Source organism: Myotis daubentonii, chromosome 2, assembly GCF_963259705.1.
Source record: "Myotis daubentonii chromosome 2, mMyoDau2.1, whole genome shotgun sequence".
Lineage (NCBI taxonomy): Eukaryota > Metazoa > Chordata > Mammalia > Chiroptera > Vespertilionidae > Myotis > Myotis daubentonii.
Window position 1 is genome coordinate 55230044 of NC_081841.1, and position 72089 is coordinate 55302132.

The following is a 72089-nucleotide window of genomic DNA, read 5'->3' on the forward strand; positions in this document are numbered from 1 at the left end:
TCACATGAGTCCCAAGGGAGCCAAGAGAGTTAACTCCTTTGTTTAGGGGGTTATGTGTCCCAAATCTTCTTGCTTTTGTAGGGCCATTCTCATTCTGGCAAACTATCTCTGTCCCCAGGTATGATTAACAGCAAGCACATTCCAGGTGTCACCCCAACTTTACTAGGCATGTGTCTATCTTGCTTTTTGTCCAGTCCCCTCCCTGCAATGTTTTGCAGGGAACATGTCTATAATGTCTGGACTTTTCTTTGCTCCTTTCCTATTATTAACTAGAGGCCTGGTGCACAAAATTAATGCATGGGGGGTCCCCTCATCCCAGCCTGCACCTTCTCCAATCTGGGACCCCTCGGGGGATGTCCAAACTGGCAGTCGGTCATCCCTCTCACAATATGGGACCACTGGCTCCTAACTCCTCACCTGCCTGCCTGATCACCCCAAACCACCCCCCTCTGCTGGCTTGGTCACCCTCAACTGCCACCCTCACCAGCCTGGTCGCCCCTTACTGCCCACCCAAATGGCCTGGTTGTCTCCAACATCCCCTTTCTTCCAGCCTGGTCACCCCCAACTGCCCTCCCTTCTGGCCTGGTAGCCCCCAAATGTCCCCCCGCCAGCCTGGTTGCCCCTTACTGCCCCCCCTACTGACCTGGTTGCCCCACACACCCTGCTGTTCAGTCGTTCGGTTGTCTCTCACTGCCAGCCTGGTCACCCCATGCAGTCTGCTGTTCGGTAGTCCATCTGATAGTTTAGGTTGTGACGGCCCCTGGCTTTTTATATATTACTAGAGGCCCGGTGCACAAAAATTTGTGCACTTGGGAGGAAGGGGGGGACCCCTCAGCCTGGCCTGTGCCCTCTCGCAGTCTGGGACCCCTCGGGAGATAACGCCCTGCTGGCTTAGGCCTGCTCCCGGGTGGCAGAGGGCAGGCCCAATCCCTAGGTGCAGCCCCTGGTCGGGCTCAGAGCAGGGCCGATTGGGGAGTTGGGGGGATGCCCCCTGTCATGCACAGAGCAGGGTGGATCAGGAGGTTGCGATGCCACCCCCAGTCACACTCAGGGTAGGGCCAATTGGGGGGTTGGGGCACCGCCCCCTATCACACTCAAGGCAGGGTCGATGGGGAGGTTGCGGTGCCACCCCCTGTCACACACAGAGCAGGGCCCATCAGGGGGTTGAGGAGCTCCCCCCTGTCACTCAGAGAGTAGGGCCAATAGGGGAGTTGGGGCACCGCCCCCTGTCACCCACAGAGCAGGGCGGGTCAGGAGGTTGGGGTGCCGCCACTCTCACACTCAGGGCAGGGCTGATGGGGAGGTTATGGCTCTACCCTGTCACACACAGAGCAGGGCTGATCAGGGGGTTGAGGCGCCAAAACCTGTCACACACAGAGCCACAGGGCGATCAGAGGTTGGGAGCTCCCCCGTATCAGGCACAGAGCAGGGCTGATCAGGAGGTTGGGGCGCCTTCCCCTGTCATGAACAGAGCAGGGCGGATAGGGAGATTGTGGCCCCACCCCCTGTCACACAGAGCCGCAGGGTGATCAGGGGGTTTGGGCGCTACCCCGTGTCACGCTAATCCCGGTGCCGGGAGGCCTCTCGGCTCCGCTGATCCTGGTGCTGGGAGGCATATTACCCTTTTACTATATAGAATAGAAGCCTGGTGCATGGGTGGGGCTGGCTGGTTTGCCCTGAAGGGTGTTCTGGATCAGGGTGGGTGTCCCCACTGGGGTGCCTGGCCAGCCTGGGTGAGGGGATGATGGCTGTTTGCAGCTTGTCACATACCCTTCAGGGTTGGGGTCCCCACTGGGGTGCCTGGCCAGCCTGGCTGAGGGGCTGAGGGCTGTTTGCAACTGGCCACACACCCTTCAGGGTTGGGGTCCCCACTGGGGTGCCTGGCCAGCCTGGGTGAGGGGCTGAGGGCTACTTGCAGCTGGTCACACACCCTTCAGGGTGGGGGTCACCACTGGGGTGCCTGGCCAGTCTGGGTGAGGGGCTGAGGGCTGTTTTCAGGCTGGCGGGTGACGGAAGCACCCAACTGCTCCTTTTTTCTTTTTCGTTTTTTTAATTCTGGGCCAGCTTTAGCTCTGAGGCTCCAGCTCTTAGGCCTCTGCTGCTGAAAGTAGGTAATCGAAACAATGTATAACTCCAGCTTTGACTCCAGCTCTGAGATCCCAGCTCGTTGAAAGCTGGTTTCTGAGGTTTTGTTTACCTTCTATATTCGTTACAATGTTTTTTAAACTGCAGGCTCAGAGGCCTGCAGCGGCAGTCGGGGAACGAACATTGGAGTCCTATGTCACTGAAGCAAGCAAGCCTTATGTTAATTTCAAGCTGCCTGGCTGCCGGCCGCCATCTTGGCTGACAGTTAATTTGCATATCTCCCTGATTAGCCAATGGGAAGGGTAGCGGTTGTACGCCAATTACCATGTTTCTCTTTTATTAGATTAGACTAGAGGCCCAGGGCACAAAAATTTGTGCACTCAGGGGGAGGTCCCTCTGCATGGCTGTGCCCTCTCACAGTCTGGGACCCCTTGGGGGATAACCACCTGCTGGCTTAGGCCTGCTCCATGGGGGATTGTGCCTAAGCTGCCAAATAGGCATCTCTCTGGCAGCCCGGCAGCCCACAGGGGATGTCCACTTGCCAGCGGGGAGCAGGCCTAAGCTGCAGTCGGACATCCTTAGTGCTGCTGAGGAGGCAGGAGAGGCTCCCACCACCACCGCTGTACTGGCAACCATCAGCCTGGCTTGTGGCTGAGCAGAGCTCCCCCTGTGGGAGCGCACTGACCACCAGAGGGCAGCTCCTGCATTGAGCGTCTGCCCCCTGGTGGTCAGTGTGTGTCATAGTGACCAGTCATTCCCAGTCTTTCTGCTGTTAGGGTCAGTTTGCATATTACCCTTTTACTATATAGGATAGAGGCCTGGTGTACGGGTGGGGGCTGGCTGGTTTACCCTTAAGGGTGTCCCGGATAAGGGTGGGGGTCCCACTGGGCTGTCTGGCCATCCTGGGTGAGGGACTGATGGCTGTTTGCTGCTGGTCATAGCCCCGTTAGGTTGGGAGTCCCCACTGCAGTGCCTGGCCAGCCTGGATGAGGGGTTGATGGCTGTTTTCAGGCTGCTTGCACCCCCTTTTGAATGGGGGTCCCAACTAGGGTGCCTAGCCAGCTTGGAGGAGGGGCTGATGGCTGTTTTCAGGCTGCCCGCATCCCCTTTAGAGTGTGTGTCCGCACTGGGGTGCCTGGCCAGTCTGGATGAGGGGCTGAGGGTTTTCAGGCTGGTCAAGCCTTCCAGCGAATGAAGCTCCCAGATTCTCCTTTTTTTCTTTTTTCTTTTTTAATTCTGGGATTTATTTACCTTCTAAAAATGAAACTTTGTTGCCACTCCAGCTCTGAGGCTAAGGCCTGCTGAAAGGAGGTATCTGGGGTTTGTTTAGCTTTTATAATTGCAACGTTGTTGCTTAGAGTGGAGCTCAGAGCCCGGCCGCAGCTGGGAGGAAGCTTGGCTTCCTCCATCCCTGGAGCAAGCAAGCCTTCTGTTCGCTTCAGCTTCGTGGCTGCTGACTGCCATCTTTGTTGGCGGTTAATTTGCATATCTCGCTGATTAGCCAATGGGAAGTGTAGCAGAGGTACGGTTAATTTCAATCTTTGTCTATTATTAGATAGGATGGTGCACTTAGCTTGAGATACAATATTTCCTACCAGGCTAAATTGTCCATCTTATATTCCCACATTTTATTACTAACTAATATAAACTTTATTTTTTCTTTCAGACCTTTAGCGGGGATTTCAAGACACAAATGTGTGGTAGGTCACACATATATTAGGGAAATTTTTACCGAATTATCTGGAGACATACTAAAAACTAATTTTTTAAAATATATATTTATACTTTAAAAGTAATTTAGTGCCTGGGGAGAACACTTCTATAACAACATATAAATTGATTTGCTTTGGGAAATGTTCAAAAATCTCATATCCACATGAGAATTCTTTGTAATCTAGATAATTTCCCTTTAAAGTAGGAAAGCATAAATACTAATGGGATCAAGTGTTAATTAGTCTATAATACTTAGAATATTCAACACATAATGGGAAAATTTGATTCACTGCCTAAAAATTTGTAATAAAATAGTAAATCAAACTCTTTCCAAAGTAGGGGCTAAAAACAATCATAGATTGTAGAATAGAGTGAAATCCATTTAAAAAATGGAACATTGGTGTGTTCTGTTCAGCTGATGATAAGAGATCTAAATATTGAAACAGAGACTTTTATGTCTGAATAAATTTGTGAGTATATCTTATTTTAAAAGTTGTTTGAATTTTTAAGTGTTCTGGGTAGACTCAAAAAGATGAAAACAATATTTCTCAAAAGTAACAACAATGTTTCCTGTTAGATATATTTTATCTCACATTTGTTCTATTTTCACCTTTAACTTTATTTCACCAACCTTTTAAACTTTAACATAGGGAAAATGGTGAAGAAGACAAATGAAATATAATGAACATTTACTATTGAAATCCTTTTTCCTTTTGAAATCTATCTAATATTGACAGTATCTAATACAAAGAAATATATCTGCATTCATAGGCCTGACTTCTAATGGTTTCAATTTGTCAACTTTGTTGTTGTTTATGTTACAGTGTGTGTTGGGAGAAAGTTGGTGTGCACAATTGTTGAAGTTGGACAAAGAAATGATTCGACATGACAAAATTCTTATTTGGGTGATTTACATATAACTTTCCCACAGTGTTGCCATTATGGTAAGTTGTGTAAATGAGAAACATTTTATAGCAGGCAGCTTCACAATTATCTGAATGTGCAAGAAATGTCCAGGGAGAAAGAATACTTTGTGTTCACTCATAAATGTCTATATATTAAACACACATGATTTTGATAATAAAACTCTAATAATTTCTTTTAATGAAATCATGCATGTACTCTTCACTTTACTCTGTTTCCTCTCTAATGAATGAATACCTTCTCTCATTTTTTATATTCTAAGACCTAACTTTAAATCTAACTTTCCTCCTGTGAACTCAGATAGATATTATTGGAACTAACACTTATTTGTCCTTAAAAGATTATTTTTATTTCTAGATATGCTTTTTTTAATGATAATACATGTTTTAAATAAGTTAGAAATAATAATTTTTGTATTCTCAAACAGAAAACATTATTTTACCATAAGACCTTAATCATTTTATGTGTTAGAGGATGAAGATACTGAGGAAAGAAATTTTCCTAAGAGATATTGTTAAACTTTTTTATTTTAAAGAAATAAGCTATTCTCTGGCCCATAGTATGTGATACAAAATGCTGTACTTTTAAGGAGGCAACTTTGGAAATCTTAATGCTGCTGTCGAACTTACTAGCTGTGCAAACCTGAACAGTCTGTCTCACTTAATATATGCCTCATGTTGAGACCAGCTATCTATAGGTATTTCTTTAACTGTGTGTTTGCAAACATTTGAATATTCTTATGATAAGAAAATATACACATTTTAAAATTTGTGTCACACTATTCTGTGGTTTATTATGTGTTTGAAATTTGCCAAATAATTCTCTTCTCTTTTAGGCTATGATGATCTCAAAACTGTTTATGTTTCAGTCTGTATTTTAGAGAACAAAAAGGTAAGTATAAGAAAGGCAAGCAGATGGAGAGAAGTTGCATTGGTAACTAGTTCCTCTTTACAATTTCTTCTTACTAATTTACATATTTTCAATCTTCTTTTTACTTTTCCTCTCAAATTCACTATCCTAGCTCTCAAAAACCCTTCTTACTGTTCTAGGCTTCCATAAAGCGTTATCTTTGTCCTTTTCTTTCTCTTTACTCCTTTCATCTCATATGATTTCATGAATCCATATTTGTATACTTCTCTCTGTTTCTTTTTTTAATGAAAATTTTAAAAATTGTTTTGAGGGGAAAAAACAATGATTTGTTGTTCCACATATTTATGCATTCCTTGGTTGATTCTTCTATGTGCCCTGACTGGCGACTGAACCCTCAACCTAGGTGTATTAAGATAGCACTCTAACCAACTGACCCACCCAGCCTGGGCTATTTCTCTCAGCTTTTATATTCCTTATTCTCACAAAACTGCAGTTTCTTTTTACACAGACTGACATTACCAGACTGTACTTGCTGATTTTGCTTCAGGGTACAAATTGGTAAGTGCTTGGTTGCAACAGAGATCGAGGGGATGGAAATACTCTTGAGAACAGAATATTTTCCCCCAATACCTCCAAATCACTTACCTGAAATTGGATCTCATTAACCATGAAAATAAATGAGATAAGAATCAGGCATATGAATTTCCTTTGTAGAGTAAAATAGTAAATGTATACTAGCCCTGTTTATTGATGATGGCTAGGTTTGTGGTACGTGTGTTGGGCGCAAATTATGAGCTTGTAGTGACATCATTTTGGTTCTAGGATGAAAACTTTATTCAGACAGGAAATGGCATGCCACTCTGACTCTTGAATATTAATAAGAGAAAAAAACATTTTACTTTGCTTTGAAAATCTCCTCTAATCCCTCTAATTTACCCACATAAAAAAAAATCAACAATTACTATTGCTATATAGGTTATTCTCTAGTACAATTTTCCACTGCAGTTTTAACTACTTTTTTTCCTGCAAACCTTCCTGCCCAAAAATCCCCCAAAAAACAAAATTTTAAAAACATAAAAGAGAAATGTATTTTTCTATCTGAAACATCACTTTGCTAACTGTACTTTCAACATTAATTATCATGGTTATTTTTCCATTGGGAACATCATTTTCTTTTTTTTCTGTATTCAGATATAGCAAGTATAGCAATGGGAAATAACACGAGAATTACAGTGTTTATCCTAGCAGGTTTGACTGATGACCCACAATGGAAAGTTGTGTTATTCATCTTCCTGCTTCTCATTTACATGCTAAGCATCACTGGCAATCTGATCATCATTACACTCACCCTGCTGGATATTCACCTCAAGACCCCCATGTATTTTTTCCTTCGGAACTTTTCCTTTTTGGAAATTTCCTATACCAGTACATGCATTCCTAAATTTTTGCTTACTATGGCAACAGGGGACAAAACCATTTCCTATAATTGTTGTGCCACTCAGATGTTTTTTGCCTTCCTTTTTGGAGCATCTGAATTTTACTTGCTGGCTGCTATGTCCTATGACCGCTATGTTGCCATCTGTAAGCCCCTGCATTACACAGTCATCATGAACAATAAAATCTGCAGACAGCTTGTCCTCAGTTGTTGGCTGGCTGGTTTTTTTGTCATCTTTCCACCACTCATCTTGGGCCTGGACCTTGACTTCTGTGCCTCCAATATTATTGAGCATTTCTACTGTGACTCTACTCCTGTTATGCAGATCTCCTGCACAGACACACGGACTCTTGAGCTGATGGGATTCATCTCTGCTTTGGTGACACTTTTGATCACGTTGATAATGGTTATAATATCATATACCTATATTGCCTTGACCATTTTAAAATTCCCTTCAATTAGTCAGAGGAAAAAAGCGTTTTCGACATGTTCTTCTCACATGATTGTGATATCACTTTCTTATGGCAGCTGTATTTTCATGTATGTTAATCCATCAGTCAAACAAAAGGTATCTTTTTCCAAGGGAATTTCTGTGCTCAATACTTCAGTTGCGCCACTTTTGAACCCTTTCATCTACACTTTACGGAACCAACAGGTGAAAAAAGCCTTCATGATTATGATCCACAGGGTTATTTTTTTCACAAAGAAATGAATGTCCTATTGCACTGTCTATGTAAAATAAATGAACAATGGAGCCCTTAATAATAACAGTATATCTAATAGTACCTTCGAGGGCATAGTTCTCCTTCTTTCCCCGTTCTTTTCTAGGATGTTTACCTTTATCTCTTTGAAGCTTTATTTTCACAGAAATCGTTGTTCTACATTAATTTTCTTTATTTTCTTCAATAGAGACATTTTTTTCTGATCTCATTTTCTTTTCTTCTGGATCTGTAAATAAAATTGAGCTAAATTTTTAATCTGTCTTTTTCTATTTTTCAATTCCAATTAATCAAACTATGAAGTAATATTTAATTTGAATTCTGTTTTATGTATCATGCAATGCAAAGTTTGTTACTGTCCTTTATTTGTGATCATTGGTAACTTATTTAAAACTAATATTCATTTATATTTTCTGTAATACTACTGATTTATTGGTGCACATTCTATTTAAAATAATGAAAAGGAAACAGATTTGCAATAGTGTTGATGCTCATCTTTGAAAATGTTTGTTAATTAAAAATATGATTGTTATTTTACAATACATTTTATAAAAACTAGTTATTCATAAGAAATATTGAAAAAATAGCAAAGAAATAAAATAAAGCAGGCAGGAAGAAAACCACATATAGTATATAATTGAGTAGACAATTATATAAATTTATGTAGCATTTGTAGAATGAACAGGATCTTAATATATATTTAGGTCATGAATATGATTTCAAGGAAAATGGTTACTTAAACAATTTATTATATTTTTTCATCATAATTTTGTTTTATATCCATTTTGATAAAGTAGATTTAATAATTCTAAAACATTATCAAACTTTTAGAAATTTTAAGAGCAAGGAAATGAGAAAAAAATACGTATGTATAATTTGAGCCAAACTAATAAAAATAAAACCTGAGTTTCTCTTACTATTCTGATTAATTTTGATTCTGTTATATGTCAATCAGGATGAGTTAAGCGAACTCATCCTGATTGACATATAACAGATAATTCATCACTGAGCTATTCTGAAATGCTTTACTTAATATGCATTTAAATGTCTGCCCTCTTTAAGTTATTTACCTTAGAGGATGTTTGTGACTTTTAATAAGGATCACCAATATATTTTTTTAAAAATATATATTCTATTGATTTTTTACAGAGAGGAAGGGAGAGAGATAGAGAGTTAGAAACATTGATGAGAGAGAAACATCGATCAGCTGCCTCTCACACATCCCCTACTGGGAATGTGTCTGCAACCCAGGTACATGCCCTTGACTGGAATCGAACCCGGGACCCCCCAGTCCGCAGGCCGACGCTCTATCCACTGAGCCAAACCGGCTCCGGCAGGATCACCAATATTTTTTAAGGTGAAATCGTCTTGGCATGTGATTAGAGTCTGTAAAACATACAGATAATTCTCCCATAAGTGTAAGTTCTAGGCAGAAATGTGTGAATATCTCAAATGTAAGTTCCTATGTTTTAGAATATATTGATCGTCTTTAGTGCTCTCTATTTCCCAACATGGCAAAATCACTATAATCAGATTGTCTAAAAAATCTCTAATTTTAAGTTAGTCAGTCATAATTTGAAAATTTTAGTTATGCGTGTCCTTTTTTCTTATTTAATTTACTGGAATTTTTCATTATTTATGATGTTATTTACTAAACACTAAAGTCTGTTTTCCATTTTGATCAAAATACTTGAAATATTCCATTCCTAATAAATATATTTTCTTGCTTATTTAGAAATCTGATTTTGTAAAGTATCATCCTTGCCTTCATTTAGCTGTTATTGCCCTCATCACCTTTTACTTCACGTTCTCTTCACAGCCCTCTTTTACTGGTTTATAAGCTACCAATTCAGTAACCTTTTAAACAGTGCCTTTCAAGATTAGTCGTCTTTTTACTGTCAGAGTAATGAATATTAGCATTGCTTAGAACAATTGATCACTGCCTTTATAATTAATACAATTTGGGGGGGATTAAATGAGATATTATTGTGTGGCTTTCTGTGATTATATGGAAGGTGTTTTTGTTTGTTTGTTTTGTTAATCCTCACCCAAGGTTATTTTTCCATTGATTTCTTAGAAAGGGTGGAAGGGGCGGGGGGGGGGGGTGAGAGAGAGAGAGAGAGAGAGACAAACATCATGTGAAAGGGACATATTGATTCGTTGCCTCCCCCCGAACGCATCCTGACCAGGGCTGGGTATCCACTTGCAACCCAGGTATGTGCCATTGGCCAGAATTGAATCGAACCCAGACCCTTCAGTCCATGGGCCAAAGCTCTTTCCACTGAGCCAAACTGGCTAGGCCTGGAGGTTTTCTCTCTCTCTCTCTCTCTCTCTTATAAATATCTCTATCTCTATCTCTATCTCTATCTCTATCTCTATCTCTATCTCTATCTCTATCTCTCTCTATCTCTATCTCTCTCTATCTATCTCTCTTTTTTGCTGATTCCTCCTGTACTTGATTCCTGAATATTAGAATCCCCAATACTCTTCTCTTTATTATATTTATAATTCACTTACTTTCCCTATTGATGGATCACATCTAATTCCAATAGTGTGTGTCTGTGTGTGTGTAAAATGGCTGAAAATCTTCTGAAAGTATTGAGAAATGACAAAACATAAGTTGAAGAAACTGAGACAACACAAAAAGAGGAAAACAACTAGGCACAACCATTTAAAGCTGAAAAAAAATAACAAGGCAAAAAGAAAATCTTGAAGGCATGCAAGGGGAAAAACATATTTACGACATATAGACATGAACAACAATTAGTTCTGACTTCTCATCAGAAGCAATACAAGCAAAAACGGTATGTAGTCACAACCTAGAATTCTACATTCAAAGATGAAAGAGAAGTAAAAACTCATTAAAACCAAGGGAATGCATTGTCAAGAAACCTACCTTACAAGAAATGTTAAAGGATTTCCTACTGACAGAAACAAAATATTTTAAATAAAAAAATTAAATTTTCTCCATGAAGTGAAGAGTTTCAAAACTGGAATAAGGGGAAGTAAAATATCTTTTTTTTTTCTCATTTTAATTGCTCTAAAAGAAAAGTGACTAAGGAAATGATGGTAATGTTTATTGTAAAGGAAAACAGATTGAATAATCTTATTTATTGTTTTGGTCAAGGATGTCTGCCTGTACCTGTGTGCCAGATTAAATCAAATCCTATTTGTGGGAATAAGTCATTATCCAAAGCCTTTAACATTTGTATAGTTTTGAGTATACAGTAAAAAAGTCACAAGCATACCAAAGGAGTTTCAAATGACAAAAAAAACATGAAAATAACAGAAATAGAAAGATACTCAAGAAGATATACATGCATTTAGCACAGTCTGTAAAAATTATTAGAACATCATTTTCATAAAAGAGGTATAAATTAATGATCTTAAATAATTGGTATTGAAAATTCAAGAAATATTCATACAATAATTGACAGCAGAAGAGGGGATTATGTACTGGAAAAATGGTTAGGAGAAATATCCAGAATTCTTTTTATAAAAAGTACACAGAATACATATTCTTTACTATGGGATTTAGTAAAATAAAATCAGTCACAGGACACAAAGAACAGAGAAACATAGAACAAAAGGTTTAGTTGAAAAGATAATTATTAGGAATTTTTAAAACTAATTAAATATATCAGAACACATGTATAATAACACAAAATGAAAAATCTAGAATTCAATATTCAAATAAAATATTTATAATAAAATAAAGATGTGTAGCTCAAAAGTGTGTTGTAAACAGTTCTGTCATTAAAGAAAAATATCAGTTAGAAGGCAGCACAGAGATGCAAGAAGGGCAATTGTAAAAATTAGATAAAATAAATGAATATTGATTTAATAGTAATGGTGTAAGAAAATAATAGGTTCAGGAAGATTTTGAGATATGTAGAATTGAAATGCACAACAACAATAACATAAGTGGTAAGAAAAGATAAATTAAGCTAAAATATTCTAAGGTTTTTTATTCTAATAAACTGAAAACTAATTAAGGTAAGAATGTATGCTGTCATCTCTAGGGTAATGTCTGAAAGAATAATTAAATATAACAAAGCAATCAATAGAGGTAAAATGGAATAATAAAGGTTTATTATTCCAAATGAAGGCATTTAAAAATGAATATAAGGAATAAAAATAGGTCAATCAAATGGATACAAAGTAATAAGGTAGATATCAATAATTATATTGAATTTTCATGGATGAGAAATTTTTCAAGCTAATTTTCACTTGAATTATAAAATTATATAATTATTAAGTTGGATATGCCTTAACCAATGGACATAAGACACTGGAGGGTAGGGGAGGCCAGGGGATTGTTAAGGGCAGGAAAAAAAAAATAAAGGAGACATATGTAATATTCTTTGTAATACTTTAAGCAATTAAAAAAAAAGTTGGATATGCTTTTAATATAAAAAAAACAGAATGGAAAAGTATGTAACATGAACATATTAACCATAAAACATAAGTTCTAGCTAGACTAATGGCAGATACAGTAAATTTTACTGAAAAAGGGATTAGTATTGATAAAATGGGATCTTTCATACACAGAACTAATCCATATGAAATATCACTATCTGAAATAAGCATATGCTGCCTGTATTAATCAGGGTGCTCCAGAGAACCAGAACCAATATGAAATTTATTACAAGGAATTGTCCCACTTAATGATGGAGGCTAAGAAATCCCACAATCGGCTATGCAAGCTGGAGACCTAGGAAAGTATTGATATAATTCTGAGATCCAGGGAACTGATGGTGTAAGTCCAAGATGAGGGCAGGAACAGAGAGCAAATACCACCCACCCCTCTGCCATTGTGTTCTATTTGGGGTTTTCAGGGGTTGGATGACACCCACCCACATTTGCGTCAGGGCAACCTGTTTTACTCAGGCAGAGAATCAAATGCTAATCACATCTGAAAACACTCTCACAGAAATAATATGTAATATGCATATCCTATACCCTAGTCAAATCCTATATAATAAAAGGATAATATGCAAATCCATTTAAAGCTGAAAATATAGCCAATGGCCAGTTGGTATGACGCACACTGACCACCAGGGCCAGATGCTTACTGCAGGAGCTGTCCCCTGGTGGTCAGTGCACTCCCACAGGGGGAACGCAGCTCAACCAGAAGTCAAGCTCACAGCAGGTGAGCACAGTGGTGAGTATAGCGACAGTGGCAGGAGCTGCTCCCACCTCCACTGCAGCACCAAGGATGTCTGACTGATGGCTTAGGCCCATTGGGAGCTGGCCTAAGGCATCAGTCGGACATCACCTGAGGGCCCCCGGACTGTGAGAGGGTGCAGGCCAGGCTGAGAGATCACCCCCTCCCTGAGTGCATGAATTTTGTGCACCGGGTCACTAGTTGATAAATTAAATTAACCATCTCAAGTCTAGACCTTGTCAATTTGACTCTCATAAACATTTTCTTGAACCTTACTTAGTCTCCAAATAAAGAAAATAACAAATTCATAATTTCATATAACATAATAGCCAATCCTGTATACAATAAAAAACACTCTAACACCAGCTAGCTCAGTGCATTTTTTCTAAGTGTTTAGAACACAAGTAATCTTAATCAATAAAACTTAATTATCCTAAGTGTCAGCTAATTATATACATGCTCAGATTTATTATACTATATCCAAATACAGTCATATGTCACTTTCAGACAGAATACATAGTGAAAATGCATTACATGATTTCAATATATGAACATCATAGAATGCACTTATACAAACCTTGATAGCATAGCCTATGACACACCTAAGTATATGGTACAGTCTACTGCTCCTAAACTACAAATTTGTACAGCATGTTACTGAACTCTATAGGCAATTGTAGCATAATAATATTTTTTGTGTATTTAAAAATCTAAACACAGAAAAAGTACAGTGAACATACAGCATAAGAAATAAAACATGGTACGCCTGTATATGGCACTTAGTCTGAATGGAGCTTGCAGGACTGGAAGTTGCTCTGAGTGAGTCAGTGAGTGAGTGAGGAGTGAATGTGAAGGCCTGGGACATGACTGTACACTGCTGCAGACTTTACCAACACTGTACACTTAGACCACACTAAATCTATAAAAATTATTTTTCTTTCTTTTAGTAATAAATTAATCTATCTGTAATAGTATCAATAATCCTATAAAATAACTAATATGCTAAGTTTCTGGTCGTCAGGTCATCCATTCAACCAATCAAAGCATAATATGCTAATGATATGCTAAGGCCGCTCAACCACTCACTATGACATGCACTGACCACCAGGGGGCAGACAATCAACTGGTTGACCAGTTGCTATGACGTGCACTGACCACCAGGAGGTAGATGCTCCAATGGGTAGGTTAGCTTGCTGCTGGGGTCTGGCCAATCGGGACTGAGTGAGATGGGCGGGACATGCTCTGGAGCCCTCCCGGGTTCCCTTCCTGGCTGGTCAACCTCCCCAGTCCCCATTGTGCACCTGTGGGGTCCCTCGGCCTGGCCTGCGCTCTCTTGCAGTCTGGGCTGAGGGACCCTCTCCCCCGAGTGCATGAATTTTGTGCACTGGGCCTCTAGTAAAAATATATTTTAAAATAATAATTAATCTTAGATTATTGTAATGTTTTTAATTTATAATCTTTTTTATGTTTAAAGAGCTTGTAAGCCAAAAACACACTATGAAAATTCCTCCGTATTAATGAAAAACTTTTGGTGTTGTTTGGTATTTAAATTTTATTAAATGTATTGGGGTGACATTTGTTAATAAAATTATATGAGCTTCAACTGTACAATTCTATGACACATCACATGTATATTACATTATATGTTCACTACCCAAAAACAAGTCTCCTTCTGTCACCATGTATTTGAATGCCTTTACCCTCTTCTTACCTCCGTACCACCATTTCCCTCTGGTAACCACCATATTGTTGTCTATGTCTATAATTTTGTTTGGTTTTTTGTCTTGTTTGTTCTTTTGTTGCTTTCAGTTTTATATTTCACACATGAGTGAAATCATATGGTTTTTTACTTTTTTCATCTGACTTATTTCTCCTAGGATGTTCATGTCAAGATCCATCCAATCTGTCACAGCAAATGGCAATATTTCACCTTGTCTGATGGCTAAGTAGTATTTCATTGTACATATATACATCTTTTTAAAAAATTCATTCAGCTTTATTAACAAAAATATATTCAGTTCACACATTGGCTAGTAAATAAAGCATTGCAAACCCATGTATGACCATTTTTTAAAATACACATTACAAGCATTCAAGCATTCCTGTCCTCCTGATACAATGATCTGAGAGCAGTGCTTTTCTATGATTTTAAGACAGGTGCATTATTTGGTAAACATGGATATACAACAATTTTATGCATTTAGAGATGAGTTGTCCATACTTTCTAAGATATTTCTAAACATTTATTTATTCTAACCACATCAGACAATATTCATGACTTCTATCTATAACTACTATGAAGATACATCAGGATTTTAATGAACTGCAACATTATTTTTCTTAAAATGTAAAATGTTCCTCTATCTTACATTAATGCAAGGAACAATGCTCTGAATATCTACTTCATGGTGACTTACATTAACATCTTAAGTCAACCACAAACATCATATTCATTTATATTTTCTTCAGAGGTTGCACATCACATTGCCCTTAATCTTCAAGGGAATAGATGTGAGTGAATCCCCCCAACTCCCAAAATACAAGGGCTCTCAGATCTCTGAGGCAGCAACAATCAACCCCGTGATTTCACAACGCACTAGGGATAAAGACAGAGCATCAAGTGATTTCATAGTAAAATCACATTAATTTTTTTTATAATAATTCCAAATAGCATCAATATAAAAAGGATACATTGCAAGTAATTACAGCTATCCAGACATCTGTCTTCCTAATATTTTGAAGCATACTAAAAATTGTTATCTAAGTTTTAAAATTTTGGATTATTCTTTATGTATTCTAATTTAGCATAATATCTGAAAAGTGTTATTGACTTACTACTTTTTAATGTGAATACTCCAACATTTCAGATTTTATTTTCAAGTAAATATTTCCCCACATTTTTAAAAAACCTTTAAAGTCACTTCACAGCATGAATGCTATGGGGTTTTTCAAAGTATATATTTTGGACAAAGATCTTTTATCATGTATTATGAGTGTAGAATTTCCCCTCAATATGCATTCTCTGACACTGAGTGAGGCTATAGGCCCAGCAATAGGGTTTCCCATATTCTTTACAATTATAAGGTTTCCCTCCATTATGAATATTCATGTGTCAAGTAAACTGTGAATGGTGAATAAAGGCTTTTCCACATTTTCTATATTTGCAAGGCTTTGTTTTTTCTGGTATGAATTCTTCCATGTTGAGTAAGATGTGAATTCTAATTAAAGACGTTGACACATTCTTCACATTTGTAAGGCTTCTCTGCAGTATGGATTTTCTTATATTTATTGTGACTGGATAATTGGGTAAAGACTTTCACACATTGATTACATTTGTAAGCATCTTCCCTGGTATGAATATTTTTATAATCACTAAGATTTAAAGATTGGTTCAAAGATTTGTCACATTCAATGCATTTGTTTGTCTTCTCTGCACTATGACTATGATGTATAATTATAGATTTGAGCTTTGACTAAAGACTTTCCCACATTTATAATGGTTCTCTGAAAAGTGAGTTCTCAGACATTTATTAAAATTTGACCCTTAAAGTTTTTCTAAGATTCATTGAATTGATTACTTCTCTCTCCATTACACATGGGATGGTAATAATTGATAAAAGAAAGGCCATTAATTTCATTTAATGGGGACTTTAATTTCATTAAATGTGTATGTTTATTGCCAAGTAACTATTCTATGATACCAACTGAATCATGATGGTGGTATAAAGACCATCCCAAGTTTATAAAAATTATAGTCTTTGGAATAAAGTGGGCATTTTTTAAAAAAATATATTTTATTGATTTTTTTAGAGACAGGAAAGGAGAGAGATAGAGGGTTAGAAACATCGATGAGAGAGAAACATCGATTAGCTGCCTCCTTCACACCTCCTACTGGGGATGTGCCAGCAACCAAGGTACATGTCCCTGACTGGAATCGAACCTGGGACCCTTCAGTCCGCAGGCCGACACTCTAATGAGACAAACCAATCAGGGCAGGAGGGCATTTTTCTGAGTAAAAGAATAAGGAGTCCCTTGTTAATAGATTCTCAAATGGATCACCTTTAGAATTTCTGTCTTTATTTTTAAATTGCTGATTTTCTGAAATGTTTGACTCTTGTTTAATCTGATACTACATTTTAAGTGGTCTAAATGATTATTTGTTGCACAGACTAGATGACTTTTCAGACTTTCAAAATTTCCTTTAAGAGAATATGTGTGCTTAAAAAATGTTTTGGGCCCTGACCGGTTTGGCTCAGTGGACAGAGCGTCAGCCTGCAGACTCAAGGGCATGTACTTTGGTTGCGGGCACATCCCCAGTAGGGAGTGTGCAGGAGGCAGCTGATTGATGTTTCTCTCTCATCGATGTTTCTAACTCTCTATCCCTCTCTCTTCCTCTCTGTAAAAAAATCAATAAACTATATTTTAAAAAATTGTTTTGGGTCTTTGTGCTCAGAAACACAGTTTTTGCAAATGTAACTTTTAAAGTGATAGTTTCCCTAAGATGTATATCTTTGATCTCTTTTGGCATCTGGGATTTTATTATGAGTAATTGTCCCAGCATCACTATGTTCATCATAGCATCTTTCTGCCCTTTCCAATCCCATTCACATTCCCAGTCTTTCATTAAGTATACATTCTCAGGACACAGCTTTCATATCTTACCAGTAGCATTTTGTATAATGAATCTCCTATGTCTGACATTGGCAATAGACCTGGGTGTCTTCAGATGACATAACTGTGTTCACACCTTTGTTTCATTATCACTAATTTGTTGTGTTATTTGTTTGTTTGTTTGTTTTGCTATATTCAAATCACTCTCCAGCATCCAGGGAGCTTTCCCTTGCTCCAAAAAGGAGATAATATTCATATTAAGAACAGAAATTTCCAAGAAGAACAGGTTTTGGTAGCTCTTTAGAATCACATCTCTGTAGAAGGCCCTCTGAGCTGTGTATAGGCCTTTTTTAACTCCTTCTGAGAGAATTCTATGACGTTCCTTTTTTTAAAAAAAAAATTTTAAATTGATTTTTAGGGAGAGGAAGAGAGAGATAGAAACATCATTGAGAGAGAAACATCAATCGGCTGCCTCCTGCACGCCCCCAGTCCCACCCAATCAGGGATCACGTTTGTTCCCTGACATGGAATAGAACCAGCAATCTCTCAGGGCTTGGGTCGATGCTCAAGTATTGAGCCACACTGGCCTAACTATGACCACATTCTTGACTGTCACTCATCCCAGAGAAAGAGTCAATATTGAACACTCTTTGCTTTATTCCCCTCTTCTTCTGGGCATTTTCCCTCAGGCTAAAAGAGTTTTTTTAAGTAAATTCTCAGGAATGTGGCCTTCACTCCCAGCTCTCTGATTCCCTATGTATATCTTTGTCCAATTATCTATTGAAAGACACTTCAGTTGTTTTCATGTCTTGGACATTATGTATAATGCTGCAACAAACATTCGGGTACATATATCTTTATGAATAATTTTTTTTTCAAATATTTTCCATAGATACCCCGAAGAACAGTTGCTGGGTCATATGATAACTCTATTCTTAATTTTTTGAAGAACCTCCATTCTGTTTTCCATAGAGGCTACACCAATTTATATTTTCACCAGCAGTGCATGAGGGTTCTTTTTGCTCACTGTTAACATAGTACTGGAAGTCCTGGCCAGAGCAATCAGGGAAGATAAAAAAGTAAAAAGCATCCAAATTGGGAATGAAAAAGTAAAACTGTCACTTTTTACAGATGTCGTGATTCTTCATATAGAAAATTCTAAAGATTCCAACACAAAGCTATTAGAAATAATAAACAAATGTAGTAAAAGACATTGTGTTCCTGTACATCAATATAACTTCAGAAAAATAAATGAAATTTTAAAAACAATTCATTTTTGCAATTGTAACTAAAAATAAAACACTTAAAAATAATCTTAACAAGGATGTGAAGACCTATACTCTGAAAGTTACAAGACATTATTAAAAAGAATTGAAGGGGAATTCACAGATGGCTGACAGGACGGCAGTGAGGGAGAGAGTATGAGGGAGTGAGGGAGTGAAAGGGGAGTGCGTGGACATGTGGGGTGTGTGTGTGTGTGTGTGTTTGTGTGTGTGAGGGACAGTTATACATATTCCATGGGACTTTGGGGGGCTGGTGGACCATGCTCCTATAGCTGGGCAGCCTCTGCTGCCACTGCAAACTCTCCCAGGCTGTGACTGGGAGCCCAGCCTCACAGCCACCCAGGGAGACCTCGGACACCACCCAGGACCCTCCAGCCACACCAGCCAAGGACCAGCTGCCTCAACTCCAAACCCACGGACACCGAGAGTCCAACCTCCCCAGCCTTGGGCTCCTAAAAAGTTTGTCTGGGAGGAGACAAAATGGCAGCTGATAGTCAGACGTGTCCTGCCTCTTCTCACAGAGCAGATAGAAGAAACAACTAAGTCGAATAACATCCAACCAGAATTGGTGAGTTAAACATGGCTGGTGAGACAATCTGTAGCCAGAAAGGACAGAGGACATCTGGAGAATGGTAAGATCAGGGATCTGGGCTGCAGTGAGAGATGCATGACCACTGGGACTAGAAGGTCAGAAGGAAACTGCACTGCATCAAGTCTGCGTCCCTTGGGGGACATGCGTAACACTCGACTGTGGACGGGGGTCCACAGGGCTGCTGGCAGCCGGGGACTCTAGATCTAAGTCCACAGCCATAGGAGGCTGCGCCCAGGAAGGCAGCCTGAAGTTCTGCACTGGCCGTGCTGAGGGGAGAAAAGCGCATAGCCACGCAGTGGCTCTGTCTTTATATTTTCCTTGTTTTCACTCACTAAACCCGGTACATAGGATCTTTCAATTACAAACACTCACCAAGGCTTCAGTGCAGGGGAAGGTGGTTTGCGAAGGCTGAGGAGCAAGGCAGGGAGAGGCAACCGGGAATCCAGCTCTGACAAGTCCAATCCCTCCAGCCCTGAGCAGCAATTTTCCTCCTGAAAAGCTGACCCCTCCAAGCAGCGCAGCCGCACCCATCCTCCAGCTCTGCAGGGAAACAAAAAATCTGAATACCCCCAGGGAGCCCTCGATGACTGGGTTGAGGGGCCATTTGCTCCCGGAAACTAGTACAGCAACACCCACACCTAGAGCCAGTGTCAGAAATAGACACTTGTGTAAGTACCACTGAAAGCAGACAGACAAACAAAGTGGGCAGATTGGTCCTGTCTGCCTGAAACCAAGGCTGTGGAGACAGACACAGAGTAGCAGTGGATCACTGAGAACTTCAACATGATGCTTACTACCTAAGAGAAAACTGAGAAGTGCCAGACAGAACAGTAGAGAGGGGTCTCAATCCAGCCCCCATGGTACAATAAAACTCAGCTGAAGTGAACAACACTTCACTGCTTCACTTTTTTATTTTTTATCTTTTACTTAAGAAAGAAAAAGGAAAATTATTTTCCTTTATTTTAATTTATTATTATTACTATTACTAGAGGCCCGGTGCACAAATTTGTGCATGGGTGGGGTTTGGCCAGCCCTGCCCCAATTGGGGCAGATTGGGGCTGAACCTGTTGGGAGGAGGAAATGGAGGGAGGTTGGCTGGCTGGGCAGAGGGGCCGTGGGTGATTGGCCAGTGGACCCTTCCCCCAATTGGGGTGGTGGGTGCTGATAGGAGGCCAGCAGCCTGGTGGAGGGGCCATTTTGGGACGGGGGACAATCAGGGGTGGGGCTGGCCGGGGGGGAGGGGCTTCAGGCTGATCAGGGTGGTGGGGGCCCATAAGGCGTGGGGCCTGCCTGAGGGAGGGTCTGCGAGAGGTTGGCCAGCCAGCCCTGCCCACTATTGTGGTGGTGGGGGGGTGATCAGGGGTGGGGCTGGCCAAGTGGAGGGGCTGCAGGCCAATCAGGGTGGTGGGGGCCCATTGAGGATGGGGCTGGCAGGGGAAAGTGCTGCAGGAGGTTGGCCAGCCAGCCCCGCCCCTATTGGGGTGGAGGGCAATCAAGGGCAGGGCCGGCTGGGGGGAGGAGCTGCAGGCCAATCATGGTGTAGTGGGCTGGGTGGAAGAGGGTAGGTTATTTGGCTGGCTGCCTGCCCTTGATCGGGGTGGGAGAGTCCAGTAGTGGGCAGTACATATTAAAAGATACTTTTGAGAACAGTAACTGGGAAGAATGGAAAAAAGTCAGGTTTGAGCAAAGGAATAAGTAAAGCTGCAATGCTGGCCAGGGATCAGCCTCAGTGAACCACATAGAGAGCTCTTGGGTCAATGGGGAAAAAAGGAGACATATGTACCTGATTGGGCTAGTTCGCTGGCCACTGTGGGCACCATAGCAACTGGTCGTTATGGTCGTTAGGGCGTTAGGTCACTGGCTTTTTATATATATAGATTATTTTTTAACTTTTTTTGATTAGTGTTCTACATTCTATTTTTATTTTTTATCATTATTTTACTTTATTTTTTTTTCCTTTTTGCCAACCTCTTCTTCCTCACTTCTCTTTTCATCCTGTTTCTCTTCTGTTCCTGCTTTAGTTTTTCTCTCTCCTTTCTTTTTATTTCTTGCTAAAAATTGATCTTAATTATCTGATTTATCGATGCATTACTATTATAGTAGTCTCTGTTGGCTTACTCATATATCTAATTTCCTCTCCCCTGCTCCAAGTCCATGCACACTTCTCTTTTCTCTTTCTTTGCTAGCCATTTTTTTTCCTATTTTTTATGCTTTTATTTTTCCTCTCCTTGCTTGCTCTCCTTTTCTCCTAATTGTTTAATTAGTTTCACTCACCAAACTCAGGCCTATTTTCTCTCCACTCTATTCTCCTTTCCAAGACCAGATGAGTATATAAATAGATATATTAAAAAAAGGAAAAAATAAATAATTTTTTTATTGATTGATTATTTTGCTTTTTACTTTGCTTCTTATCCACTCATTCTGTTTCAACCTTCTGTGTACTGAACCGTGGCCATTCAACATTCATTCAATTCCTTTACCTTACTTTCTGGAAATAAGCTCTGCCTCTTCAAATTAGGCTCCCTCCCCCCTTTTTTTCTGGGGATTTGTTATTTGCATTTTTTTTTATTTAGTTGTTGGATTTGTGGAGTTTTCTTCCATATACATATATTTTTTCCTTCTTTATTTTCTTTTCTCTCTTAACTTCCCCCTCCCCTTTTCTCAATATTATAATTACACTCTTTTCTCTCCCCTAATTCTCTTTTTCTCTGCTGGTCACCTTTATTGGAATTATCGGTGTCATGAATACATTCATGTTTTGTTCCCTCCGTTTCAAGTCTTGTTGAATTATATTTTGTGCCATACGGTCAACGTGGTAGAGAGTGAGCCACATAACCAAACACGCTAAGAGGAGCAAAAATGGGGAGACAAAGAAACAGCCCCCATATGGAAGAAAAGGAGGAATCACCAGAAAGGAAGTAACCGAAATGGAGGCAATCAATTTGTCAGAGAAAGAATTCAGAGCAATGGTCATAAGGATGCTTAAAAGGATGGAAGAGTAATTCAACAACAAGTGTAAGAATCAAGAGTAAATGAAGAAGAAACAGGAGGAAATGAAGAATGATATAGCTGCAATAAAGAACAAATAGAAAGCATCGACAGTAGATGAGAAGAAGCTGAGGACTGCACCAGTGAGCTAGAAGACAAGGTAGGAAAAAGCACCCAAGCAGAGCAGCAACTGGAAAAAAAAACTTAAAAAGCAGGAGGAGAGCCTAAGGGAGCTTTGGGACAACACAAAATGAAACAACATCCAAATAATAGGGGTGACAGAAGGAGAGGAAATAGAACAAGGAATAGAAAACCTGTTTGAGAAAATAATGACAGAAATCTTCCCTGATGTTGGGAAGAAAAAACACAAGTCCAAGAAATGCACAGAATCCCAAACAAGATAAACTCAAATAGACCAACACCAAAATACATCATAATTAAATTGGCAAACACCAATGATAATGTGAGAATCTTAAAGGCTGCCAGAGAGAAACAGAAAATTACTTATAAGGGATCTCCCATTAAACTATGAACTGATTTCTCAACAGAAATACATCAGGCCAGAAGGGAATGGAATGAAATATACAAAGTGATGCAAAGCAAGGGACTGAATTCAAGAATACTATATCCAGCAAGGCTATCAATCAAAACTGAAGGAGAAATAAGGAGCTTCATAGACAAAAAGGACTAAAGGAGCTTATTACCACCAAGCCATCAATGCAAGAAATGCTAAAGGGACTGGTGTAAAAAGAAGAGATAGGAAGGGAAGGAGGAATATAGGCATAAAGATAAAAATGGCAATAAAGAAGTACCTATCAATAATAACCTTAAATGTAAATGGATTAAATGTTCCAATCAAAAGACATAGGGCAGGGGTCCTCAAACTACAGCCCGTGGGACACATGTGGCACACCGGAAACATTTATCCGGCCCGCCAGTGTTTTTGCCTCTGCTGCCTGTCCTGCTTAGCAGCCGACTAGTCCCGGGCCCACAGTGCGCATGTGTGGAATGTCTGAGGGACAGTGAACTGGCCCCCTGTTTAAAAAGTTTGAGGACCTCTGACATAGGGTAACTGAATGGATAAGAACACATGACCCATATACATGCTATCTACAAGGAACTTACCTCAGAACAAAGGATTCACACAGACTTATAGTGAAAGGATGGGGAAAAAAATTCAGGTGAATGGAAATCAAAAAAAAAGCTGGGTTAGTGATAATTGTATCTGACAAAATAGACCTCAAATTGAAGGCCATAACAAGAGATAAAGAAGGCCACTTCATAACAGTAAAGTGAGCAATTCAACAAGAAGATTTAACTCTGGTAAACATATATGCACCCAATACAGGAGCACCCAAATACATAAAAAATCTTCTGGAGGATCTCAAAGGAGAGATCAACAGCAATACAGTCATAGTAGGGAACTTTAATACCCCATTGACACCACTAGATAAATCCTCTAAACAAAACATCAACAAAGAAACATCATTCCTAAATGACTCACTATATCAAATGGAATTAATTGACATCTTCAGAACATTTCAGCCCAAAGCTACAGAATATACATTCTTCTAAAGTGCACAAGGGACATTTTCAAAAACAGATAACCTATTGGGAAACAGGCAAAGTTTCTTCAAATTCAAGAAGATAGAAATCATATCAAGCATCTTCTCAGAGCACAATGTTATAAAATTAGAAATCAACTACAATAAAAACAATAAAAAAATATCAAACACTTTGAGCTAAATAGCATGCTATTAAACAATAATTGGGTTACCAAAGAGATCAAAGAAGAAATAAAAAGCATCCTGGTAACAAATGACAATGAAAACACAATAATCCAAAATTTATGGGACACAGTGAAAGCAGTCCTGAGAAGGAAGTTTACAGGTCTACCTAAAAACAAAACAAAAAAACAAAACAAAACAACAACAAAAAGAAAACAAGAAAAAATGGTAATAAATTATCTAACCCTACAACTTAAAGAATTAGAAACAGAACAAGAAGAAAATACCAGCACAAAAAGAAGGAAGGAAATAATAAAGATCAGAGTGGAGATAAATGACATAGAGACCAAAAAACAAAGAAAAGATCAATGAAAACCAAGAGCTGGTTCTTTGAAAGGATAAGCAATATTGATGAACCTCTAGCTAGGCTCACCAAGAAACAAAGAGAGAGGACCCAAATAAACAAATTCAGAAATGAAAGAGGAGAAACAACAACAGACCCCCACAGAAGTACAAAGGATTATGAAAAAATACTACAAACAACTCTACTCCAATACACAGGACAACCTAGATGAAATGGACATATTCTTAGAAAAATACAAGTTTCCAAAACTCAATCAGGAAGAATAAAAAAACCTGAATAGGCCAATAACTATCTATGAAATTGAAGCAGTAATTAAAAATCTTCCAGCAAACAAAAGCCCTGATCCTGATGGCTTTCCAGGGGAGTTCTACCACACATTCAAAGAACTAAAACCTATCCTCCTCAGACTACTCAAAAAAATTTGAGAAGAAGGCAGACTTCCAAGCTCTTTCTATGAAGCCAGCATTAACCCAAACCCAAAACCAAATAAAGTCACCACCAAGAAAGAGCACTACAAGCCAATATCACTGATTAACGTAGATTCTAAAATTCTCAACAAAATTCTTGCAGATCGAATCCATCATTACATTAGAAAGATCATACACCATGGCCAAGTGGGATTTATTTCAGGGATACAAGGATGGTACAGTATCCACAAATCAATAACTGTGATGCATCATATGAACAAATTAAGAGACAAAAGTCACATAATATCAATCAATGCAGAAAAAACATTTGACTAAGTCCAACACCCTTTCTTGATAAAACTCTCAGAAAAATGGTAATAGAGGGATCATATCTCAACACAATAAAAGCTTTGTATGACAAACCTATAGCCAACATCACACTCAATGGGCAAAACCTAAAACCATTTCCCCTAAGAACAGGAACAAGACAGGGATGCCCACTTTCACCACTCCTGTTCGACACAGTACTGGAAGTGCTAGCCACAGCAATCAGACAAGAAGAAGAAATAAAAGGCATCCAATTGGAGAAGAAGAAGTAAAGCTTTCATTATTTCTATTGTACATAGAAAACCCTAACGATGCCATCAAAAAACTACTAGACTTAATAAATGAATTCGGCAATGTAGCAGTATACAAAACTAAAACTCAGAAATCTATGGCTTTTTTTTACACCAACTAGGGGCTCAGTGTTTGAATTTGTGCACCTTGAAAAGAACTGTGGGCTGCGAAGCTGCGATAGGCACAGCGACAGATCTTGGCCTATCCTCCATGACCCCTCTGGGCACCTCCCACCTTGGTCCCCAGTCTCCTGTCTGCCAGCCGTCCTGTTCCTGCTGCTGCAGCTCCCTTGTGCTGAGGGTGCTGGCCCCACTCATACCCCCTGACAGAGTGGGGTGATTGGGGACAGTGCCAGCAGCGGGTGCAAATGGTGGCTGCTGCCCCAATCATTCCTCAGGAGCAGCGGAAGGTAGAGAAACCCTCAGGGGCAATCAGGGCCAGAAGCTGCTGCTCACACCTGCTGATGACACTAAGCCATCAGACCGGTGCCGGGCAACAGCACTGGGTGCAAGCGGGGCCAGTGCAGGCAGCAGGTACTAGTGCCAGGCGGGACTGTGGCACAAGAGAGCAAAGAATTTTCAGTAATCACCAGAGGCTCGCCCTGATGACAGCGACTGGTGACCTGCCTTGCCTTGGCACCCCTGCTCACCTGCTCCACCATCTTGCCACGACCAACGATCGCCGTGTTCCACATATACCCCCTGGTGGTCAGCACATGTGATAGAACCAATTGTTCGGTTGTTCTGTTGCTCCAGTTGTTCTGCCATTTGGTCTATTTGCATATTAGCCTGTTATTATAGAGGGTAATGAACTCACAGCAAGAGAAACTAAAAAAACAACACAACTTACCATTGTACCAGAAAACTAAGATATCTAGGAATAAACTTAAGCAATCTATAGATTCAATGCACTCTTCCTCCTCTATATTTTGGGAGACCCCTCATTTATGCTTCTTTTTCTAAGGTTGCAGAGCCATGCCAGCTGCAGCTTCCCCAGCTGTTCAGATTATGTAGGGTTATTCAGCTCTCTGTGTGAAGCAGGGCAGAATCTTCCCCTTTGGGAGGCATAATTAAAGGGCAGGATAAAGGGAGCTATGCTCCATTCCTCTGGAGAAGAGGTGTGAGATCTGTGCCCTTTTTAAGCCATGGAGAACCATGCCTTGAAACATACCCATCTCACTAACTCCCCCATGTGTTTGCACAATACCAGTTCTTTCAGTGCTCCATGTGAGGCCAGACTAATTGCAGCCCCTCAGGGAGCATACGAAAAAGCTGAGGATATTCAATGTTAGCCTCACTATCTCCTGTGCTCACCCAAATCCAGGGAAGAGTTGTTATCTCTATGCCAGCCTGATGGAGGGACTAATATGGGTAAGATGAGAATTGCTGTTCTTACCCATTTCAGTGTGATTGATCTCAATTTTGTGGTCAGTGGGGTAATTCAGTCTTTTAATTGATTTCTGGGTTTTCTTATAAAAGCTTCTTTGTTTTTGTTTTTAATGTATTTTGTTTTTTCATGTTTTCTAATGAGGAAGCAAGGGCTAAGATTTATTATTTCTTCATCTTGCCGAGTCTTCTATTATTGAGTTTTGAGAGTTCTTAATTTATTATAATAAGTGTCCTTTATCAGATATACAATTTGCAAATATATTCCCCCAATTTATAATGTGTGTTTAATTATAATAAGTGTTTTTAGAAAAAACAAGTTTGGTTAATTTTGATGATGTTTCCTTTGTAATTTTAAAAAATAGATCATTCCTTTCATGTCACATACTAGAGCTCCAATGTATGAAATTCATGCAAGAGTAGGCCTTCTTTCCCCTGGCTACCTGCACCGGCTTCCCTATGGTACCGAAGACCTAGGCTTCCCTCCGTCCACCGGCAGGCACCTGGGACCCGGACATTCCTCTGGCCTGGTTCTTCTGGAAGGACGTCCGGAATGAGGTCTGGAATGACGTCCGGTCTTATTAGCATATTACCCTTTTATTATTATAGATAATGTACGCCTAACCTAAGAACACAAAGAATTTCTCATGTTTTCTTCTAAAAGTTCTATAAAGTATTGCACTTATAGCTGTGATCTATTTTTATACTATAAAGCTACAGTTATCAATTCAGTGTCGATTATTTTCAAGTAGATACACTGATCAGTAAAACAGAATAGAGTCCAGAAATAGACAACACACACACACATACACACACACACATTTTATCTGAGGTGTATGTTGTAAAAGAGCAGTGTTTGGGCTGCTATTCAACTCTGTGAATTCTGGTAGTAGACATGAAGTTGTCTTAAAATATTTTCTTAATATTCTGGTAAGCCTGTGCAGTGACAGATGATAATTAGGGTTAGTGAGACAAACACATTATAAATTATAGAAGTGTCAAATCACTATATTGCATACATAAAATTAATATAACTAATATAATATCATATATGAGCTATACTTAAATTAAAATTTTTGACAACATTTTAAAAATAAATTTTCTTTATATTTAAACACCAGTAGCACATATTTTTTACTTCATTTGATGATTTTTTTTGGATCAGGAAAAAATCATAAGGAACTTTGTTTAGTAATAATTTATAGCTTGGTCTCTGATATAATATATGTAATCAATCCATTTTACTCATTTTGAGCAGACTCTTAACAGCCAATACAGTTCAAACGTGTCAGATATTCGAAGTCTCCTGAATAGGCTCTCATGTCATAAACTAAATGTTTTACCATAGGTTGTTTTTTCCCTCATAATTAAAAAATCCCCACACTCTCTTAAAACTAAAAAAACGAAACATCTCAGACAATATTCTAGTAATATACAATTAATAACCTTATTATAAAATTGGTATGGTGGTTACCAGAGGGAAAGAGGACAGGGGAGTGGCAAAGGATAAAGGGGTCAAATACATAGTGATGGAAGGAGATTTGACTTCAGGTGATAAACATACAAAGCAATATACAGATGGTATGTTATAGAATTGTACACTTGAAACCTAACCAATGTCTGCCCAATAAATTTAATTAAAAATAAAGCAAGCATTAAAATCCCATGGATTAAAAACAGAGGGAAAAGAAATAAAGCCATTTGGAAGTGCTAAAATAACTGAATCTAGTTGCAGCAACATTAAGTCTGCTACTTGCCTATTACTGTTATTACTATTATTATGTCTGCAATAGGAAGATAAATTTTGTATTGGAGAAAAACAGATACGAAGGCTTTCATATTGCCTTGGGACTATGAAGCAGTTGATGTTTTTGTTGCATATTTCCCACATTAAAAAGAAAAAGAAAAAGCTGAGTGGATTATATTTTTGGGGGAGGGTTGGGGAACATAACTAGTATTTTCTGACTACCAGTCTCTCGGGAAATATTTTAATTATTTGTTTGTTTGCTGATTTCAACAGATTCCCTTATGTCCCTATTGAGCCAAAAGATAAAATTTAGTTACAACCATGAATTATGTTAAATTTCTGTACTTTGATATTGTATTTCTTCCTAGGTTTTAATCTATGATATAACACTTCCAGGTAAAGATTAAGAAAAACTTTCTGAAATTTTAACCAAACTGGAAGGGATAATAGAGATGCATCAGTGTTGCTTAGTATCTGAATACTGAAATATGTAGTGAATGTGAACTTAAGTGAAAAATGGGAAATATTTTGAAAAATAAATAAAACATATTTCACATTTTATTTGAATGATTTTTTAAAAAAAGAAAACACACATTGTTTTTATAACCTTTTAATAATTGAATGAAGTCCTGAAATGATTATCATCACTCTTATTTTAGGTAGTTTATATATTCTACTGCCTACCAGAACAAAAAAAGAAATCCCAATATGTCCTGTGTAAGGTAAGTCAAATATTAAGTTTAATTTGGGTGTTTTGTTTGTTTTTGAATCAGAAGTTAGGGAGATATTTTGGAAGTACAAAATAAATTGATCTTTAAATTGTCTTACTAATCTATTCTTTTTGATGGAGAAGTAAAAATTCCTATATAATTTACAATGAAAATTTTATAACATAATAACATGTAATTTTTAATATTTATAAATGACTAATTCATTGGCTTTATCTAACTCTATAAACTTTAACTGCATTGAAGGAAAAATTAGAGAACAGGTTTTGTTTTTGAAATTTTTGTTCACATCTTAGCTGTGATCCTTTTTAAAATTCTATCATTATTAACTAGAGGCCCGGTGCACAAATTTGTTCACGGATGGGGTCCCTCGGCCTGGCTGGCGATTGGGGTGATTGGGGCCATCTTGCCCAGTCCTGATCAGGGAGATTGAAGCTGTCCCATGGGTGGGGGAGGAGGGACCACAGGAGATTGGCCGGCCATGGGAGGTTGGCTGTGGGAGTGCACTGACTGCCAGGGGTCAGCTCCTGCATTGAGTGTCTGCCTCCTGGTGGTCAGTGCACGTTATAGTGATTGGTTGACCGGTTGTTTGGTCATTTGGTCACTTAGGCATTTATATACATAGACTTTTTTATTGACTTTTTTGTGTGTTAAAGAGAGAGAAAAGCAGAGGGAGAGAGAAATGTCAATCAGTTGCCTCCTATACACACCTCCACAGGGATTGAACCTGTAACCAAGGTACATGCCCTTGACCAGAACCAAACCTGGGACCCTTAGTCTGCAGGCCAATGCTCTATCCACTAAGTCAAACCATTAGGGCAAGAATGTAAGATTTTGACAACAATTTTTTTTTTCTGGACTTTAAGATTGAGGTTATTTTCATTGTACATACACAACAAAATAACCACTGGAATTTGTCAAAGTAATATAACTAATTCTAAAAGAAGATGTAATTATTCCTAAACAGAACCTTAAATCTTTACAAACTGAAAAATATATACTTGTCACCCAGCCAGAGTGGCTCAGTTGCTTGAGTGCTGTCCCATGCACTGAAAGGTTGCCTGTTTGATTCCCAGTCAATGTACATACCTGGGTTTCAGGTTTGAGACTATAGAAGGCAAGCAGGGATGTTTCTCTCTCAGATCAATGTTTCCCCCCTCTTACTTTCCTTTCCTCTCTCTAAGCATGACTTTGGGTGAGGATTATCTATATTAATAAAAGGGTAATACGCTAATTAGACAGGACATCTTCTGGGTGACCTTCCGGACATCCTTCCAGACAAAGCCACAGTGGCGGGGCTGAGGCAGAGGCAGTTAGGGCGATCAGGCTGGCATAGGAGAGCAGTTAGGGGGATCAGGCCAGCAGGGGAGAGCAGTTAGGGGGATCAGGCTGGCAGGGGAGAGTCATTAGGGGGAGCAGGCTGTCAGGCAGAGAGGTTAGGGGCAATCAGTCAGAAAGGTAGGCAAGCCGTTAGGAGCCAGCCATCTCAGATTGCTAGAGGGATGCCCGACTGCCGAGACATCACCCAATAGGTCCCAGATTGGACAGAGTGCAGGCCGGGCTGAGGGCCCCCTGTCCCGTGCACGAATTTCATGCACTGGGCCTCTAGTATATCCTATCTAATAAAAGAGAAACATGGTAATTGGCGTAGGACCGCTACCCTTCCCATTGGCTAATCAGCGAGATAGGCAAATTAACTGCTAGCCAAGATGGCGGCCGGCAGCCAGGCAGCTTGAAACTAACATGAGGCTTGCTTGCTTCAGTGACGGAGGAAACCAATGTTCCCCGCCTGCCGCTGCAGGCCTCTGAGCCTGCAGTTTCAAACATTGTAACAAATATAGATGCTAAACAAAACCCCAGAAACCTGCTTTCAGCAAGCCTGGGATCTCAGAGCTGGAGTTGATACAGAGTTTCGATTATAGATCCGAAACAAACCAGATACCTGTTTTCAGGAGTGGAGGCCTAAGAGCTGGAGCCTCAGAGCTAAAGCTGGCCCAGAATAAACAGAAAAAAAAAAGAAAAAAAAGAGCAGTTGGGAGCTTCAGTCCCAGCCTGAAAACAGCTCTCAGCCCCTCATGCAGGCTGGCCAGGCACCCCAATGGGGACCCCCACCCTGATCCAGGACACCCTTCAGGGCAAAGAGCCAGCCCCCACCCATGCACCAGGCCTCTATTCTATATAGTAAAAGGGTAATATGCCTGCCAGCACTGGGATCAGTGGAGCTGAGAGGCCTCCCGGCACCGGGATCAGTGTGACAGGGGGCAGCGCCCAAACCCCCTGATCGCCCTGCGGCTCTGTGTGTGACAGGGTGCGGCGCCCCAAGCCCCTCACCCCACGGGCCCTGCTCTGTGTGTGACAGGGTAGAGCCATAACCTCCCTATCGGCCCTGCTCTGTTCGTGACAGGTGAAGGCACCCCACCCCCTGATCAGCCCTGCTCTGTGCCTGTTAGGGGGGAGCTCCCCAACCCCCTGATCACCCTGCAGCTCTGTGTGTGACAGGGTGCGGCGCCCCAACACACCCCCCAATGGGCCCTGCTCTGTGTGTGACGGGGTAGAGCCATAACCTCCCCATCGGCCCTGCCCTGAGTGTGACAGTGGCAGCGCCCCAACCCCCTGATCGGCCCTGCTCTGTGGGTGATAGAGGGCAGCGCCCCAACCCCCTGATCCGCCCTGCTCTGTGTGTGACAGGGGGCGGTGTGCCAGCTCCCCTATCGGCCCTGCTCTGTGAGTGACAGGGGGGAGCTCCCCAACCCCCTAATTGGCCCTGCTCTGTGTGTGACAGGGGGTGGCGCCACAACCTCCCCATCGACTCTGCCTTGAGTGTGACAGGGGGCGGTGCCCAATCCCCCAATCGGCCCTACCCTGAGCGTGACTGCGGGTGGCATCGCAACCTCCAGATCCGCCCTGCTTTGTGCATGACAGGGGGCGTCACCCCAACTCCCCAATCGGCCCTGCTCTGAGCCTGACCAGGGGCTGCACCTAGGGATTGTGCCTGCCCTCTGCCACCCAGGAGCAGGCCTAAGCCAGCAGGTCTTTATCTCCTAAGGGGTCCCAGACTGTGAAAGGGCACAGGTCAGGCTGAGGGACCCTCCTCTCCCCCCGAGTGCACAAAGTTTTGTGCACTGGGCCTCTAGTATATATATATATATATTTGTTGAAGCAGTAATGCTTTTTGCCTCCACTAAACCCCAAGTTCCTACCTAGAGAAATTTATTGCACATAGGAAGAACTAAGTAAATATTTATCAAATGAATGAGTGATTGAGAGTCACTATAACATATTTTGAAACAAGGGTAATAAAGGAAGCTTTAAAAATATCATCTGGTAAGTGACTAAGACAAAAACTCCTGCTGTACTACAAAGAATATGATTAACAAAAAACAAATTACAGTTAGTAACTATGAAATATTGCTATAACACTAGTCAGTGACAAGAACTGTGACTGATTAAAATCATTTTATACTTAAACAAAAAGATACAGTTTTTTAATGTTATCTGCACAACCATAAAGAAATTAGTATGAGACTATTATAAATTGAATAAAGTAAAATAATTAAAATATAGAAAGGCCCATTTCACTTTTACTGCTTGTTTTTATTTCCTATGTCATTTCCATTAGAATCATTGTTAATGATTTACCAGGAATTTTCTAGGTGTTCAATCAAAAGCCATTGATAAAATAAATGAATGAGCAGGCAAGCAGTGGAATTTAAAAAATTGAAATAAAATTATTTTTAAAAATTTAAGAAAGGATATATGAAATGGAATTTGGTGATGAATAAAAGGAATAAAATTACTTAAAATATTTGTAAACTTTAGAAAATAGAAAATATAATCTATTTAAATAGTCTATTAGGGTAAAGCCTTTGGAAGATAGATCAACACCAAATGGTAGAGCTAAAATTTGAATGATAAGTCCCCTATTAAGTGATAAGTTAGACTTAGTTCAACTTACCCAATGGGAAAAAATTCAGAATTTCTGTAAAGATGACTGACATTAGAGGACATGTTCATTTTGATAAACTCAAAATAGATGGGTGAAAATATTTGCATATAGATAAGTTTCTGAATGTGGAACATTTTATGGCTGAGAATAAAGAAAACTATTTTCTCACTTGTAATTTAAATTTTGTTTTCTCTGGGTTGATAGGAAAAATAAAGAAATGAACAACTCAACGGAAATAGAGTTCATTTTGCTTGGACTGACAGATGACCCTCTGTTGCAAATTGTGATTTTCCTGTTTCTATTTTTCAACTACATCTTGAGCCTGACAGGGAACTTAATTATCATCCTCCTCACCATGACGGATCCCCGTCTCAAGACTCCAATGTATTTCTTCCTCCGAAATTTCTCCTTCTTAGAGATTTCATTCACAACCATCTGCATTCCACGATTCTTAATAAGCATTCTGACTGGAGACAAAACAATTTCCTACAGTGCATGTGCAACTCAATTGTTCTTTTTCATTTTATTAGGAGTTACAGAATTTTACCTTCTGGCTGCCATGTCCTATGACCGCTATGTTGCCATCTGCAAACCGCTGCATTACCCCATCATTATGAACAGCAAAGTGTGCTGTCAGCTTGTACTCAGCTCTTGGATATCTGGCTTCCTGATCATATTTCCCCCTTTGGTCTTGGGACTCAAGCTGGATTTCTGTGCCTCCAAAACGATTGATCACTTCCTCTGTGACACTTCTCCCTTATTGCAGATCTCTTGTACAGATACGCATTTCATAGAGTTGATGGCCTTTGTCTTAGCTGTGGTGACACTTGTCATCACTTTGTTGTTAGTGGTCCTCTCCTACGTGTACATCATCAAAACCATTCTAAAATTCCCTTCTGTTCAACAGCGAACAAAGGCCTTTTCCACCTGTTCCTCACACATGGTTGTTGTCTCTATTACTTATGGGAGTTGCATCTTTATGTACATGAAACCTTCAGCAAGGGAACGGGTGTCTTTAACTAAAGGCGTAGCTGTGCTCAATACCTCTGTTGCTCCCTTACTAAACCCCTTCATTTACACTCTGAGGAACCAGCAGGTGAAAGAAGCTCTCAAGGATATGCTTCAAAGGTTTTGTTATTTTGAAAACAATGAGACAAAATTGGGGTGTAAGTAATATGTTGTTGAAACATGAATGGGAAAATTGAAAACTCTTTAATGGTAAACTGCTTTCTTCAACTCAGAATATTAAATTTCATCTTTGACTAGAAATATCTCTGCCCCTAAATGATACTTTTATGTACTGAATGCTTTCAAAAACTAAAACTTGCTAGATATATATGGTTAATTATTTCAACACGTGTGTGCTAATTGCTAAGCATTGCATGTGCTCTTAAGTGTTTTCTCAGCTAAAATGTGAGAGAAAACTCAAAATCTGATAATTATTACAGCATGTAATAATTGCTATTGTGATGAAAAAAGAGAGAAATTAAATAATTTTAAAGATCAAGGTAGCCTTTCAAAAAATTATCAGTTATGCTGAAACTTGAAAGATGAATAAAGGAAGGAAAGGTTCAAGGGTTCAGTAATCAGAGCTATAAAATGAGAAAAGGAACTGAGATTCTAACAATTTCAACTGGAGAGTTACAATGATTAAGCATACAGTATTTGTGACATTATTATTGTTTAGAGTATAAATAATTGATCTCCAAGCCTTGCTTAAAGTTGCTTATATGGCCTGGCCAGCATGGCTCAGTAGTTGAGCATCGACCTATGAACCAGGAGGTCATGGTTCAATTCCCTGTTAAGGTACGTGCCCTGGTTGCTGGCTTGATCCTAGGTGTGGGGCATGTAGGAGGCAGCCCATCAGTGATTCTCTTTCATCACTGGTGTTTCTATTTCTCTCCCTTCTGCTCTAAAATCAATATATATATATATATATATATATATATATATATATATATATATATATATATATATATATCTGTATATAAATTTAAAGTGGCTTATTTTGTATTGCAGTATTAGGTCTACAAATGATAGTAACCCATAAAAGAAATATAGGTATAATTTATTTATATAAGGGGTTGGGGATCTTTTATATATTTTAAACTATTTGTAAATTAAAAATGCTACATCCAGTCTGTTTGTATCTGTTTAATAAAATTTTATAAATATGCATTTATATATAAGGCAAATATGCTAAGTTCCTTCCCATTCTGTTAGTATCAATTTTATAAAATTTAATAAATATCCTATATAATAAAGAGATAATATTCAAATTGACCATCACACCCTTGCAGAAGATGGCTGCACCCATGTGGTCAAAAGATGGCTGCCACAAGATGGCTTGCAGGGGAGGGGCGTTGGGGGCGACTGGGCCTGCAGGGGAGGGAAGTTGTGGGTGATCAGGCCAGCAGGGGAGGGCAGTTAGGGGCAACCAGGCCAGCAGGGGAGGGCAGTTGGGGGTTACAGGGCCTGCAGGGGAGGGCAGTTGGGGCCAATCGATCTGGCAGGGGAGCAGTTAGGCGCTGATCAGGCTGGCAGGCAGAAGAGGTTAGGGGCAATCAGGCAGGCAGGCAGGCAGGTGAGCAGTTGGGGGCCAGCAGTCCCGTATTGTGAGGGGGATGTCAAACTGTCAGTTTATTGGGCCTAAACCGGCAGCTGGACATCCCCTGAGGGGTCTCAGATTGGAGAGGGTGCAGGCCTGGCTGAGGGAACCCACCCGCCGCCCCGTTCACAAATTTCGTGCACCGGACCTTTAGTCTATATATATAAAAGGCAAATATGCTAAGTATCCCTTCCCACCTTCTGACTGGTCGCTCTGATGTTCACTCACCACTAAGGGGCAGACTCTCAAAGCACGAGCTGCCGTAATGAAAACAGCACCGTGGATCTGGCACCCACAAAGCAACACTCGACTTCCCCAAAGTGGGACACAGGCTCCACCACCACCCCAGAGTGACAGCCCACCAATCACAGCCGAAGCTTCCAAGAACCCATGGCACAAAATGTTGCCCACAGCCCAGCCCTGCTCAGAAAAGGTGGCTGTGGGTGCCAGGTAATGATGTCATGTAGCAACGTCCGGCTTTCTCTCCCTAGAAACAGGCCATCTACACTAATAAAAGAGAAACATGAAAATTGGTGTCACTCGGCTACAACCACAAGTCACACCCACCAGCCAATCAGGAACGAGTATGCAAATTAACCCAACCAAGATGGTGCTTGGAGCGAGCAGGAGCTTCGGTTGCCCCCAGTGATGGAGGAAGCCAAGCTTCCTGCCCACCCTGGCCAGCCCTGGGCTCTGCTCAAGGCTACAAAGTTTCAATTATAGAAGACAAATAAATTCCAGATACCTGCTTTCCTCAGCTCAAGGAGGCCCTAAAAAAAAAAAAAAAAAAAAAAAAAAAAGAGGAGGGGCTGCGAGGTTGGGTCATCGGGGGCTGTGGCCAGCCTGCAAACAGCCATCAGCCCCTTACTCAGGTTGGCCAAGCACCCCAGCGGGGACCCCCACCCTGAAGGGGATGTGACCAGCTTGAAAACAGCCCTTAGCCCCTCACCCAGGCTGGCCACACCCTCCCAGCGGGGATCCTCACCCCATGGGCGCATGGCTAGCCTTCAAACCACCACAGGCCCATTGCCCAGGCCGACCCACACCCCAAGGGAACCCCCACCCTGATCCGGGACACCCTTCAGGGCAAACCAGCCGGCCCCCACCTGTGCACCAGGCCACTATCTATACTAATAAAAGGGTAATACACTAATTAGACTGGGAGACCTTCCAGGAGACCTTCCGTACATTCTTCTGGACAAAGTCATGGTGGCGGGCCGAGGCAGAGGCGATTAGAGGCCAAGAGGGGAGGGCAGTTGTGGGTGATCAGGCTGGTGGGGGGCGGGGCCATTGGAGTAAGCAGACCAGCAGGGGGGCAGTTAGGAGCAAGCAGGCTGGCAGGGGAGGCAGTTAGGGGTGAGCACACTGGCATGGGGGGCAGTTGGGGGTGATCAGGCTGGTGGTGGGGGACAGTTGGGGGCAAGAAGGCCAGCAGGCAGAGTGGTTAGGGGCAATCAGGCAGGCAGGCAGGCGAGCGGTTAGGAGCCAGCAGTCCCGGATTGAGAGAGGGATGTCTGATTGTCGGTTTAGTCCTGATCCCTGTAAACCAGCAGTAGGACATCCTTCAAGGGGTCCCAGATTGGAGAGGGCGCAGGCTGGGCTGAGGAATACCCCTTCCCCCGTGCACGAATTTCATGCACCAGGCCACTAGTATACTATAATCTAAGTGGTCAGATTCTTATGACCACCTGACATTTGTAGGCAAATTAGCCATACACTACATTGCATGGGATATGGAAGCCAAAGGCCTGTTTGAACACCTTTGCTGTCTGCAGTTACAAAGATAAAATGTCTCCAATTTGCACAGGAACAGAAGGATTGGACAGTCGAGCGTTGGAAAAAAATCATATGGTCTGATGAATCACATTTCCAGTTGCATCATGCAGATGGCAGAGTGAGAATTTGGAGGAAACAGAATGAAAGCGTGCACCCCACATGATGAGTACAACACTTCAAGCTGGTGTGGGCAGTGTTATGGTCTAGGGCAGCAGTGGGCAAACTACGGCCCGCGGGCCGGATGTGGCCCATTTGAAATGAATAAAACTAAAAGAAAAAAAGACCGTACCCTTTTATGTAATGATGTTTACTTTGAATTTATATTAGTTCACACAAACACTCCATCCGTGCTTTTGTTCTGGCCCTCCGGTCCAGTTTAAGAACCCATTGTGGTCCTCGAGTCAAAAAGTTTGCCCACCCCTGGTCTAGGGCATGTTTTCCTGGCAAGATTTGGGCCCTTTAATTTGTGTGGAACAATGTCTGAATAGCACAACATACCTACATAAGTATCTTTGCTGATCAAGTTCATCCTGTCATGTTGATGGCGTATCCCAATGGAGATGGCTTCTTCCAACAAGACAATGCACCATGCCATGGTGCTCGTATTGTGCAGGAATGGTTTCAAGAACATGAGGGAGACTTTACCTTGCTTAGGTGGTCCCCACAATCACCAGATCTTAATCCAATTGAGCATTTGTGGGATGAAGTTAAAAGAGCCATCAGGCAGCTGGTTCCACAACCATCAAATCTCACAGGACTGGACAATGCTATTCATCAGGCATGGTGTCAGATTCCTTGCATCACCTTTCAACATCTCGTGGAGTCAATGTCAAGAAGAATCGCTGCAGTATTGAAGGCAAAAGGTGGGCCAATGGGGTGGTCATAATAATCTGGCCACTCACATTCATATATATCCCATGTTCAAAGGCTGTTAAATCGCATTGTTTACCCATATCTTCAGAAAAAAATCACTTCTACTGTCATGGTAAACAACCTGCTTCCCCATTTATAATGGTCTGGCCCTCTAGCAACTTCAGGGCAAAATTATAGCTAATTTGCCTACAAACGTCAGGTGGTCATAAGAATCTGGCCACTCAGTGTATATGCATTTTGTATACATATATGTGTATGTGTGTATCTATCTCTATTGTCTATCTACTAGAGGCCTGGTGCATGAAATTCATTCACGGTGGGGAGGGTCCCTCAGCCTGACTTGTGCCCTTTCATAATTTGGGATCCCTTGGGCCTAAACCAGCAGTTGGACATCCCTCTCATAATCCAGGACTGCTTGCCCCTAACCATTCGCCTGTCTGCCTGCTCAATGTGTCATACCAACCAGTCATTCCATTTGTTCCAGTCATTCCACCATAATGGTCACTTAGGCTTTTATATATATAGATATGTGTGTGTGTGTGTGTGTGTGTGTGTGTGTGTGTGTGTGTGAATCTGTCCACTGTGAGGGCCTGAATATGTTGTTCCCAGTAACAATGAGTGCATGTGGCTCCTAGATCTGGGTTTTAAAATAACTTTTCACTATGAAAACCAGGATTCCTTGAAGAAATAGCTGATACCAAAGTTGATACAGAAAAGGTACAAGATGAGCCTGAAGCACTTTGTGATGCCAGGAAATAAAGAAGTCCTCAAAATTTGATGAATTGTATCAAAAGGAAAAGGGACCAATCTTGAAGGGACCTACACTGGCTAAATCTGCAGAAATTGAGAAGAAGTAAATAATGAATAAAAATGGAAACCATGAGTCTATACCGATATAAAGTAATCTATAAAGCTGATGTTTTACAAAGATTGAGATATTGATATAGAATTAAAAGTATGTATACAAAGTACTTATTAATTACAAAGATACAAATGTAGCATTATGGTAGACAATTCTGTAATAGTCACGTTACCCAAGAAATAAAAGAAAACAACATCAATAATGAGGAAAAAAATGAAATTGTGTGATCCTTGATGGGATTTCATGAGAAGACATCATTACTTCTGTGAGAATCCTATCAAAAATTAATGAATTGAATGTAATCATGCAGAAACTTCAGACCAAAATTGAGGGACCTATATATAATTTCTGAAAAATAATTTTCAACAACATTCTTGACAGTTAAGGAAAGACTAGTCCAAATTAAAAGACACTAAAAATATGACAATTACATAAAATGTAATTCTAAACTGTATTCTTTCTACTATAAAGAAAAATTTTAGACAATTGGTAAAACTTAAATGGAGAATTACATGTTAATAGTCTATGCTAATGTTTTGGTAATGATGATTGCATTGTGCTTATCTGGTAGAATATTCCTTTTGTCATAAATACATGCTACTGTATTGAGTAGCAGATGGAGCACCAAATAGTTCAAGAATAAAAGATCCTCATTGTGTATTTGTTGTTATATTTCTTTATGTTTTATATTATTTCAAAAATAATGAGGAAACAGGGAAACATTTAAGTCCTGCCTCCCTTTACCCCAATTTTGGGGGTGGGTCACAACCAAGTTAATGCAATCCTAACACATAGACTAATGGAAATGACAGAGGCTCTTTTTAGGGTAAATTTTCTTACCAATAGAATTGGCCATATTGTCCCAGTGGAAATCCTGAAATTCGTGTTTGCATTAAGTATAGAGTTTAAATTATTTCTAGTTCTCTTTTGGGATAATGTTCTTCAGTTTTATAGTTAAAGCAATTCACAGTGGTTTTTATTTCCTTCTTTCTTTGTTTTCTATCTCTTTTTCATAATTGGTATGTCCTGACACTAGTCTCCAGAGGGCATTTCTTTTTCTTCCCTCTTTTTATTTCAATTAATCCCTTGGTGTATTTTATAAGCAAAATGATAAAACTGTGGCTTTTATTGGTGTTAAATTGGAAGCAATAATTCTTTATTAGCTATTTGGGTTCCTTTCATTTGAGATATTTCTCAGAACACCTAGAGCATCACCTTTTCATTTAGAATTTTTATGGGGATTTTTAAAAATTTAAATATATAAAATAAAAACAAAAAAAAGAATCTTATTTGGCATAAAAGAAGATTCTAATGGAATTATCTATAATGTGTGGGTCCTGTGATTTTGATGAGTGTGAATGAAGGTGGAAGGTATTAGCAAATGTATATAATTTTTAGATTGCATTGTCTGTTTCAAATTCTTCTCCAGAAAAGCATTGAAATTAAATTTCCTCTTGAAATGATTGAATATTTTGTAATATTATAAGAGAGAGATATTCAATTTATTTTGACTCTTGATTTTACCATATTTCCATGAGAGAATTATATCAATATACACTACTAAGGTAAGTCACTTATAATTTGGAGTAATTATCTTGATCATATATGAAAGCAATTTTATAAGTATGAGTAAAGTAATGTCTACTAACTTTTGAATTATTATATATTTTTCTATTTTAATATAGATTGAATAGTCAAAGCCTCCTGGTTAAATGCAACTGATGAGAAGAATGATACATTTGAAATTACAGAAAAATCATAATTACATGAAATTAGATAAAGGAACAATGGAAAAGAACCACATTGGGACAAAGTAATTAATAGATATTGTAATATTTCAATCATATAGAGGATATATAACTTTATTATTTCTATATGTTCCACATATTAAGAAGTGTTTTTAATGAAGTAAGGAATTTTGAATAAACATTGCAAATTGACACTGATATAGCTGTTTAGATTACTATACTTTTTCAACAATTTATGAAATATACCTAGAGAGTACATGTCAAATAATGCTCACATTTTCTCTATTTAGAATATTTAAAAAAATTAAACTCATCTGAAAATGATTAGCTAAAATTTAAATTATTTTTCTAGTTCAAATGGGGAAAAGAAGTAGCACTGTAAACAGGTAACTGGTTTAAATGGAACAGTCAATTAGAGGCTGCTTAGGTTATCTATGCTATAATTTTCTATATCATCTCTCTTGTCAAATTGAATCAACCTCTTAAACTTGTTTACATTTCTGAATATTTTTTTGACATCTGTAGCTTTCTTAAATTCCTGTTTTTTCCACTTTTGTAGCTGTTTTTCTATGTCTATTTAATAGGATTCAAATCTGAAATGAATAATCAGTCAAGCATAGAATTCATTCTCCTGGGACTTACTGATGACCCTCAACTGCAAATTGTGATTTTTATATTTCTCTTTCTAAACTATATGTTTAGTGTGATGGGGAACTTATCCATAATCCTCTTTACCTTGCTGGATTCCCGTCTCAAGACTCCTATGTATTTTTTTCTGCGAAATTTTTCCTTCTTGGAGGTTTCATTGACAACAATCTGTATTCCCAGATTCCTGATGACCATAGTGACTAAAAACAAAATTATTTCTTACAATAGTTGTGCATCTCAGTTATTCTTTTTCCTCTTATTGGGAGTTACAGAATTTTACTTACTGGCTGCCATGTCTTATGATCGTTATGTAGCAATCTGCAAACCCCTACATTACCTGGTTATTATGAGCAACAAAGTGTGCTACCAACTTGTATTCAGTTCATGGGCAGCTGGCTTTCTGATTACCTTTCCACCATTGGTCCTGGGACTGAAACTGGAATTCTGTGCTTCCAAAGTCATTGATCATTTCATATGTGACACGTCCCCTCTGCTGCAGATTTCTTGCACAGACACTGGTGTCCTAGAATTACTTTCCTTTGTCTCAGCTGTTGTAACACTCCTGGTCACATTGCTGTTAGTGATTCTTTCCTATGCATATATTATCAAAACCATTCTAAGCATCCCCTCTGCCCAGAAAAGAACAAAGGCTTTTTCCACTTGTTCTTCTCATATGATTGTAGTCTGCCTTACTTATGGTAGCTGTATCTTTATTTACATGAAGCCATCAGCAAAGGAAAGAGTGACTTTATCCAAAGGTGTAGCTGTTATCTATACCTCAGTTGCCCCTTTATTAAATCCTTTCATTTACACCCTAAGGAACCAGCAAGTGAAACAAGCCTTCAAGAATACACTCCAAAAGATTTCCTTTTTATTCAAAAAATGAGGGAAAATTTGGAGAAAGGGGTAAATAAAAATTTTACAAGTTTACTTAATCTGTCCTTCAGTGAGTTAGCCCTCTCATAACATTTTAACCTTTTAGCACAAAGCACCTTTTCCTTCATATTGCCCTCTATGATTAGCATTCCTTTCTGTGCTAGAGTAAAAGTCAGCTCTTCAAGTTATCAACACAAATATTATATTTTATTTACTCTATAAGACATGGTAGTGGTCTCCTCAAAACTACTTTATTTACATATTAATCATAAGACATTTCATAGACAGGAATATAATCCCATGCACTAGCACCAGGCTTGTCTAGGCAGTACTTCATAGATCACTGGCAACTAGCACAAGCCTGATAATTCAGAGTGCAGATTTTCCAGCAGGTCAGCTAGGGTTTAAATCCAGACATATATGTGCACCTGGCCACGTTTCTCAAAATTTTTGTTGCTAAGTTTCTCCAGTTATAAAGTAGATATCATAATAGTAATTCTTATTTTATAAGGTTATTTTGAAAATAAAATGACAAAGTATGTATAAAGTGATTCTAGATTTGCATCTGGCCTAGGCAGAATTCTCAATAAATGTTAACTGCCCTTGGGGAAAAAGGTTGCCTCAGTTAAGACAGTATTTAATAGGTAAGAAAAAAGAGGCAGGCTTCAAATAATAAAAATCTTGTATGTCCTAACATATACTAGGACTTTATTTGGTAGGTCTACAGACCTGAAAACTTGAAGTGAATAAGAGTCACCTACCTGATCAGATTATTTTAATGTAAAGTCTCCATGTTCTCATCCCTAAAATATATTTTCAATTTATCTAGAGTACAGTTTAGAAACATGGACTATAGGTGATTCTCGGGCAGGGGGTTTATATGAGAGTTTTCTTTTCTAATCTAAGATTATGTAATCATATTTTTATTTTAGAAAGATTGTTTTGTTAACTGCATTGAGAATGAATTTTTTAGATGTTGGAGTCAGGAAGAAGGCTAATGTTTTAAACTAAGTGAGTTATTTGAGAGTTAAATTTTAATAGTGGCAATGAATCTGAAGTTCCAGGAGATGTCTCTAGAGGTATTTAGGAGAACAAACTGAGTGGAACTATCAAACATTTGGATATGTGAAATAAATGAAAGGAGCATTTAAAAAACGAGTTAAATCTTCTTGGGACTTCCCCTTGGCTCACTCCTGCACATACTCACTAATGTATCTAATGCCTTTGAAGAAAGGAGCAGTATTGATAACCTGTTCGATTAATGAAAAAGAAAGTGACCTGAAAAGAAATCCCTAAAATATATAGAGTTCCGTATTGGATATAAAATGCCATCAGAAAAATATGAGTAAAAAAATCATTAAGGTATTCTATAGTGTCATGATTATCCATGTGGTCCTGAATAGAAATAATTTAACTTCAGATTTGTGTTTTGATTCATTTAAAAACTTGGAGGCCAACACTGTTATCCATCTGCTTTTCTATGGCAAATAGAGTGAACAGAGCCCATGTTATTATTTATACTCAAAGCACTGAAAGCCCCCATCCACAGTTTGCCTTCTAATAAGCTTTTAAAATCTACTAGCCCCTTATTGGATATATTACTAGTAAATATATTTTTATTCTTTGGGTTGTATTTTTCACTTTCTTGATAGTGTCCTTTGATCATAAAAATTTTAATTTTAATGAAGTCAAATTTATCTATTTTTTGGTTGTTACTTGTGCTTTTGGTGTCATATTTAAGAAATCATATGACACCAAAGTTACATAGATTTATCCCAAGGGTTCTATTTCATTGCTTTGCATGTTTATTGTTATGCTGGAATCACACTGTCTTAATTACTAGTAAGTTTTGAAATCGGAAAGTATGACTTCTGTTTGTTTGTTTCTCTTTTTCAGTATTTTGGCTTTTCAGAGTCCCTAACAATTCCATGTACAGTTTAGGATTAGCTTGCTCATTTATGCAAAAAGAACAGTTGGAATTTATATAAGAACTAGAGGCCCAGTGCACGGATTCATGTACTGGTGGGGTCCCTCGGACTGGCCTGTGGGGATCAGGCAAAACCAGCTCTCCAACATCCCCTAAGGGATCCCAGATTGTGAGAGAGTGGTTCTCAGATGACACACTCCAGAATTGGGCTCCCTCCTCTCTGGTTCTGGGTGCATCATTGGAGAAATGCACCTGCCAAAGTCACTGCAGCTCAGCAACTCCTGCATTGTCTGCCCCCTGGTGGTCAGTGCATGTCATAGCTACCAGTCAGCCAGTCACTTAGGCCAGTGATCGGCAAACTGTGGCTCACGAGCCACATGCAGCTCTTTTGCCCCTTGAGTGTGGCTCTTCCACAAAATACCAACTTCTGCGCATGGGCCAAGAAGTTTCAATTGCACTGTACGTGCGCGCCCCCACGTGGTATTTTGTGGAAGAGCCACACTCAAGGGGCCAAAGAACTTCATGTGGCTTGCGAGCTGCAGTTTGCCGACCACCGGCTTAGGCTTTTTTATAAATAGATTACAGTGAACCTATAAATTAGCTTGGGAAGTATTGCTATCTTAATTAATATTGTTAAGTCTATTACCCATGAACATGAATGTCTTTTCATTGATTCAGTTCTTCTTTAATGTCTTTAAAAATTTTGTAATTTCTTTGTGTAGGTATTGCATTTTCTTAGTTAAATTTATTCAAAATAAATCTTAAAAGTGAACAATAAATAGAACAAAAACTCAACAAAAATAGGAGAACTTCATTAGATATTTATTCAAAGAAGACATATAATTGGGCAAAAAAGCACATAAAAAGATGCTCAAAATCAGTAGTCCTTAGGGAAATGCAAATAAAAAATATAATGACAGCCACTTTAGCACTGCTAGGGGATTTATATATTACTAGAGGCCCGGTGCATGAAATCTGTGCACTGGGCGGGGGTGTCCCTCAGCCCAGCCTGTACCATCTCCAATCTGGGACAACCTCAGGGGATGTCCGACTGCCGGTTTAGGCCCACAGGGATGAGGCCTAAACCGGCAGTCGGACATCCCTCTCACAATCTGGGACAATCCTCCGGGACATCCCTCTCACAACCCGGTTCTCTACTGCTCACCTGCCTGATTGCCCCTAACTACTTCTGCCTGACAGCCTGATCACCCCCTAACCACTCCCCTGCCAGCCTGATTGATGCCTAACTGCTTCCCTGATGGACCGATTGCCCCCAACTGCCCTCCTCTGCCAGCCTGATCACCCCCAACTGCCTTCCCCTGCTGGCCTGGTTGCCCCTAACTGCCCTCCCCTGCCGGCCATCTTGTGGTGGCCATCTTGTGATGATGTGGGTGCAGCCATCTTGTGACCACATGGAGGCACCCATCTTATGACCACATGGGGTGGCCATCTTGTGACCATATGGGGGCAGCCACCTTGTGCAAGGGTGTGATGGTCAATTTGCATATTATCTCTTTATTATATAGGATTAGTGGGACCATGAAATGGTGTAGCTACTTTTGAAACAGTTTGACCCTTCCTCAAAAAAGTTACTATATGACTCAATAAACTAACAATTTTACTTCTAGGACTTGAAAACACATGTTCACAAAAACAATTGTATGCACATGTGCATAGAAGCATTATGCATAATAGCCAAAAGGTGGAAACAACCAGAATATCTTTCAAGTGATGAAAGGATAAACAAAATGTGGCATATTCATACAATGGGGAACACAAAGGAATGAAGTATCAATATATGCTGCAGCATGGATGAACCTTGTAAACATTATATTAGTGAAGAAAGTCAGACACAAAAGTCCACATAATGTGTGATTCGATTTATGTGAAATGTCCAGATTAGGCAGTTCATAGAGACAGAGATAAGTTACTGGTTCTCTAGGGCTGGAGGAAGGGAAGATAGTGATATGACTCTTTAATGGGCATGCGGTATATTTTGGAGTTATAAGTATATTCTGGAATTGTACTATAATGGTGAATTTTGCATTATATTGTGAATCAAGTTATGTACCGCATAATGATGTTTTGGTCAACATGGAGAATATTATGCTGAGTGAAATAAGTCAGTCAGACAAATACAAACATCACATAATCTCACTTATAAGTGGAATCTAATGATTATAATAAACAGACAAACAAAATAGGTCTAGACATATCTTGACATATTTTGAGACAGACTGACATATCTTGAGGGTGTGTAGGGGGGTGTGGGAGATGGGAAGAAATCTACCAAAGGATTTATATACAACATATATGCCTAACCAATTGGCAGAGACAATAGTGTGGTAAAGGTCTGGGGTAGGACAAGGCTGGGAGGAGGAGATAAAGGGGGCACGGATTGGGACACATCTGTAATACTGTTAACAACACCACCAACAAAAAAATGCCTTGATAATTCTGGAAAAATTCCTTTTTTGGTTGTTGACCAGAGGTGAGTCCTGGTTGGCTTTTGTTTTATTGTTTGTTTGTTTGTTTGTTTGTTTATTCAATCATTCATTCACTCATTCACTTACTTATTTGTGACACTATTACAGATGTCTCCCATTCTCCTATTCTCCTTTACCACCCTTCCAACCCTACACCCCCTCCCTCTGGCTATCACCACACTATTGTCTGTGTCCATGGCATATGCGTTCTTTGGCTAATTAATCTCTTCACTCTTCCATCCAATCCCTCCCAATTCCCTTCCCCTCTGACCTTTGTCAATCTGTTCTATGGAAAAATTCTTAAGCTCTCTGTGCCTCTTTTTCTTTATCTGTATAATGGAAATGAGTGATAAAATTACCTAGTTCATGAAGTTTTGTTCATGTAACTTAGAACAATGACTAGCACACATGTAAAGGATGAAAAATTACATAGAATACAAGTGTAGTTATCACAATGCTCTTGGCACATTGTAAATGGTTACCACATGAGAGAAATTTATGTTTTAATTTATCTTTCAAAATTGATTCAGCTCATAAAAAATAGGAGTTTGACAATAATTTTTATATGACTACTTTCAATTTCTCCCCCATGATGCAATCATAATCTATTACAATTGTATGTATAGGAACATTAACCCTTATGTTTCTTTCTTAAAAATAGCATTCAAAAGAGGTATTTTTACCTAGAATATAGTTTCTTATCATTTAATTCTGGTAAATGCTTATTTTTGTTTTAAGCCTGCTATGATAGCTTCAGAGTATGAATAAATTCTTTCCCTGGACTCCAGTCAACTCATTAAAATATGACATTCTAATTGTTTATTTATACTGCTATAAAATTAAGTGACCTATAAAATTATTGAGGTTAAGGATTTCACCTTCTTTCTTGCATTTACCCCAGTGTACTCTCTGTCACCCAGCAGAGTATATTGACCACTTATAATGATAATTAAGTACAATTTAATATCATATTAATAAAGTAATACATATTTGGCATGACACTATATTAGTATCAAACCCATCACCATTAACAAAACCTCTTAACATTATCTAATCCCAGTTCACATTAAAATTTCCTGGTTGTATCTATTGTGTATATGTTTACATATGTGTATGTGCATATAGACTGGTTATTTGTCCTTCAGAATACCCCACATTATGAATTTGATTTATTGCTATGTAAATTTCTCTCTATGTAAATCTTATTACATTACATCCTTAAGCACACACCTAGTGATGTCATAAGTATCATTGGCTTCATGCATTAGGTTCTGCCCATTTCCCCTATCTTGATAGTTAACGTTTTTAATAAATGTTGCCATTTGTTTTTTCCTTAAGTGTTTTGTTATTTCGTTACATGTTAAAAAATGCTTATTTTCCAATTTAATTTTTTTTTCTTTATATGTAATCCATAATTATCCTATACAAGAAACTTAGTTTATTTAATTACATTTACTTAAATACTCTAAAGTTATTTATATAAGAAAGGAAAAATAAATGTGTCTTTCCATGTATTTATCTGGCACCTCAGTAAGCATATCCTGGCACCTTAGTAACCACAAATGTTTATAATATGTTTTCTTTTTTTCATGGATTTCCATATATTTCAGGTATGAGTCTAAGAATAAAGTTCAGTTTATGGTTTATAAATATCCAATTGCTTTGACTGTATTTGCTGAGGACTGTTCTATAGCCACTGAATCACCAGAGCAGGACTCTTGACACAGAAAACAGTAAAGACAAAGTCAATTATTTGAGAAGGTAAATATAATTAATGTATCTCTAGTTAGACTTATCAGAGGAAAAAATGACAGGGCACAAATTACTGATTTTAAAGTTTATGAATGTGATATTAGGAACAAAATTTTTATCTTCTACTTTTCTAGGTTCTTCTGACTGGTCAAATTATTAAAATGACATGAGACAAATTAACAGGCTAAAATAAAATTTAATTTTATATACACATACAGGCTATGAGGCCTATAGGCAGTAGAACAATTGAGGCTTATATGTTATTCTAAGTTAAGGAGGAATGGGTTGGGCTGGGGCTTCAAAGAGGAGGAAGATAATTTACAAGGAGATAGAAGAACAAGTGTTTGGTAAAGAAATATTTGTTCTGCCACATAGAGAAGTCTTTTCTTATGTAAAAGAAAGTTATCTTTGGTAATAGCTGCCTTCCTGGTGCAGGCTTTCTATGTAAATTATTTTAGGCAGTTAAGGAGGAGGTTAAAGGCTCTCCTTGAGTCTGTTGGGCCATGATTGTCCTCAGCTCAAAATAATTCTCATGCCAAAGTGACACCTTCTGAGGGGAACTGCTCTGAACTGCTATAAACACATTTATGCAAAGAAGAATGACTTCTTAAAAACAATGGACAGAATCCTTGCAAAGCACAAACTGTTAAGGCTCTCAATAAAAAATATAAAACCTGTATAGACCTGTATCTGTTAACATACTTGATATGTAATTTAAAACCTTCCTACAAAAAACAAACAAAACACCCAACCACATAAAAAGAAGAGATCTAGACCTAGATGACTTCACTAGTGAATTCTACCAAAAATCTAAAAAAAATCAATTATATGCACAGTCTTTCCATAAATTGAGTAGGAGAGAACCCTTTGAAATTATTGTGTAGCCAGCATTTCCAATGTTAATGGACAGAAACATGCCTTATCTCTCCTGGTTGCTGCTGGGGGTATAGTTCTTGTAATATCCCAAGAAAAGGAATTTTCTAAGACTCACAAGGAAAGATGCAATATGGCAGAAGCTTTATTTCTGTGGAATGCCAGCCTTTGCTTTCCAAAGTCCCATTTCCCTTCTTCTAGTAATAGAAGAAGTGGAGTTGGGGGTTCATTAGAGCTAAAACCAGAGTCAGTGGCCACAGTTTCCATTCCTTGTTGAGCCAGGTCCAGTTCAGCACCAGGTTAATTAAAGTCTATTAGTCCATGGCACGTGCAGGGGAGTGTGCCCCCTGCAACAGGAGTTCCAAGAGAACCAAGAGCTAAGAGCCAGGAGAGGGAAATTTCATTTTTTTACAAGTTTAAATATCCAGGTTTCCCACCCTTGCAGTGGCCCTTGTTTTGGACAATTACCTGTTCCCAGAGGTGATTGATAGACAAGCATCTTCCCACCTCACCTAGACTTTACTGGGCATGTGTCCAAACTGCTTTTGTCCAGTCTCTTCCCTATTGATCAGTGGGGAACATACTTTGAGAGTGTTAAATTAGCAAAGCATGCTATATTATGTAGTTTTCCTTTACTCCTTTCCTGTTAAATAATAACCAGATTATTACAACATTATCATTTCTACCTTAGAGAATTTAAGAAAGAAGTGCAAAGTAAGCATAAAGTAGCTGGAGGGAAAGATATAATAAATATCATAGCAGAATCAAATGGAATTACAAACAGAATAGAAGCCAACAAAGAAAAATTAATGAAACCAAAGCTCTTAAAAATGATTATTAAATTGATAATTATCTAGTAAGGCTAACCAAGAAAAAAGAGAAAATACACAAACTGCTATCAGGAATGAAAGAGAATGCAAAACTATGATTCCACAAACATTAAAAGGAAAAGAAAGGAAAGTTACAAACAACATTATGCTCATAAATTTGATAACTTAGTGGAAAGGGACTAGTTTCTAAAACATATAAACAACCAAAATTCACTGAAGGAAACATGAATATCTTTGTATCTATTAAAGAATTTGAATTTATAGTTAAAATTTTTCTAAAAATAAAACTCCCTGCTTAATTGGTTTCACTGGCAAATTCTAGTAAGTTTGTAAGGAAGAAATTATGCCAAATCTGTACAACTTCTAGAAATTAGAAGAGTAAAGAAAATTTACCAAAATTTAAAATAAGACTAACAATACCTGGAACTATAAAAATAAATTAAAGGAAATAAAATTTAAGCCTAATAACGCTAAACATAGATGCAAAAATTCTTAATAAAATTTTATTCGTAATTAAAATATAGTAATATGTATAAAGGATAATACATCATAATCACATTTGGTGTTATGTATCTTGGCAACAGACATATAAATATAAATTAAATAAACCAAAGCCCAACTTTAGGTAGCATTTTCATGGAAAAGAGTATATGTACAATTGCAATAGAATAAGGTAAATGAACAACCTTTTAGAAAAGCAAAGAATAGAAAGCATCTAATTCTGGTTTTGCAACCAAGGAAGATTTCAAAAATTACATGACATTTAGATGAAACCTTTACAAGGTGTGTGTGTGTGTGTGTGTAGAGGAGAGAGAGAGAGAGAGAGAGAGAGAGAGAGAGAGAGAGAGAGAAGCTGAGCAATTACAAGAAATGGTGAACAATTTGATAAAATCAGAGCAACGGTTGCACAGGACCTGGGTCCTAGAAAACATGCTCTGCACTCAGATGATTCTTTTAAAAAATATATTTTCATTGATTTCAAAGAGAATAAGGGAGAGAGAGATAAACATCAATGATGAGAGAGAATCACTGATCGGCTGCCTCCTGCACGCTAGGAGGGATCGAGCCAGCAACCCAGGCATGTGCCCTTGACTGGAATCAAATCTGGGACCCTTCAGTCTGCAGGCTGATGTTCTATTCACTGAGCCAAACCAGCTGGGGCCTGCACTCAGATAATTCTTTAAGATAAATAACTGTCCAAAACAATTATTTGCTTTGAACATTAATGGAAATGTTCTATAATTTTTGCTATTCAATTGATTAGCCACTAGCCATATTTGTTGAGTTCCTGAAATATTATTAATATGGCTACCTGGTTTGTATAAATTCATTTGTATAAAAATGAATTTGTATTTTATTTAATGCATATTTAAATTTAAATTCTAGAAAGGATGCTACCTATTTAGCAATTAAAATATAACTACTGTGACAAACATGAAGCACAGGGCATTATGGAACCATATAAGTGCTTGAGAATATCAAAGAATGAAGAATACTGTCATAAACAGAATAAATTTAAAGTAGAATTATGGATGAGTAGAAGTGATTTGAGGTATGATAGAAATCACTTCCTGAGTTGGAATAACATGTGAGTGTGCATGTCTTGAAGGAGAAGAGAAAGTGTCAGTTTATTAAAACAAATGAACAAATAAAACCACAGTACAGATATATCCTGGAGTGGGAACAGTGAGAGTATATGGTATGAAGTGAGACTGAAATAGTAGGAGGGGAGTCAAATCTTTCAGGGCTTTAGCTCAGTTAAAATGGGACACTTTATGTTGAGGTGCTAAGAAACAAATTTCCTGAAATAGAAGTATGAGTTATCAGACCAAAATTTTCAATGGAATCAGTTTCATCTTCAGCTGAAAGATTGTGCATCTTGTTAATAAGAACACTGGGCTAGAAACATTATTAAAAAGTAATAACATGACTTTGGTGCTCTCTGTAACTCACTGTCTAAACTCTCTCATTGCCTCTAGCTTGATGTTAGGGCAGTTGGTTATCCGTTGAAGAAGCAAGTGAAATAAGCCAGTCAGAGAAAGACAAATACCATATGTTTTCACTTATATGTAGACTCCAATGAACAAAATAAACTCACAAACAAAATAGAAACAGACTCACAGGTACAGAGAATAGACTGACAGCTGTCAGAGGGGAAGGGCGCTGCTAGCTGGGTGAGAAAGGTGAAGGGATTAAGCAAAGAAAAAAAATCCCTCATAGACACAGACAACAGTAAGGTGATTACCAGAGGGAAAGGGACGTGGGGAGGTAAAAGATAGTAAAAGGGGAATAAATGGTGATGGAAGGAGACTTAACTTGGAATGGTGAACACACAATATGTTATACAGATGATGTATTGTAGAACTATACACCTGAAATCGATATAATTTTATTAACCAGTGTAACCCCAATAAACTCAATAAAAAAGCAACAAATATGGATCCATATCTCACATAAGAATAACTCTGTATGAACTCCAAGGTGAAAATATCGAAAGAAAAACCATAAAAGTATTAAATATAAAAAATATCTGTATAATTTTGAAGTATGTGTGGAAGGATGTCCCGTAGAATAGGTCACCAAGAATTCATGACAGACTATACTATCTTTCTGAGTTGAACCACACCATAAAAAAGTTAAACAATAAGGATAAATTCTGGAAACATTGCAACAGAAAAGATACCCGAAAGGTTATACCCATAGTACATACATATCTCCTACTAATAAATGAAAAGTGAACACAAGTTATGAATTGGTAATTCATGGATGAGAAATATAAATATTAAAAATGTTTAATCTATTAATTAAAGAATATTAAACTTTCAATTCTATATAACATTTAATTCTAAGCACTTATTATATCCTAACTGCTTTGCTAAGCACTGGTGATCTATTATCTCATTTAATCTTTACAATATCCTATAAGTTAAGATTATTATTCCTCTTATGACTAGAGAAACAGATAGAAATGTTAAATAAATTTTGTAAGTTTACAAACATATTGAATCTCTTTAAGCTCAAAACTAGGTAGTGTTATCTGGTCTTTATGACACTGTCTTTATTAATAAGTGAATTGTGACATCATTTTTATCTCTCTGGAAAATTTGTAAAGAATTTGTAATACCTAGTGTTGGTTTGGATTCTATGAAAAGAGCTCATTCTTATCTCAACACTTCACTTGCCCCCATGTAGAACCTATTATTTGTACCCTGAGGAACCATCAAGTAAAAAAGCTTTCAAAAATTTGGTTTAAGACTAGTGTTTTCTAGCCTGGCTGGTGTACTCAATGGATAGGATATTGGTGTGTATACTGAAGGGTTGTGGGTTTGATTCCCGATCAAGGGCATGCACTCGGATTGCAGGTTCAATCCTGGCCCCCATTGGGGTTCTTGAAGGAGGCAACTAATCAATGTGTCTCTCACATATGGATGTTGTTTTTTTCTCTCTGTTTTCTCCAATCTTTCTCCCACTCTCTCTAAAAATCACTGGGAAAACTATCCTCGGGTGAGAAATAACAACAATAACAAAAGGTAGTGTTTTCTAGAAACAAATGAAAGTATGTATTAGCATGAAGGAATGTCATTGTGAAGATTCAATAAAGGAGAAATGAGATTGTAAGTTCTATAATATCCTCCTCACAGATACCTGCATTGTTAGTCTCATTTGCTTAAGCTTTCTTTTCAACCTGGAAGTGACTATGTTGTGTCTCCCTTTCAAACTGTCTGGTAGGTTCCATGTGATCATTGATTATATCTGGATAGAAAACCAGTGGCTATAGAATATAAATCATTTTGATTATTTTTCTGAATAATAAAAATATTTTATACTGTAATAGCTAAAGGAATGTACATGATTTCAATCATGTTACTCTTAAATTTTCTCTTCTGTTACTAATATAAATATTTCTTTCATAAAGTCATATGAAATATGGAATTATTTAAAGACTTGCAACCATTATATTTTTTTCACACTAGCTGTAGTATCTGTTCAATTATTCCCACTCATCTGATGCACATGGATATTTATTTTTCTACTTAAAAATAATTTGAAGTTCATTATGTCCTACTAGAGGCCCAGTGTACAAAAATTTGTGCACTCGGGGGAAGAGGAGGTTCCTCAGCCCGGGCTGTGCCCTCTTGCAGTCTGGGACCCCTCAGGAGATAACAACCTGCTGGCTTAGGCCTGCTCCCGGGTGGCAGAGGGCAAGCCCAATCCCTAGGTGCAGCCCCTGGTCAGACTCAGAGCAGGGCCAATTGGGGAGTTGGGGCACCGCCCCCTGTCATGCACAGAGCAGGGTGGATCGGGAGGTGGTGATGCCACCCCTAGTCATGCTCAGGGTAGGGCCGATTAGGGGGTTGGGGCACCGCCCCCTGTCACACTCAAGGCAGGGTCAATGGGGAGGTTGCAGCGCCACCCCCTGTCACGCACAGAGCAGGACCGATCAGGGGGTTGGGGCGCTGCCCCCTATCATGCACAGAGCAGGGCCCATCGGGGAGGTGGGGTTCCATACCCTGTCACACACAGAGCAGGGCCCATCAGGGGGTTGGGGAGCTCCCCCCTGTCACTCACAGAGCAGGGCCGATAGGGGAGTTGGGGCACCGCCGCCTGTCACACACAGAGCAGGGTGGATCAGGGAGTTGGGGAGTTCCCCCCTGTCACGCACAGAGCAGGGCTGATCAGGGGGTTGAGGAGCTCCCCACTGTCATGAACAGAGCAAGGCAGATAGGGCGGTTGTGGCCCTGCCCCCTGTCACACACAGAGCAGCAGGGCGATCAGGGGGTTTGGGCGCTGTCCCCTGTCATGCTGATCCCGGTGCTGGGAGGCATATTACCCTTTTACTATATAGGATAGAAGCCTGGTGCACGGGTGGGGGCCGGCTGGTTTGCCCTGAAGGGTGTCCTGGGTCAGGGTAGGGGGTCCCGCTTGGGTGCCTGGCCAGCCTGGGTGAGGGGATGATGGCTGTTTGCATCTGGTCACACCCCCTTCAGGGTGGGGGTCCCGCTTGGGTGCCTGGCCAGCCTGGGTGAGGGGATGATGGCTGTTTGCATCTGGTCACACCCCCTTTAGGGTGGGGGTCCCCACTGGGGTGCCTGGCCAGCCTGGGTGAGGGGCTGAGGGCCGTTTTCAGGCTGGCGGGTGACTGAAGCTCCCTACCTGTCCTTTTTTCTTTTTTTTTTTTTTATTCTGGGCCATCTTTAGCTCTGAGGCTCGGCTCCAGCTATGAGACCTCCGCTGCTGAAAGCAGGTTTCTGGCCTTTGTTTACCTTCTGTATTTGAAACAATGTTGCGGTCCTGCTGGCTGAAGCCCAGGGTTTTGTTTAGGTTCTATATTTGTTACAATGTTGCTTAGAGTGCAGCTGAGAGGCCGGCAGGGCAGGCGGGGAAGCTTGGCTTCCCCCGTCACTGAAGCAAGCAAGCCTCCCTGTTCGCGTCAGCTGCCTGGCTTCCAGCTGCCATCTTGGCTGGCAGTTAATTTGCATATTGCCCTGATTAGCCAATGGGAAGGGTAGCGATCGTATGCTAATTACCATGTTTCTCTTTTATTAGATAGGATATTTCTTAGTCATGCTGAAGGCATGTATGTTTTATTTTATAAACTCTCCTTGTTTATCTGTATTATGTTTTAAAATATGTAAAAGATGAATATTTAGGCAGCCATCATTACTCTTATGCCCCTTGGAAGTTTGAAAGTAATTTTATAAATAATAACACCTCTTCTATAGAGAGCATTTATTCTATTGAATATGCTGAACTAGATATACTTTGTACTATATATTATATAACCTTCACCTCTGGCAATTAGAAAGATTATCTCTCTTTTTACAAGTCTATAAATTGATGCTCAGAAAAGTTGAATAACTTGCTAGAGGTCTTGAGCTCTAACAGCCAATATGATAGCTTGCATTGAAAAAAGAAAATAAAACAAAACATGAAACTTATTTTTGATCCATTTTATACATATTTGAAACTCTGTAAGGGCCTACAGGTTTTGCATAGCTTTTACTAATGACCAGCACAAATTTATTGACATTTTACATTAAACTTATTGGGGTAACACTGGTTAACAAAATTATACAGGTTTCAGGTGCACAGTTCTACAACACATCGTCTGTATACCACTTCACCACTCCAAGTCAAGTCTCGGTCCATCACCATTTATCACCCCTTTACCTTCTTCTACCTTTCTCCCACCTCCCTCTCTCCCAGGCACCCACACTGTTGTCCATGTCCATGAGTTTTTTATCTTTCTTTTCCTTTTGGGGTGCTTTTAAAACTCACCTTACCTCACTTGGACATGATTATATCATAGTTTAGTCACAGAAGGTATTAACTCCTAATATTTTACTTGGCATTTAAGTTACAACATGAATCAATCAAAAACAGAAACTCTTCAACTACTGTTCCTGGTGAGCAAGACTGAGCAGAAAAAATAAGCATAATACATTAGCAGTATTATGGTACCAAACACTTTTTGGGAAGGCAGATTTAAATAATAGAGTTCATGAATGTACATAGTATAATGTGATAGATTACAAATTCTTTTTTTTAATGGCATAGAGTATTAGGGAGAGATCGGCATTGGGATTTAGGATATTTGGTTGCTAATCTCTGCCTGAAAATAATGTTGAGGAAAACAAACTTCACATTTAGCTTTATTGTTTGCTTGTTGTTATGTTTTTTCTGTCTCATTAGACACTGCCCACCAAGCTTCTTTTCGAATTTCAATACTAATGTGTATTGGCCATTACATTCATTAGTGTGCTGTATATATTTCTGTTCTGGCAATTTTGATTCACTAAATTAGTCCCCAGTGTCCGGGAGACTAGATAAAACATTAAGTAGCTTGTGCCAGTAAAATCTATGTAGAAACCATTTTTAAAACACCTCCTGGTCTTTTTTTTCTTTTATATATTCGACTCTTTCTCACACTCAATGGTCAAAGTAATATATCCCTGCTGGATAAAATGGGAAATTTAAGACAAAAACATTGACAATAGAAAGCAAATTGTTAAGTGAGAGGAAATAGTTTCGGAAATGTTGGTCTCCTATTAACAGTGACAGCTGGTAATAGTTTTCACAGTCCAGGCGTTCTGACTGTTGGTGAGCTATTGGAAAATCAGAGGTAAGTCTGGCAGAAAGGAGGCAATGAAAGTTTCCCAAATCGTATCATTGAGTCATCACTTATTAGCCAACTTTTAATTAAATTAAGTTATATATTTGAGTTATATTTTGTAACTGTATATATTGAAAAGTGAAAAAAGACTAGTATATTTTTGTTTTATTATAGCAATTGATTCATTCTCTATTAAATAAAGGCAGGAAGTTATAATTTCTATGCCTGTGTGTTTCTAATTGAATATAGGCTGTAAAGTACTTTGAGAGAACAAATTTTCATTTCAGATAGTCTAATTATATTTGACATTTCCTAGATGTATGAATATGTCTAATGCACATAACCTCTCAGTTCTTTTTTGGGGAGGAATAAAGATAAAGTTTAAAAGTCCTTAGTATTTCACTAAAATAAATAATGCTTTGCTAAATCACAATTACTGTGAACATCCTTTCCAGAGCTGGAGATTAATTCTAAATAACAGAAAAACAAAGAAAACAGCTCTTCTTAAGGTATATTAAATGCCACATAACTAATTGAGCACTGTTATTTGTATTATTCAAATTAATCCCCCCAAACACCCTTGAAACTTCATTTTTAAAATTAAGTTTATTAGATAACATTGGTTGATAACATTATATAAGTTTCAATGGCTGGTAGGGATGTAAATTGGTACAGCTACTATGGAAAACAGGAAGGGAGGTCTGCAAATTTAAGAATCCAGCTGTAATATAACCCAGTAATGCCTTTTCTTGATATCTACCCCAAAATTTTGAAAATATTTATTTACAAATTTATATGTAGCACTATGTTCATGACAGCATTATTCATGGTAATCAGCTTCATTTCAAACAGAGAAAACTGAAGCTTAAAGAAATTAACTCATTTAAAGTCATGAGTCCATTAAGTGGTCCATTTGTATTTTAACCCATATTTCTCAACTGAAAAATCCATATACTTTCTGTATTAACAATTTACCTTAGAATGCCTAAATAAGAAATGAATTATGTTTTGATACCATAAATTTTATCAATTAACTTTTCCTTTCTTATCCAAATTATAGATGGTTAGCTAATGAATAATTCAAAGTGGGAAGTTATGCCCTGGCCGGTTTTGCTCGGTGGTTAAGGCATCGGCCTGTGGATCAAAGGTTTGCGGTTTTGATTCCTGGTCAAGGGCAAGTACTCAGTTCACCAGCCCTAGTAGGGGCATGTGTGGGAGGCAACCAATGGATGTATCTCTCTCTTGTCAATGTTTCTCTCTTTCTCTTCCCCTGTTCCCTCCCTTCCACTCTCTCTAGAAATCAATGGAAGAAATATCCTCAGGTGAGGAGTGAAAAAAAGAACAAGAAAAGGAAAGAAAGTGTGAGGTTATTTGACATTTGTCATAAACCCCTACAGATATGTGTTACTATTTCTAAAATTGTTATTGAATGTGATTTGATGATGCTCCTTTCTCTTGAAGTGTTTCTATGAACATTGGTATGAATGCTGGGAATTGAATCTGCCCATCATTATTAAAATGATGCGATATAAACTATTCAGATTTCTCCAGGAAATACTCATTGAAAGTAATTGTGGAAAGAAAAAAAAAAGCATCTATCAGTGGTTCTCAACCTTCTGCCCCTTTAAATACAGTTCCTCATGTTGTGACCCAACCATAAAATTATTTTCGTTGCTACTTCATAACTGTAATGTTGCTACTGTAATGAATCGTCATGTAAATATCTGATATGCAGGATGGTCTTGGGCGACCCCCGGGAAAGGGTCATTAGACTGCCAAAGGGGTCGCGACCCACAGGTTGAGAACCTCTGATCTTAATGATCTTTCCAAACACTTATTGGGTCTTCCTGAGGAGTCTGCTTCATTTAGACTAAGAGAGGTTCTTAAAGGACCCTGTGTTATGTTCCAAAGCCCAAATCATGGAGTAGTGCCCAATATAAATTTAGAGTAATTATGAAGCCAAACTAGAAGTTTCCCACAACACAAATTAAACAATTTTCCTTTTCTTTAAGGTATAGGCCTAAACCGAGAACAACTCTTTAAACTCATAAAATAGAAAAAACAGAGCAGTATGATCAATAAATCACAGTGCTTTGGAGATATGCTTTACAAATTTTTTCCAATGACCGGCCTCTAATGAAGTTGAACCAAAGAAGAGAGAATTCAATTAACATAGAAAAAGTTGTAACAATTAAACTTTCAAATTTATTGCATTAGTAAGGGGTATTTCCACTCACTGTCTGGATCTCCAGCGAATTGGCACCACTGCAACATTGGCCATTATTAAAAACAACAACAAAACACACCAGAAATAAATAGAATCAGTTTAAGCCTCTATCTCAGTCTCTCTGAGGAACAAACTTTATGCACCCTGTAATATAGAATTCCTCTGGCCTTAAAAAATACTTTAGAAAGTTTTCTTTAAAATTATATAGAAAAAAAATTAGCTTTCTTTACATGTTCTTGGTTATATATGTACTCAATACAGGTAATTTAGGCTAAGCATATGGCTATGTCTTAAAAAGTAAATAAAGTGGGAAAACACATTTTGCAAAACAAATACACTACTTACATAATAAAAAGCCAGGAATGACATAAAATGGAGATGGCAATATGTGACTCAGTAACAAACTCAACATCAATAACTAATTAGAAAAGTGTTTATTTTAAACTTACTGTGACTACACTAGGTAATAGATTGTGTTGCAATAGCTTTGGAAGTAAGACTGTCCTAACTTTCATAAATGCGAACAGAGTTCACAAGAGATTTCAGCACAGTATATGTGATGGGTTGGGAAGAATACATATAAGATTATTATAGAACTCATACACTGGGCACTCAACCCAATATGGAAATACTGAAGGAGGTGATTTGGGGTTTCCCTGAAATTTGTTACCTACAATACTAGCTGCAGTCATTTATTTTATTTAATGCAAGCTTCACAATCTTTCTCAGAAAGGTTACTATTACTAATGATGAAAAACAACAACAACAACAAAAAGTGGCCATTGGTAGCCATGTTGACATGCTGCAAATATCTAACATGCCTCAAATGCGGTGATCAGATTCTAGCTCAACAGGAGGCAGGTGGATTGTATAGAGGAGGTAGGGGGTGGGGTGGAGAAGACAGATACACCATGATGGGCGAGGTAGCATGCACAAAAAGTGGAAGAACTAGATTCATTTGCCTAGAATGCCTCACAGATAGTACACATTTAGAGACTCCACCTCATTTTTGTCATTGTTTCTATGTGATGCTCTTGGTGCTAAATTCATTCATTACTATTTAATTTAGATATAGGTTTTCACACAGGGACACCATATTAAGCCCACAGTTTTTCTGCTCAGTGGTTAGGGAACATTTTTGTCATTGAACAAAAACTTGTGTGGCTTATATTAAATGTTAAATATTTTTCCAAATGCTTCACATGTATTAGTTCATTTAATGCTCACAATAGCCTTATGAGATAGGCTTGTATACAGAGGAATAAACTGTATTTATAGAAGAAGCACAGAGGGGCTGATTTTCAGAACTAGTAAGTGGCTTGGATTTAGCCTAGATATCTTCACTATTCCTTATGAAAATATATATGGTAATATCATTTGTTTTATTTTAAAAAATTAAAACTTAATATTTTAAAAATACAACAAACTGGCCAGTGTGGCTCAGTTGATTGGAGTGCCCTCCCATAAATCAAAAGGTAGCTGGTTCGATCCCCGGTCTGACATGTTCAAGAAGCCACTGATCTCTCTCTCTCTTTTTCTCAAAATCAATAAAAAATTAAAAAAATAAATAATAAGTTCAAATAAAAAAATTAAACTGTTAAGACCAGCTTTATTGGAGTTACTAAGTATTCCTGGAGATCACTTATCTCACTCTTTAACTGAAAGAAAGTTTTTAATAATAACAATAATATTATTATGATGATTTTAAATATAAAAGGAAATAGGTTGCATGGGAATAAAGGTCATACAAATAACACATAGGTATGCTGATACATAATAAAATAAGTCAGATGTAATCAGCCTCAGATCTAAGTGTTTTCTACTTAAATTATTTTCTACCTCTTTCTTCCCTCTATCCCTAGCATCTCAGGTTGCTGGTGGCAATGGCATTAGTGTTTCTGACTACCAGTGAGGTGCAGGAGTAGTTTATAAAGCTGAGTGTTAACAAAATTGATAAATGGCTAAGGACAAAAGTCACTTTTTACTTAAGAATTCAGTATCTTTCTCATTTTTTTTTAGGATTCTCAATGTGATTAAACTTTTACACAGAATGGGAAACATTTAGGGACTGGAGTAATAGCACAAAGCTGGTTCTGATTGGGAAGAAACTTTGTGGACACATCTCTGAAACTTCACAGGGTGTATTTGGAGTCAGAAAAGTCTGGGAACAGATCCCAGACCATCCACTTCAAGATTTGTGATATTGAATTTTTAAAAACCGCTTTAACCAAAGAGCTTTCACCAGTAAAAGAAATTGCCATTATCAGTTTGCTTTAAATTGCTCCTGAAGTGAAACATCATACTATTTCAGCCAAATTCTGGTTCCACACTTGGATATTTGTTAATCCACGATTGATGGGTTGTTCCTTGTGCTTTCTCCTATAGATCTGGCAGGAGAAAAACAAACAAACAAACAAACAAACAAACAAACAAACAAACACGCAACTGAAGAATGAGAAACCATACAGAAGTAAGAGAGTTTATTCTCCTGGGACTGTCAGATGACCCAGAGCTTCAGGTGGTGATCTTTGTCTTTCTGCTCATCACCTACATTTTGAGCATCACTGGGAACCTGACCATTATAGCCCTTACCCTGCTGGATTCCCACCTCCAGACCCCCATGTATTTCTTCCTCAGAAATTTCTCCTTATTAGAGATTTCATTCACAACTGCCAGTATTCCTAAGTTCCTGGCCACTATTATCTCAGGAGATAAAACCATTTCCTTTAATGATTGCATCGCTCAGTTATTTTTTTTCATTCTCTTGGGAGTCACTGAATTTTACCTTCTGGCTGCCATGTCCTATGATCGTTATGTTGCCATCTGCAAACCTCTGCATTACATGACCATCATGAATCGAAGAAGCTGTATACTCCTTGTCTTCTGTTCGTGGCTCGTTTCATTCTTAATCATCTTCCCTGCACTCATATTGCTCTTAAACCTCGATTACTGCAGGTCAAATGTTATTGATCATTTTACCTGTGATTATTTTCCCCTGCTGCAACTTTCTTGTTCAGACACAAAATTCCTAGAGAGAATGGGGTTTGCCTGTGCTGTGTTTACTCTAATGTTCACTCTGGCATTGATATTTCTGTCCTACCTATATATCATCAGAACAATTTTAAGAATTCCCTCAACTAGCCAGAGGACAAAGGCCTTTTCTACGTGTTCATCTCACATGATTGTCATCTCTATCTCTTATGGCAGCTGCATTTTTATGTATATCAAACCTTCAGCAAAGGAGAGGGTGTCTTTGAGCAAGGGAGTTGCTGTGCTAAACACCTCAGTAGCTCCCATGCTGAACCCCTTTATTTACAGCTTAAGGAATCAGCAAGTCAAGCAAGCCTTCATGGACATGGCAAGGAAGACTATTCTTCACAAGCAAATGAAATAATGTGGTGTAATGAATTTGAGAACATTGCAGGAAATTTTAAAAATGTAAACATGAAATTTCAATAGCTTCGGCAAATCCCAATAAACTCACTGTCATCCTTTCATATCCTCTTTGTTTTTTCTAACAATTCTGTTTTATATATTTCCCATTTAATTTAAACTATTTTTCTTATGTCATTCTGACTCTCATCCTTCTGAACACTATCACAACTTTCTTAAAATTTATTTATTTTCAAAAATTTTTCTTTATTTTTATTGTTGACACTGTTGCAGATGTCGCCACTCCCCCCCCCCCCCACACACACACACACTACCTCTACCCAGTCCCTCCTTTCCTCTGGCCATCACCACACTGTTGTCTGTGTCCATGGGTTGTGCATATATGTTCTTTGACAAATCCCTTCACTTTCTTTCATCCAGTAAATTTTTTTTTTTAATTTATGGATAGTTGGTATACAATCTTACATTATTTCTATTAGTTTCAGGTATACAATATTACAACTTATTAAATAATAATTATTTTTAAAGTAAAATTATATTTTGAGTTTTGTGTAGGAAAAAAATAATCACCAGGAATGACAGAGATACTTTTAAAATAGTTATATGATATTTTATTTACTACACATAGAATATATAATTTTATTTTTTATTTATATTTGACAGATATTCTCTTAACTATATTACAGTTTTCTAGTAAAATATGTAAATACCTTATAATTTATTGAAAATGTAAACGCTTTCATTTAAAAACTGAGAAACAGTACTTTCCCTCCCACTTTAATAGAGTATGGCCATATAAATTATCTATCAAAAATAGCAGCCATCATGTAGAATAAGTTTATTCTAATTCCATAGAAGGTAAATTCCACTGTTTTGAAGTTTTGGATTTGCTTTAAACTGGGTATGCATATAAATTATTTTATATCTAAACAAAATTATTTAAGTTTTATAGAAAGTTAAAAAACAAAGTAAGATATCACCACATGCAAAAAATGAATTTTAGGAAGGTCATGGAGAAAAGGGAATCCTCGTAAACATTTGGGGTGGGAATGTAAATTAAAATGGCCATTATGGAAAACAGTATGAAGGTTCCTCAAAAATTAAAACTATGGTATGATCCAGTTGTCTTACTTTTTTGGGTATATAATTCCAGTATCCAATGGAATTATATCTCAAAGTGGTATCTGCACCCTCAGTTTTATTGCAGCATTATTCATAAAGGACAAGATATAGAAACACCTATGTCCATCAACTAATAAATGGACTAAAATGGTTTATATATATGATAAAATATAATTCGGACTTAAAAATAAGTAAATTCTGTCATATGCTACAACACGATGAAACTGAAAGACATTATAGCAAATGAAAGACCCAGAAAAATACTGCACGATCTCACTTATATGTGGAATCTTAAAAACTTGAACTCAGAGAGTAGAATGATAATTGATAACGGAGAGATGTTAGTCAAGGGGAAGAGAGGATCAATTATGTGAGATGCTTAAGTTCTGGAGATCTAATGTACTACATAGTATCTATAGTTACTAATAATTGTATTATATACTTGAAATTTGCTAAAGGTATTCAGACTGAAACACACTACAATCAAATTGTCAGAAACAAAATAAACAAACAAAAAGGCAGCAGGAAAAGAGGAAGAACAAATATGAGGTTAATTGACTCCATAAAAGAAGCCAAAGGCATGAGTCCACAGGAGCTGAGTGGGGCTATTGAGGACAGGGCATGCATGGTAGATATTATTCATTCATAAGGTTACTCAGAGTCTGAGCTAACTTAATGGCACATAACACACATGCACTGTCATAGATCTGAGTTATATTTTTCTTCTATTTTCTACACACTCTCTTCTAGTTCCTCTCTTCCAATAAGTAATTCCCAAGCAGATATGTTCAGCCATGATTTAGTTCTACATTGATGGCTGTATTATTATTTGGTTATATAAATTCACTATTGTATTTCTTACATTAAATGCATGTTTAGTTATTTTTTAAAAATATAGCATTAAATTATACAATATGGATTATTAATTTATATAATTATATAGAAATGTGTAGCTTATTATTAACTGTTTAAATGTAATATAATTTTTATAATCAAAATATTTTGTAAACATGAAGAACAATAAAAATGATTATTTAACTTAAAATATTCATTGTGTTTTACCAAATAAATAATATTAACTAAAAAACAATCAATAATTCACTAAACAGAATTTCAATTAAACAAAAAGAGTATTTTGTAATATGTCTCATTAAAATGTTAAAAATATGATAAATAAATGTAAAGACCAACATGAGAAAAGTGATGGACAAAATTGACACTGCAATTAATTATTGCTGTTTATAATGAAGGGTAAGTTAGTTAGCCTATTCAATCACATTAAAAATTGTGAGAAAATAATTGTGAGCACAATATGTGTATTATAATAGTTATTATTTAACTTAGAATTATAAAATAATATTGTTTCTTCCTGTCTCAACACTAAAAAAAAAGCCAAAGGATAAATAAATAAAAGGGTATATATAGAAAACTTTTATATTTCAAGATTATTAAATATAAATAGTTATATTTTTGTAAGCAAGTGGAGTTCATAACTATTTATTACTCATGAAATAGCAAGCAATTGTGATTAATGGAAGTAATTATTTTGTGAAAGTCAACATTTTAGGTCCTCTGTGGGATACAAAGATGAATGACCTTTCACTAAGAGAAGAGTTAGGCTATTAATAAATCCAAGGAGAACTTCCAGAAATCCCTCATGGTCTATAATGTAGCCAAGATGTGGCCTGGACTTTGTCTTGTTCCCAAGAGATCAATGCATAACTTTCTTCTGAGGTCAAGAAAGTGGACTTGAAATATTTGAACTGCAGTGCCACTAGAAGCCAGATCCTGGTTTAAGAATCTATACTCATAATACCCAATGTTGTCATATCTCTCTCAAGTCTCTTTTTTCTAATGTATTATTTTTCTTTTTTTGTTAATCCTCACTTGAGGATATTTTTTCCATTGCTTTTCAGAGAAAGTAGAAGGGAGGGAGGGTGAGTTGAGAGAGACACGCCAACTGGTTGCATCCTGAATGCATTCCAACCAGGGGCGGGGAGCGAACCCACCACCCAGGTTCGTGCTCTTTACTGGGAATTAAACCTGCAACTCTTTGGTGCTCAGGCCATCACTCTAACCACTGAGAAGCACTAACCAGGGCTCTCTGTTCTCTTTTTAAACGTTGCTTTCTTAAGCTTCTAGCTCAACATTATTGAAGAGGACTGTTGTATATTTCCACATCTTAAGGTTTCTGACTTTCCGTTTCTACTTGCTGAGCTATTTCCTTTGAGCCATCATAAAATGGAGAAAAAGATAAAATAAAATTTGTTTAGAAATTTGCTAGTGCCTGGCAGAGAAGTGATGGCTTTACATTCTATCCTTCATGGCAGAAATTTGACTATCTAAAATATGAAGGAGGTAACTGTCACAATTTTAGCAGAACTAATTTACAGCATGGTCTATCCAGCTAGCTGAGAATTAACTGAATTGGCTAGGATGAGTGGGGGAGTGATTTTGTATTTAGTTCTAAAATACCCTTATGGATCAGAGGTCTCATGTAAAAGACAAATGTGGGGCCAAATTACAAAAGAATAAAACATTTTTTGCATAAACTTTAATAGCTCAGAAAAATGATGTTCAAAGGGCAAATTCACTGGGCTACAATCTGACTGACAGAGCTCCTAAGATCTGAGGCAAGTAGTATTTTTCCAATATGTGCTGCCATGCAAAATGAAAAATAAATACTGCATATTCCTTTAAGCTCAAAAATACAAATATCCCCTATGTACATTTCTATAAAGTCATAGAAGATGTCAAAGATTAATGATTTTTATGGAATTATGAGAAAAACTAATAAGTGAATATATTCACTATTTGTTAAAAACAATAATTAGGTTACCTATTCTATCTTAAAGAAAATATACATATTATTACATAACATGTTCAGGATGTTCTCATATTATCTTGATAATTACACTATAAATATTAATGTTAAAGATAAAAATGAATAGTGTAATAAAATAATTAATAATTTAAAATAAAAATTATTTTCTAAGAAAATTATTAATTGATTTCTTATAGAAAATGTAACGGGTTGTTCTTTTAGTTTCCAAAATTTCACTTTTACATTTGCTAGAATTAAGATCATTCTTTTCTGTTTTTAGGTGACAGTGTCCTCTAATAAATACATGACAGGAAAAAAGGAACATGCATATTTCATATGATTGGTGCAAGAAAAATATAAGATTTGCAAAAAGTATTAATTTTATTTACCATGTCTCAATGATGTGATTTATTGTATGAATCATTCCTAACTTCTGCTAGATTTAAAATAAGAGAACTAGTACATAAAGCAGAACTCATAAATGTGTATTAAGACATAATGCAAACAAGACAGCCAAAAGAAAATCAGCACAGATTATAAAAATGTTTTAGAATTTAGTGATGATGATATTGATCACAATGAATCATATCTCTCATCCCCTCTCTTTAATACTTTTTTCCACCTAAATATCTTTAAAGGGATATAAAGAGAGAGACAGAGAAATGAACCACACAGCGGTCACAGAGTTTGTCCTCTTGGGTCTTTCTGATAATTTTGACCTTCAGATTGTGATTTTTCTTCTTTTATTTATCACATATGTACTAAGTGTCGCTGGAAACCTGATTATCATCACCCTCACCTTGGTGGACTCCCATCTACAGACGCCTATGTATTTCTTCCTCCGGAACTTCTCTTTCTTAGAAATCTCATTTACAACTGTATGTATCCCTAGATTTCTGGGGGCAATTATCACCAGGGATAAGACTATTTCCTATAATAACTGTGCAACCCAACTATTTTTCTTTATTTTCATGGGGGTGACTGAATTTTACCTTCTAACCGCCATGTCCTATGACCGCTATGTGGCCATCTGCAAGCCCCTTCATTATACAATCATCATGAACAGGAAGCTCTGCGCCCTGCTTGTGCTGTGTGCGTGGCTGGGAGGGTTTCTGACCATTTTCCCTCCCCTTATGCTTCTCCTCCAGCTGGATTACTGTGCTTCTAATATCATTGATCACTTTGTATGTGACTATTTCCCCCTTTTACAACTATCTTGCTCAGATACATGGCTCCTAGAAGCAATTGGTTTTTACTTTGCTTCGGTTACTTTGCTATTCACTTTGGGTTTGGTGATTTTATCGTATGTGTACATTATCAGGACTATTTTGAGAATCCCATCTGCCAGTCAGAGGAAAAAGGCTTTCTCCACTTGTTCCTCTCATATGATTGTCATTTCCATTTCTTATGGAAGCTGTATATTCATGTATGCGAATCCCTCTGCAAAAGAAAAGGCATCATTGATCAAAGGAGTAGCCATTCTCAATACCTCTGTTGCTCCCATGCTCAACCCCTTCATTTACACCCTGAGAAACCAGCAAGTAAAACAAGCCTTCAAAGACATGGTCCATAAAGTAGTGCTTTCTACAAATAAATGATCTTTTTATTTTGTCAGAAATAAAGGGAACTCTCAAAGAGCAATTAAATGAAATCTTGAAATTCCTAAACATCTATGTAAGTGTGCACTTTTTCCAATGTCTCTTTATATGCCATTTTAAAGTTAATATTTTCCCATTTCTTCCACTTCCGTATTGTTTCTCCAATACATTTTTAATTGAATTTTTAAAAAATATACTTAAGTTTATTTCTTCTACTGAATGTTCTGGATATGAAGTGTATTTCTTTGAGATATACTAGTATTCTAGAGTGTGATGTAAAAAAAAAATAGGTCTAATTCTGTTAATATCAGTCCCTAAAAGATGCATATAATATCACATTGTATATTAAAAGTAGAGTTTCCAAATTAGTGTGTAACTTCTTGTGTATTATTAAGAGACTGATAATTTTAACATTTAATGGACCTAAATGTTCTGATACTATTGTACATTAAATGCGGTCCGAAGAGGTAATATGTACTTGTCCATTGCACTTTAAATGCAGTGCTTTATACTTTCTGAAAATTACTTCATATTTTCAAGATAAGTAGAAATCACAATGTTAAGTATTATTTATAGAATTTCTGTATGTCTCGCATTTTAGAGAATATTTTCATTAAAAACATTCAGAATAGCCCTAACTGGTTTGGCTCAGTGGATAGAGCATCGGCCTGCGGACTGAGAAGTCCCAGGTTCGATTCCGGCCAAGGGCATGTACCTTGGTTGCGGGCACATCCCCAGTAGGGGGTGTGCAGGAGGCAGCTAATCGATGTTCCTCTCTCATCGATATTTCTAACTCTCTATCCCTCTCCTTTCCTCTCTGTGAAAAATCAATAAAATATATATTTAAAAAAAAACACATTCAGAATAGATGCAAAAAAAAACAAACAAAAAAAAACCGAATAAAACACACGTTGCTGTCCTGAACTCACTCAGCAGCTTTATGACAGTTATTTTGAATTATTTGTTAGGTGTTCATTTTCCTCCATTTTTTTAGGGTCCATTTAATGGAGATTTGTTTTGTTTCTTGGATTGGGACACTTACCTACACATTTGAAAAAGTAACCACCTTTCCCAGTCTTTTAAAACAGGATTCGTACAGGGGAAGACCATCACTATTCAGTCCACCTAGAGATTGTGGGGGCCTCTCTAACCTTTTCTGAGGGTGAAGCATCTCAGACTTGTGTTTGGAGATTCGTAATTAGAAGATTTTGCCCATGTAAAAAAATAAAAAGAAAAAGGTGACGCTCCTAATCTCTTGCTCTCTCTGTTTCAGTCTGCTGTAGCTCAGCTCCGTGAAGCAGTGGCAGGCCACCCAGCTCAGTGTGTTCTCAGCAGCTCTCAGGCATCCTGAGTATGTCAGGTTCCATGAGGGCTCCAAGACAGGCTAAAGGGACACCAGTCCTAGAACAGCCACTGAAAAGCCCAAACATGGACTCAAGTTCCACTTTTATCTTTTCTTCCTGGGACAGGGGCCACAAGCTGTATGGGCTTCAATCTGCTGCTATAAATAGGTCATATGAAGCATAAAATTTTCAAAAAGTCCTTTTATAGTGTCATAAAACATATTTCCTTTACCCTAAATCTTTCTAAATTAGTTGAATCTCTTTATGGCCTAGAGGATGGTCAGAGATTTGTAAATGTTCCTTGTACATCTGGAATTTATAAGTAATGATAGTTGAGTGCAGTGTTCTATATAAGTCAACTAGGTTAAGTTTATTGCCCATATGATTTAATTTGTATTTTTATTGTTTTTATAATTACTGAGTTATTGAAATCTCCTTATGCAGCTATGGAGTGGTTTCTCCTTGTAGTTATGTCAATTTTTGATTTTAAAAAATATTAACACTATTTTTGTGCAAACAGAAATTTAAAACTGTTATATACTTTTAGTGACCATAACCTATCTTATCATTATGAAAAAACACCAGTTTCTCTCCTTCTGAAGTGCACTTTTATCAGTAACTCTACATTGACTACTGATATAACTATACTAGCTTTTAAAAAATAATGTATACATCACTTATATTTTATTTTTTCAATCACTCACTTTTGACTGGATACTAGCATATTATACCAAACACCTGTGACTAAGTATATACTTGTATTTATTGGTTACCTTGTTATGAGGTACTCCTAATAAGGCCATATATGTGGATAGAGGAAGAGCATGTAAATCAGGAAAAATTCATTTTAAAGGAGTCTGAATCATCTGTTCATTAGCCTTCTGGACCTGCTCAAATCTGACCTCTTAAGGACTATCTCTCTTTGATGGTAGGTTGCTGCTATGATAGAATGACCAGCATTATAACTCAGAGGGCCCAATAACACCCAGTTCATTATAGCAAGCTCAAATCTAATAATCAATTGATCATGTCCTATGGTTTGACCTTTAGTCTCTACTAGGTCCCTATAGTAAGCCAAAAAGTGCTGTTCAAAAGAAGAGTGCATATCTATAATATGTGGCTCCTTAGTGATGGATGAATCTGTTATGAATCTTCCAATAGTGGCAAAGCACAAGTGCCATGCAGCATCCCTGTTAGTCATGACACCTCAAGTAGCATTAGAATTTCTTGATCATTTGGGTCAAGGGGAAGAACACTAACACTAAAATCAATACTAAATGTTATATGGAAAATCAAGCATGCAGTAATAATTAAGTAATCTTGGAAAACAAGCAATATGAGAGGGCTAACCATAGAGATATTAAAGTATAATATAAAGCTTCTATAATCAAACTATGCACTCAGGCATGAAGAGTGAGAAATTAATGTAGTAAAAATATAAGTGGTGCATTTTAAGTATACCTATTTGAATAGTTTTAACTTTTAAAATATCCTTATTGTTTCACATATTCCACAGACAAAATTAAATGAGCAAGAATGGGAAAAACCTCTATGTAAGTGAACATAATCCTATATAATAAAGAGCTAATATGGAAATGGTCTTCACACCCTCACGCTGTCACACAGTAAAGGCTCAGACACTCAACACTGGGAGAGAGGAATGGGGACCATTCAGGCACAAATGAACTCACGAGAGGAATGGGGACCAGCTGCGGCCCTGGAGAGGCACAAGCTGCCCACTCCATGGTCCCGGGCGCCAGTGGCTGGGGCTGTGGCCCAGGAGAGGGACAAGCTGCCCGCCCTGCGGTCCCGGTGCTGCTGCTGTGGTCCCGGCAGAGCCGCCTGCCCACGGTCCCCTGCTGCTCGGCCAGAGGAGGGAATCCTGGGTCTCAGGTACAGG

General features: G+C 38.2%; 5 protein-coding genes across 6 annotated transcripts; all 5 read left to right on the forward strand.

The window, feature by feature from the left end:
• The first annotated feature begins 6800 nt into the window (after window positions 1-6800).
• On the forward strand, window positions 6801-7739 carry LOC132226126 (olfactory receptor 6C75-like). Its single transcript, XM_059680987.1, has one exon. It carries the CDS (start codon window positions 6801-6803, stop codon window positions 7737-7739), a length of 939 nt encoding a protein of 312 aa, XP_059536970.1.
• Window positions 7740-33526: 25787 nt separating this feature from the next.
• Window positions 33527-34483, forward strand: LOC132226127 (olfactory receptor 6C6-like). The gene has a single exon (XM_059680988.1). It carries the CDS (start codon window positions 33527-33529, stop codon window positions 34481-34483), a length of 957 nt encoding a protein of 318 aa, XP_059536971.1.
• Window positions 34484-41774: 7291 nt separating this feature from the next.
• On the forward strand, window positions 41775-42710 carry LOC132226128 (olfactory receptor 6C6-like). Its single transcript, XM_059680989.1, has one exon. The coding sequence runs from the start codon at window positions 41775-41777 to the stop codon at window positions 42708-42710; it is 936 nt and encodes a 311-aa protein (XP_059536972.1).
• Window positions 42711-62361: 19651 nt separating this feature from the next.
• On the forward strand, window positions 62362-63303 carry LOC132226129 (olfactory receptor 6C1). The gene has a single exon (XM_059680990.1). It carries the CDS (start codon window positions 62362-62364, stop codon window positions 63301-63303), a length of 942 nt encoding a protein of 313 aa, XP_059536973.1.
• Window positions 63304-66773: 3470 nt separating this feature from the next.
• On the forward strand, window positions 66774-68846 carry LOC132226130 (olfactory receptor 6C3). 2 transcript variants are annotated; one of them, XM_059680991.1, is made up of 2 exons: window positions 66774-66800; window positions 67935-68846. In XM_059680991.1, the coding sequence occupies exons 1-2, from the start codon at window positions 66774-66776 to the stop codon at window positions 68844-68846; spliced, it is 939 nt and encodes a 312-aa protein (XP_059536974.1). The 2 variants fall into 2 exon arrangements, with proteins under 2 accessions (XP_059536974.1, XP_059536975.1); XM_059680992.1 differs by lacking the exon at window positions 66774-66800 and having other exon boundaries at window positions 67911-68846.
• Window positions 68847-72089: the final 3243 nt, after the last annotated feature.

What these genes read in the sequence shown, in the direction of transcription:
- LOC132226126 (XM_059680987.1), top strand. Translation starts at nt 6,801, where the DNA reads ATGGGAAATAACACGAGAATTACAGTGTTTATCCTAGCAGGTTTGACT.
- LOC132226130 (XM_059680991.1), top strand. Translation starts at nt 66,774, where the DNA reads ATGAAGGAGGTAACTGTCACAATTTTA. An exon ending in AGGTAACTGTCACAATTTTA is followed by an intron (nt 66,801 to 67,934) that starts GCAGAACTAATT and finishes GCGGTCACAGAG; the next exon opens with TTTGTCCTCTTGGGTCTTTC.
- LOC132226128 (XM_059680989.1), top strand. Translation starts at nt 41,775, where the DNA reads ATGAATAATCAGTCAAGCATAGAATTCATTCTCCTGGGACTTACTGAT.
- LOC132226127 (XM_059680988.1), top strand. Translation starts at nt 33,527, where the DNA reads ATGAACAACTCAACGGAAATAGAGTTCATTTTGCTTGGACTGACAGAT.
- LOC132226129 (XM_059680990.1), top strand. Translation starts at nt 62,362, where the DNA reads ATGAGAAACCATACAGAAGTAAGAGAGTTTATTCTCCTGGGACTGTCA.